The 71,010-nt window shown below is 37.1% G+C and overlaps 6 protein-coding genes across 13 annotated transcripts; 5 read left to right on the forward strand and 1 right to left on the reverse strand.

The window, feature by feature from the left end:
- Positions 1–6,256: 6,256 nt before the first annotated feature.
- Positions 6,257–11,910, forward strand: LOC121982258 (soluble inorganic pyrophosphatase-like). Its single transcript, XM_042535240.1, has 9 exons — positions 6,257–6,387; positions 8,472–8,600; positions 8,686–8,714; positions 10,614–10,679; positions 10,801–10,908; positions 11,075–11,140; positions 11,216–11,336; positions 11,452–11,533; positions 11,618–11,910. Exons 2-9 carry the CDS (start codon positions 8,477–8,479, stop codon positions 11,658–11,660), a joined length of 639 nt encoding a protein of 212 aa, XP_042391174.1. The 5' UTR covers positions 6,257–6,387; positions 8,472–8,476; the 3' UTR covers positions 11,661–11,910.
- A 2,334-nt stretch (positions 11,911–14,244) lies between these two features.
- Positions 14,245–17,687, forward strand: LOC121982259 (SKP1-interacting partner 15-like). 3 transcript variants are annotated; one of them, XM_042535241.1, is made up of 2 exons: positions 14,245–15,577; positions 17,442–17,687. In XM_042535241.1, the coding sequence occupies exon 1, from the start codon at positions 14,337–14,339 to the stop codon at positions 15,555–15,557; it is 1,221 nt and encodes a 406-aa protein (XP_042391175.1). In that variant the 5' UTR covers positions 14,245–14,336; the 3' UTR covers positions 15,558–15,577; positions 17,442–17,687. The 3 variants fall into 3 exon arrangements, with proteins under 3 accessions (XP_042391175.1, XP_042391176.1, XP_042391177.1); XM_042535242.1 differs by having other exon boundaries at positions 17,451–17,687; XM_042535243.1 differs by having other exon boundaries at positions 17,456–17,687.
- A 6,759-nt stretch (positions 17,688–24,446) lies between these two features.
- Positions 24,447–43,179, reverse strand: LOC121982260 (peroxisome biogenesis protein 22-like). 4 transcript variants are annotated; one of them, XM_042535245.1, is made up of 10 exons: positions 42,928–43,179; positions 36,318–36,554; positions 36,191–36,238; positions 31,247–31,303; positions 31,064–31,165; positions 30,318–30,383; positions 28,239–28,340; positions 25,658–25,760; positions 25,143–25,259; positions 24,447–24,690 (listed from the first exon to the last, which is right to left on the reverse strand). In XM_042535245.1, exons 1-9 carry the CDS (start codon positions 43,069–43,071, stop codon positions 25,159–25,161), a joined length of 960 nt encoding a protein of 319 aa, XP_042391179.1. In that variant the 5' UTR covers positions 43,072–43,179; the 3' UTR covers positions 24,447–24,690; positions 25,143–25,158. The 4 variants fall into 4 exon arrangements, with proteins under 4 accessions (XP_042391179.1, XP_042391180.1, XP_042391181.1 ...); XM_042535246.1 differs by lacking the exon at positions 25,143–25,259; XM_042535247.1 differs by lacking the exon at positions 25,143–25,259 and having other exon boundaries at positions 25,612–25,760.
- A 6,421-nt stretch (positions 43,180–49,600) lies between these two features.
- LOC121983353 (CRIB domain-containing protein RIC11-like) lies at positions 49,601–50,948 on the forward strand. 2 transcript variants are annotated; one of them, XM_042536291.1, is made up of 5 exons: positions 49,601–49,869; positions 49,941–50,018; positions 50,088–50,200; positions 50,279–50,363; positions 50,479–50,948. In XM_042536291.1, the coding sequence occupies exons 2-5, from the start codon at positions 49,970–49,972 to the stop codon at positions 50,700–50,702; spliced, it is 471 nt and encodes a 156-aa protein (XP_042392225.1). In that variant the 5' UTR covers positions 49,601–49,869; positions 49,941–49,969; the 3' UTR covers positions 50,703–50,948. The 2 variants fall into 2 exon arrangements, with proteins under 2 accessions (XP_042392225.1, XP_042392224.1); XM_042536290.1 differs by having other exon boundaries at positions 50,088–50,363.
- A 99-nt stretch (positions 50,949–51,047) lies between these two features.
- On the forward strand, positions 51,048–53,803 carry LOC121983354 (protein JASON-like). 2 transcript variants are annotated; one of them, XM_042536292.1, is made up of 5 exons: positions 51,048–51,327; positions 52,180–52,409; positions 52,548–53,361; positions 53,425–53,507; positions 53,580–53,803. In XM_042536292.1, exons 1-5 carry the CDS (start codon positions 51,178–51,180, stop codon positions 53,632–53,634), a joined length of 1,332 nt encoding a protein of 443 aa, XP_042392226.1. In that variant the 5' UTR covers positions 51,048–51,177; the 3' UTR covers positions 53,635–53,803. The 2 variants fall into 2 exon arrangements, with proteins under 2 accessions (XP_042392226.1, XP_042392228.1); XM_042536294.1 differs by having other exon boundaries at positions 53,595–53,803.
- Positions 53,804–57,636: 3,833 nt separating this feature from the next.
- LOC121983355 (protein RGF1 INDUCIBLE TRANSCRIPTION FACTOR 1-like) lies at positions 57,637–59,218 on the forward strand. The gene is made up of 3 exons (XM_042536295.1): positions 57,637–57,924; positions 58,578–58,652; positions 58,734–59,218. The coding sequence occupies exons 1-3, from the start codon at positions 57,718–57,720 to the stop codon at positions 59,109–59,111; spliced, it is 660 nt and encodes a 219-aa protein (XP_042392229.1). The 5' UTR covers positions 57,637–57,717; the 3' UTR covers positions 59,112–59,218.
- Positions 59,219–71,010: the final 11,792 nt, after the last annotated feature.

The raw sequence follows: 71,010 nt of genomic DNA on the forward strand, positions 1-71,010 counted from the left end.
AGAGCCGACCGGAGCGATGTCCAGTCGCTCCATTTCTTTGGTCGCTGCTGCCTTAATCGCTTCGGCCTTCTTCTTTAAGATGTCGAGCAACACAGATTCCATCACGATGTTAGCTGCGAAAGAAGAGAAAAAAAAATCAGTTAGACGCAAAGTAAAGAAACCAGTAAATTCCTTACCAAAGTTGTTCGGGAGTTTGGTTCGACTCGGGCTCAGCCCGAACATGCACATGACACCCTCCGGTAGCAGTTTGTTGATATCAAGCTTCAGGCCGGCCAACATATTTGCGGCGTGGAGATAGTCCGGTCGGGTCTTGTATCTCTTCAGCTCGGGAGAAGTAGGGGGTCCGACCTGCCACTTCGCTCAGAAGGGAAGCCGCCCGGGGAGACGCAAGAAGAAGAAGTACTCCTTCCAATGTTTATTGGAGGAGGGCATTTTGTCAAAAAAGACTAAGCCGATCTGAGACTGGAACAGATAAGTGCCCAACTCAGACTGCTTGGGATAGTAGAAGTAGTAAAAGACCTCCGGACGTAGGGGAATGTTGTGGATCTTGAATAATATATACCACAACTCCGCACAGGAGGTGGAAGGAATTAGGTACGAGCTGGGCGAGCGGAATGCTAAAGAAATTACAGATTTCAACGATGAAGGGGTGGAGAGGAAATCGCAGCCCGACCACAAATTGATCGCGGAAAAAACAAATTGCGCAGCGCGACGGTTTGTGTGGGCAGTCGGAAGGTGAAGCCAAAATAAGTTCGAAGTCGGAAGGGAGGTCAAAGGCGTCGACCAGGCTCTCCGCGTCCCACGTGTCAAACCACAACTCCATGGTCGTGTACCATGGGCCAGGAGCCAGCTCAGAGGTACTGCCCATCGCCGAAACAGTAGGGAAAGCGAGGGTCAAAGAAAAACGGAATGACCAACAAGGAAAATGATTGGAATAGTACTAAGGTGCAAAGATGCAAAGAAAAACATGAGAGATCGAAGAACCGAAGAGGGGAGAGTTCTTACAGAGGAAGGGATGATCGAAGAAGAAGGCGAGCGACTGGAATGCTGAGGAACAAGTTTCCCGGAGCACTGAACAACATGAACGTGATGACGCGGAAGCGACGGAGGAAAAGAAGACGACCTTATAAAGGTTGGGCTCGACCGAGCGAAACCGTCCAATCCAGGTCACGGGATCCGAGGAGCAGATCCGACCGTAGAATTCAAAAGGCCAAAAGTCACATTAGCCCTGACAGCGCGAGTGAGCGGTGACGGCTGTATGGTCACATGGCGTCGACTCATGGGTCGCATTTAATGAGCCCATTACGTCGGCGTGGTCGCATGCTCGACTTTAATGGCGGGGATTTGTACACATTCCAAGGAGATTCTAAGGACCGACAAACAAAACTTTCTAAGGGCCAGCGGGTGTCATGCCGAGCGGCAGTGCCCATTCACGCGGTGCCCGATCGGATAAGACATTTACATCAGTGACAGAACGGTCGTCGCGTCACTAAGCACATAGTCCAGTCAGTCGGACTTGCAGCCTCCTTCGACTAGACTTGAGGGGGAGACACGTGATCCGGTGGTAAGAGTGGGGCCCCGTACGGGGAGTTATCGAGGACACGTGGAAGGCAGTCAAGGCGATCAACTCATGCGGGTGGTCGGGTGGAAGATTACCTGGCCAATCGGGGATCAAACTTAGGAAGCGCCCCGGTCGGCGCGGAGATAATCCGACCGCGGGTCGGGCTTTCGACGCTCATGAGTTCGCATATGATGGGTGATACGCCGAGCGCCTGATCCGCTCAGCATAGCCGCGGAACAATGAAGTCCATATTTTGTCCGAGTATAAGGCCGAGCGGACTACTCGCTCGGTCCGGTATGCGTCCCCCCCGGACGTCAGCATGGCCAAGCGACTCTCCCGCTCGGCACGGTAGCAGACAAAAGATGCGGAAGAAGACAAAGGGGACAACCGAAGATGTCCTTCTCGAGACACACACCGCCGACAAACAACATGGTCGACGGCTGGAAACGGACAAAGGATCGTACTGTGGAAGTTTCCATTGTCACGTCAGGGATATGCTCGGACAATTGAGGTATGACATCAGACGCACTTTCTGACACGACCATTTCTATGTATGCCTTGAGGGGCGTGCACGCCTTGGAGAGCGTGCACACGCCCTCGCGGAGCCCTATATAAGGGCCCTCAACCTTTGGCGGAGGTATGAATTCTCATCTACTGTAGCTCTTAGTCTCGTTGCTCTGCTTCTACTTCATCTTGCCACTGCTTGACTTGAGCGTTGGAGGGTCGTCGCCGGGAACCCCTTCCCAGCTCGACTTTGTTGCAGGCTCACCGGAGGTCCACGTCATCAGCCGGAGACAGTAGAGAGCGCCACATCCCAACGTCCATCGACTCATCGTTCAGACAGGATCAGATGTAATCCAAGAAATCTTAATCGAGTTATGGTGAGATTTCTCTACAGACAAGGAGAATCCAGCTAGCCGAAGTTTCAGGGATTAATCCACCGACGGATTGAGGGATCGTCCATCTTACGAACAGTAGTGGAGTACGAGTCCTAATCTCTGACCCACGTAAATCAACGTGTTAGAGGTTTGATTGTTTTGTTTATTGCCTTTAGATTTTAGCTTTCGTTTGTTTGTTTTGGTATTTCGTTGCGCTAACACACATAGGAAGCGAACATCGTGGGCGATTGACTATTCACCCCCTCTAGCTTGTGTCAAAGGTACCAACATATACTTCTTATATCCACACCTACCTAATGGATTTTATTTGATGTCAATCCAATTTTAATTCAACATCTTCACTTCGTATTAGATTCGTACCTAATATAATTTATATAGATAATAATAAAAAAAAAAGGTTGGACTATAGCTTTTGATAGCTCATACTTACATCTCTCCCTAAGAATGATGGAGGATTATATAAATATTTGCGTTGAGATAGTGGGAGCGAGGTTGCATAGGTGGAAATGAATAAATGAAAAGAAAAGAGAATATGTTTTCTTAAAAGTCTTTTAATTCATTTTAAATTGATCGAATCAATTTGGTTCAATCATAATTATACCAAATCAAATCTAAATCAACTTTAATTTAGATCACCATACTCTTTATTTTCATACCTATCCAATGTATTTTATTTAACCCAAATCTAATTTTAAATTAGCATCTTTAGTTTATATTCTAGGATTTAATTAATTAATTTATTTATCAAGTACGGTATTTGATTAATAGTTAATAATTAAATAATTAATAAAATTTTTAAAAATTAATTTTTTTAAAGGATATTTGATTAGAATTTAATATCATATAATTTAATCATTATTATTAAATTAAATTTCTAATATAGATAGAGCCACGTGAGAGTAGGGCGGCCCAGATAGCTCTTACGTGACTCCATCCCTACTGTTTTAGCAATTAAAAATTTATTCTATCACTAATAAAAGATTAAAAATTTTATTTGGTTGTTATTTAAAATTTTGATCGTTAATTAATTTGATCCTTAACTGATAGTTTTTTTATAGCAAAAAGGTGATCGTATTCTATCAGGACTTAGAGACGAGATGAAAATAGAAGAGGTTCTTGACGGATAGCCGGATAGGTAGGAAAAAATCTCTACCAATTAATGATAGTTAAGGATTTCTCGATTGGTGGTGACCGAATCAACGATGCTACTTCCGATGTAGAGAGTCTCAAATTAGTCAACGTAGATGCTTTGACTAGACGACTTGGTAGAGATGAAACCACGAGACTTGTGACAGACGATGTTAGTATCGTACCAAACCTCAAGAACTAGATTTTTCTGTAAACATGCAACCATGGGATATTGGATTTTTAGGTTACGAGTGAGAGTTTTCTAATTTATCTTATTAGTCGATGAGAAATTTCAGGGATGTTACCTGTTTGAATATTTTTTAAAAAACTTTTATCAAATATAAATAATACAATAAATTAAATATTTTTTTTAAAGCATGCTAGATTTGTAAAATAAACAAGATTAAATGTTAGCCATGTTGTATTAATTCCAAAACTTTTAATTGTTCTTAAATTATTCTATTTAATAATGCATTTATATTAATTTTGGGGTATATCGTGGGGTCAAGCTGGTCATTCCAAAATTTCATCCTTAAATCTAGATTTTTTTTCTACAATTTAACTACATTCTAATCCATTAATTGGTGACCATTTTCATCCAAATCACAACTAGTTCACTTGGGTATAAATTGATTGAAACATTATTGTGTCATATATTCTGTGTGGCTAGTCAATTGATCTATGTGAGTCATGACCAATTCTTTTGTTAACTATATCATATTTGATTGATCTAGAGATCCTTCCACTTTTTTAATATCAATATATATAGCTTAAGTCATTTTTAAATGGGGTCGATCCTCTGTAAAATATTGAGGATTAAAAAAAAACCCTCCCATACATTTATTATCTATAGTTTCTTGGTTAACTTCTTCCGTATTAGTCGCGAAATCTATTGGTGGAGGTGCTAAGACGAATGTTTCGCCTTTTGCACAATTAAATCATTTTCAAGTGTCTTTGAATTCAAAGTATCAATTGATTTAGTAGTAACAACAACCTTTTGTTGTTTTGTTCTAGCCAACTAGCCAACTAATCACACATGTTAATCAATTGGTCTTGCTTGACCTTGATCAATCTTGTTGACTTCGATCTGGAACCTATGTTCTCTAATCGAATTATACCTAAATTCAAAAATTCTATCCACAACTAAAATAGAGTTTTCTCGAATTCTCATCTCACATGTCTTCAAATTGATCTTGCTCCGTTCCTCAAAACCTCCTTGACAAGCCTCTAGCTTCTAAATCTTACTCAATCTGAGCCATTCTAAGTCTATAAGACTTCTTGCCAATCATTTTGATTTGTTAAGACTTTACTTGTCAGTAGTAGTTAGCTTTCGAACTTTAAACAGACATCCTGTTAGTACTTTAAACTTGTGAGGACTTTACTCTCGAACTTCCAGCTACTAAATTGGCGAAACTAGAACTAGATTTAATATCAAGATCTGGCCGTTACAAACTTATCATAACTAATCAAAAAAATTTAATAAATCAATTATTATGCATAGCTTAAACATTATATTTTTAATTTAGTCAAATGAAAAAACGGTAAATTAGAAAAAAATTTTCAATCACAATATTAACTTTGCATGTAATCCCCATGTCCAAAAAACTTTATTGTATTACTTGTTTCAACTCCCTCATATAAATATTATTACCTAAATTGTCTCTCAGATTTTTTAAATACAAAAAGTCCAAAATTGAATACCAAAAGTCCAAAAACGAGTATAATTTCTTCTTAAAGTCAGCACTTTATATTAAAATCGAATATATTTTCTATTAAAATTGTCTCTCTTATTTTTTAGATATAAAAAGTTAAAAACAAATATAATTCATGTTAAATTCAACACTTTACACTAGAATCCAACACTCTATACTAGGATCGAGTATATTTTCTATCGAAATTAATCCTCATATTTTTTTTTGTACAAATAGTCTAAAAATGAGTATAATTCCTATTAAATTCAGCACATTAAACTAAAATCGAGTATATTTTGAGGTGAAAAAAGAAAAATTTTCATGAATGAAATATGCATATAAAGATTTATTTGCCAATTGAGGTTGCATGCAAAATTACTCGTGAAAAAAACACATTAATAGCCTCCTTTTATACCGTGTGGTGTCGTGATAAAAAACCTTTTAAAAATAAGAAAAAGATCAAAATTTAAATATTAGTAGAATGAATATTCTTAAAGCCACTTTAGTAGGTTTGATTAAGAGTTATATTAGATAACTTTAGTTATCAGTTAAAGTTATTTGATTTAGATAATTAATAATTTTTTAATAATAATTTATATCTGACACGTTAATAAAAAAAACATACAATCCGGAATAAAAAAAACTTTAAAAAATTAAAGTTTACAAATTAATAGGAAAAGAGTATACAAAAAGGTTGTCCACCACCTAATTAATGGGACGAAATCTAAACACCTGGATTATCAAGTTAAGTTAAATTGAATTCCTTACATTGTATGGAGCAAAGTATTAATTTCTTTTTTTTTTTATTATTATTCTTCGCTTATTTTTTCCCCTTACCTTCTCTTCCTGCCCATTCTTTAATTAAAATATTAGTTTTCCCCCTGGGCCCGGCCCGTAGCGATCCAGTCCGGCCCAGCCGATCAGTCACCGCAGCACGTGCGCTGCGCATGGGCATCTTGTCTCCGCTCCGCACTGCCCGAGGCGCCCATCTTATTTTATCCGCATTCAGCACGCGTTCTTCCGCCTCCGTCGCTGCTCTCGCTATTCGCTTCTTTCCTTCGGCGCCGCTTTGCTGAGCCCGAAGCGCGTCTGCTGCTTCCCGACCAAGGTTAAGATTCTTCTCCACCGATCGACTACTGTTCCTTACTGTTGAGCCGCCTTATTTTTTCGTTTTTTTTTTTTTTTTTTGCGGGCTTTCTAATGATCGATTTTTTGTTGGTCGGTGATAATTGATCCCCGATCAACTCTTGGGTTGCTTTATTGGGGTTCGACATGCACAGTGGATTGGTTGGTAGAGAAGATGCTTTAAAGAGGATCCGGATTTAAGATGCTTTAACTCTCTTATTGGATCCATCGTGTTTGGGATTGATTTCCATTTCGATCCCAGTTAACAGATTGGACTCAGTTTTTTTTTTTTTCTTTTCAAAACGATGATTTTAAGATGATAAGAAGGCCTGCTCTTTGTGTGTGTTTTGAGCACGTCTTCGCTTCTAAATTTCTTGCTCAATTCTTTCATCCGAAGAAGTTCCTAGTGCCGCTGACTTGTTGTTCAAGTGGATTCCTCTTCCATGAGGCAACGATTGCTTGTCGATAAGCAGCGACGGTCGCAAAGCAGAATGAGAGAGAAAGAAAATAAGAGACAGAGATGGAGAGAGAGCGTTGCCAACGACTAACATGGGTGTTGTGCACACATGGAGAAGGCATAGGCGATGGCGACGCATGGGGAAGACAAACGACGATGTGACACACAGGGGAAGAGGAGAGGAATCAAGCTGAGAGAGGGCTTTGGTGCAGACAATGAGAAGTGATGCCTAGGCAGAAAAGAGAGGAGAGATGTTATATAACTCCTAATTTTCAAAATTTCTCACTCATTCTTATCCGATTAAACTAGACTATCTCCACTTAGAAATTTACTTCAAATCTAAACTGGATTTCATTCAAATCCAATTTGGCCTGAGTTGGATGCCCAAAACTTTTTTATTGGTTCAGTTCAATTTATTTTGTTGTATTCCAATTAAAAAAAAAGAGATTAATCTAAGACATGAAAAATTAAATAGGGTAAAAATTGGATATATAATATTTATGCTTTTAGGAAAAAAATTCAATTTCTATTTTTGTATTATTTCTTCTCACTTTTACTTTGGCCTAAGATTGAATTAGACTGATATAACAGTAACAACCAAGCCTTTCGCACTAGGTAGGGTCGACCATATGGATCTTTCTATGTCATTGGATTTTATCTCCTACTATATTGTCATCTATATTTAAATAAATTTTATTTCATTTTATAGTTGTTAGTCAAGTCTTCTTTAGTTTTTTTTTCTTGTTTAATGTGTATTTTTCTCATAGTTTCACATTGCCTAAGTGAATCATTTATTGGTCGTCTAACTACATCTCTTTACTATCTTAAATGTATCTCTTGGAATATTTCCTCAATAAGTGTAATCCTTACTTTTTCTCTAATATTTTTATTTTTTATCCAGTCTATCTTTGTATGCCCACACATCCATCTTAAAATCTTCATCTTTACAACTCTCATCTTTTGCTTGTATGCTCGAGGTATAGCCAAACATTCAACTTCATATAGAATGTCTCTTTTTAGAGGTACTTTACGATTACAAAGAATATCTGCTCTTCTTCCTTTCAACCAACTTTCTTGCATTCTATGTAAGATTGAATTAGATTGATAAAACACTATAATTAAACTGATTTGAGGTAATTGGAGATGATAAGGGCAAGATTCAAACATAGAAGCTCCTTGCTGTAGTGCCATGTTAAGTTTGATTAAAGTGACCTATCACCCAATATTCTTAAGCTACTAATGAAGCATTTCTATGCTTTATGTTTTTAACATTTGATGCTTGATAAGATATGTATGTTGCATAAGTATGTCATACTTTGATTTTATACAATGAAAGCTTTCTTTAGCTACACCCTTTTTCTTTTTTTTTTTAATGGAAGTTTGTTCTCCTTCTCAAATTGGAAAAGTTCACTGCACCTAAAAGGGTCATATGTCATTCAAAATTTTCATGTCTACATGAACGTTTTGGCCTACAACTAAGAATTGTATAAGGAACTGTTTCATGTTATTTTTTCTTAATAATAGTTGGAGTTGGAGTTGCAGTTGCAGTCATCAAGGTTCAATGCCAAACTCCTTTTCAGTACATTTATGTTCTTTTGCTTTCTTTTCAGGAATTATGAGTATGGAAAATGGGGACTCTTCAACAGAGACACGCCAAGCTCCACGACTAAATGAGAGGATTCTGTCATCAATGTCAAGGAGAACAGTTGCTGCTCATCCATGGCATGATCTGGAAATAGGTACAAAGTTAAATTACTGCAGCAACATATTCATAATTGCTTTTAAAACATATAAAACTAACTTAAAATGAAACCTTATTTGCAGGTCCTGGGGCCCCTGCTGTCTTCAATGTCGTAAGTCTCCATTCTTAACTCATCAAAGTTATACTAGCTGATGCAAAACTGATCCAGATGTCAAAGTGTTTTCTGTGGATGTCACAAACACCAAGTTTACTGTTTCTAAGAAAAAACATTTGGCATTTAAAAACACTGTATGGTAAGATAGTACATTGTGCGATAAAAGATTGGTTTGGAATATTAGGGGACAAGTAGTTGTAGGTTAATACATTAGATAAAAGTAGTTGCCTTTTATCCTATTATTTGGTGAAGAAATTTATGGAGAACAAGATCTTTCTTGTGCAGTTTAAGTTCCAGAATGTTAAAGTTTATAGAGTAAATAATCATGTGTTATTAGTCTAGTCCCACATGGGGTATTGATTATTAAATATTATGTCAAAGTTCATTATATATTTTGTTTTTTTTAATGAATACAATATATTATGATTCTGAATTTGGTGTTAGAGTAGCTTTCAATCCCAGAGTTTGGGTTTTCTTTCTCATTGTAGGGGAAGGCAACTGTGATCTTAATATGACTGTATGACCACTCCTTCAAAACTCTAAACATTTTTTGTTCTCACCTGCTTTTCCCATTTCAATTTTTCCTCCACAACACACTCTTTTGTCAGCACTATAATCCCATCACCTCTTTATTAATTTAAGTTATAATGCCCTATCATTCTTCCCCTTGTCCAGTTTATCTGTGACCATGTTTTGAGCTTGTAAATTCTGTGGTGTGATCCTCATCTTTGTGTTCCAAATTATACTCGAGAAGAGGCATCCATCCATGGTTCAATCTCCTCATTGGTGTAAAGGATATGCCAAGGGTTCCTTCCATTGCCTTTGCCACCTTGCATTAAAAGCTCTCAATGAGCCATCTTCGCCTCCACTTCATGCTGTTGGTGATGCAGTATTATCTTCCCAGACACCTACAATGGCAACCTTATTGGCTGTTCACATTTTTTGGTGATGCCTATAATGGCAACCTTGCCATCTTTTTCCCTACTGTACTAGGACCATTTCTAAAGCATTGATCTTTACTAGGCATTGAAGGGGAGGTCATGGCTCTTTAAAAAATTGAAAAGAGGAGCAAATAATGAAAGAAGGAATAGATTTCTGAAAAAAGAAAACAGAGTCAGAACAAGTACCCTTGGAAATCATAAAGTGGAAGCTAGAATAGTAAAAAAAAAAAAAATTTGAGTCAAATAAAAATAGAAGTGAAAAACAGGTTCTAAATATCAAAATTTTGCTCAGTATTTCTCTCAGGTTAATACAAAACTTTACTCTTTCTTCCAATTTAACTCGTCTTACGAAAAGATATTGAAACTGTAATCTATCTCATGTTTCTGCCACTCTTCACAATTTGTCACATGACAATGCAAACTTCATAAATTTGTGGCAACTTCTCTGAGAAACCGTGAAGATAATTCTCGAACATTTTACTCATCAAAAATTGGATCAACTCATATTTCCATCGAGTTCAACTATCAACTCCTTTAATTTAATTCTGGAGCGTTGTATTCTCAAACTTCTCAAGGTCTTCATTCCTATTGTTTCTGTAATATTTTCTAGTGTTTTTTTGTTCGGATTTGGTTTCAGCCTAAATTGAGTGAAAAGCCACTGCTACCAGCTATCACTTTCTATTTTATAAACTAAGAAAGAATATTTGAGTTTTGTGTTTCCACTCCAAGTAAGATTTCATTAGAGAGTGTGAAATAGGCAATCTTTCCCAAATAAATTTGCACAGAGAGTTATTTCTTCATTTAACTGAAGATATTTAACCGAATTGTATAGATGATGATCAAGCTAACAGAATTTTGTGTGAGCTTTTGTAACTTTAGTGACATATCATCTCCTCTTCATATGGTTGCTTGTGCTGATGCTCCCTGATTATAATTTTTTTACATTTTAATGTAGGTGGTGGAGATAACAAAAGGAAGTAAAGTCAAATACGAACTTGACAAGAAGTCCGGGCTAATTAAGGTCCACCTATATTATCCTGTAGAAATAGTGAAAATGGAGAATTGGAAATCATGCAAATATTTGGTCAGCTTTAGCTAGTTTCTTCAGTAAACCCTTTCTTATTTGCCTGACATTTTCCTAGGTTGATCGAGTCTTATACTCCTCAGTGGTTTATCCTCATAACTATGGTTTCATTCCTCGGACTATTTGTGAAGACAGTGACCCCATTGATGTTTTGGTCCTCATGCAGGTCAGTAAAAACTTTGTAACCGTACCAAAATTTGTTTCTTGGAACTTCATTTATCCAAAGGCTGCTGCATGCCCTTTGGTACTTGTAGCAAATATTGTGGCTCAGTTAACTAACACATTTAGTTGCGGTGATTCCTAATACAAATCCCAATAACTGTATTAAGCAGGAACCAGTTCTTCCTGGTAGCTTCCTACGAGCCAGGGCCATTGGTCTTATGCCTATGATTGATCAGGTAGGTATTAACCTGATTCAAAATCATTCAGATTTACATCCCTACCTGTGCTAAGATTGATGGTTGTGGTAACAGGGGGAGAAGGATGATAAGATCATTGCTGTTTGTGCTGATGATCCAGAATATCGTCACTACAATGACCTTAATGAGTTATCTCCTCATCGTCTTGCTGAGATTCGCCGCTTTTTTGAAGATTGTATCCAATTAAAACTGTCCTCTTGAGGAGCTTATCCTTCCTATGATCTTGTGCTTTCAATGGATCATACCCTTTTTTACAATACAGGTGAGTAAACCCTTGACGAGTTTTTCAGATAAGAAAAATGAGAACAAAGAAGTCGCGGTGAATGAGTTCCTACCCGCAAATGCTGCCCGTGAAGCCATCCAATACTCCATGTAAGTTTCTTAACAATCAACCAGTTTACTTCCTATAGATGGATATTTTTTTTAACTTTATTTTTGTTGTCTGGCTTATTGTAGGGATCTGTATGCCCAATACATATTGCAAAGCTTGAGGCAGTGATTCTAAGTGGCTGCTGCAATTACTAATAATTTCATCCAAGCCTATCGGAAGGTTGTGACCATCCTCCTCCTTTTGATTGCTTAAACAAGTCTGTGTAGCAATAATTAAACTTGTTCAGTTTTTCCATATTATTATATGGTAAAGTTGTTGTGTGATCTTGTGGTCATAGAAATTAGCCTCTTGCAATGCAGAATAATGTTGCATATTATAAACTCAATGTGATCCGATCCTTCTTTAGGATCTTGCAATAGCACGAGTTTCATGCACCGAGTTACTCTTTTGTCATACCCTTGCTTGAAACAATAATGCTAATTAACTAAGTGGCTCAGTCTGCAAGCTGTTGATCTAGGCTTTACTTGGGGAATAGAATTATGCATTAAGTATCTTTTAATTTTGCTATAAATGATATTTCTGGAGTTAAAAGTCACTAAGTCTTTAGTGTTTGACAAATAATTTTCTCCAGTAGTACATTTACAGCAAATGCCATCTTTGTTTATTTACATTAACTAGAAATAATTGGGAGGAGCACATTATTTAACCTCATTCTTCTATATATATATATAATTTGTATACTTATCTTATTTTTTCATCAAATTATAATAGTTTTATTAGATTAATCTGATCTTATTTGCGCGTTCCTTCGAGTGAGTGATGGAACATCATAGTTGGTTTCTATTATATCTTATGCCTTAGGGTAACACTTTTGAGTTATTATCATTTCTTCTCGAGTTATTGATTTTCCTGACATTTCTGCAGCAGTAGTAAGACGTCTTCTTAATTTTTTTAGGCATTTAACATTATATTTGAGAGGAGGTGAGGGAAAAGGAGGGAAGGGTAAATAAGGAGAAAGGGGACTGTGAACCTTATCTGGCAAGGAGTTGAGTTAAAGGAAAGGAAAGGTAGATATCTGTAAATTTTAATCTTATCATGAATGAAAAAGAAGATTTTCTTACGCTTTGGAAGGATTTTATTCTTTACATGTTGTTAGGTTAATTAACCTTCCTCCCTTTCACATAAAGAGAATATGAATATTTTATTTTAACGAACATTCTTCTCACCTCATCCAAATAAATTGTAAGGATTAAGTGTTAGGGGGCGTTTAGTTAAATGATGAGAATAACTATGAATATAAGTTTGATAGTAGGGTGGAATGAGAATAGGAATGGAAATGAAATCTATCAAGTTATATGAATTTGATTGAATTTAGTAATCATTTCTAAAATATCATTCCCAAACTCACAATCCAAATAATATCTTTTATTATCATTCCATTTCCTCATTCCTAAATTCATCAATTAAATACCCCTTTAATCTTATGAATAAATAGATAATGGGTTGTCAGCTACGAACACTTCTTAATTTATTTCGGTGGTTGATAAAATTTTTTTATCAGATTAAATTGGTTATTTCAGAATTAGTTGGGTAAGTCGATTTTATGGTGCCAATTTTTAAAAAATTGTGGCATTTCTCGTTTATTCCTTGTTCGAAGTTGTTTTATCGTGTAATATGTGTAACAAAGAATTTGCACATAGTCAAATTGAGGGTGACCTTTGATGTGGCTGAGGAAGATAATTACAATATTGAAGGTTGAATCTCTTATTATTAACGCGTAATACGTGTATATTACAATGTCAATAGAGAGATAAAGAACATGAAAATTTAGATTATGTTAGTTATTTTTAAAATGTTAAGTTAATTACTAAATTTAGCTTTAACTAATAATATTTAAATAAACTTAACATCATTATTATAGAGTAGACTTTTATATTGAGGTTTTATACGCTACAAACCTTACGGATTTGCACTGTAAACTTGAGAGTCTAGGGATTTAAAAATGATCCAGGCACTCTAATTTATTTGTAGTGCTCAAATCATTTTTGGACATCTCGACTCACTAAATCTGCAGGCACTGAAGCCCGATCTCTCCGTTATTATGTTAACGGTCTCTTATAATTGAGGAAGTTTAGTTATGTATGAGCGGGTCCATAGAGATGATGAATAATTAATATATTAATAATAGTATTACCAAGTGCTAATCTATTATATATATATATATATATATATATATATATATATATATATATATAATTAAATAATTAATATATTAATAAAATATGATATTATTATGTTAACGGTCTCTTATAATTGAGGAAGTTTAGTAATGTATGAGCGGGTCCATAGAGATGATGAATAATTAATATATTAATAGTATTACCAAGTGCTAATCTATTGTGTTTAAATTGGCATGTGTCAAGTTATTAACGGATATAGATAAAATAATATTTTTTTAAAAAGGTTCGAGTCCTTTGGTGTTTTTGATATTTATTAGCTTGGTTTTTTTAGGAATTTAGAATTTATTTTGACCAAATTTATTACTTTAAAATGTCCCCACTGATTCGAGTCGCGAATGCACCACTTCCCAACAGAATACGATTTAGCTCGCGACCCCGCTCCGACCGTCCGACGAGCGACACCGAGTCCACGACTGCTGCCACGTCGGCATTTCACCATGTCGTGGCTTCAGTCGATTCTACATTCGTGACCAGATCGGGCTTCGTCGCAATATGACTCCCCACCCCTCCTCTCCGCCCCTCACCTTTTCATCCGCCGCCAGCTGTTTCTACAGTCTCCCCACCGGCGGATTGCGACGGCGGCGGCGACGTAGACGGGGACGATATGCCTTCGAACGAAGGGAACTATAGCATGATGTTCGCCTCGCTGGATTCTTCCACAGTCGCAGAATCGTCGGAGATCGAGCCGGGTGCTCCTCCTCAGCCGGTGATCCCGATCCATCTCCTCCACCAGGACGCCCTCCACAACGTCTTCGGGCGTCTCTCTCTCTCCGAGGCCGTGGCTTGCCGCTCCGTCTGCCGGATCTTCCGCGATGCGCTCTCATCCCTTCCCTTCCTCTCCTCCCTCCCCCCGCTTCGCCTCCTCGCCCTCCGCCACCCTCGTTGCTCCGCCGCTTCCGCTGACGATCCACGCCCCTGTTTTCTCGCCCTTGATCCCGGCCTCCGGCGATGGTTCCGCCTTCCCCTTCCCTTTTCTTCCTCCTCCCCCGTCACTGCCTCACCCTCCCTCCTTTTCCTCTGGGTAGACGCCGCCAGCAACGAGAGGAGCTCAAGATCCCTTGTTGTTTGCAACCCCCTTACTGGGTCTCATCGTGTCCTCCCCCCACTGGGCTCCGCCTGGTCCCGTCACGGCACTGTCCTAGCCTGTCCCGATGGTACAGCCCTCGTCCTCACACAACTCGCCGCTCTTTCTTGTGGACAGGGTACAGACCGCTGGCTTAAATTCTCCCTCAACCTCCCTTCCAAACCCCGGAGCCCCGTCCTGATGACCGGCGCGATCTTTGCCCTCTGCGATGTGGGCACACCTTGGCGTAGCCTGTGGCGGCTCTTCTCCTGCCGCCTCCTCGACCTCGGAAAGTGGGCCGCGGTGGAGCGGCCCGAGTGGGGGGACGTGTTCAACATCCTCAAGCGGCCGCGGTTACTTGCTGGGGCCGGCGGGGGACGAATCTTGATGATCGGAGGGCTACGGTCATCGCTTGCTGCAGATGCGCCTTGCTCTACGGTGCTTATCTTGAGGCTTGATCTTGAAACATTGGAGTGGGACGAGGCAGGAAGGATGCCACCGGAGATGTATCGCTGCTTCAGTGGTTGTGCATTTGGTTCCATGGCAGCAGCTGTAGCTGGGGCTAATAATAAGGTGAAGGTGTTTGGCGGCGATGGTAGGGTTTGGTTCTCTGGGAGGAGAGTAAGAGGAGAGCTGGTAATGTGGGAGGAAGACGAGAAGGGTGGGTGCGGCGTATGGACCTGGGTTGATGGCCTTCCAGGATCGAATGAAGGGGTTTACAGGGGTTTTGTTTTCCATGCTGGATATGGTGCCACTGCTTAACTAGCAGCCAATTTGATGAGGTAACAACATACTTCTTTTTGAGAAATTTGTTCTTTTCCATTGAGTTTTTTTTCCCCTTTCCAATCAATTATCATGCATAAGTTATGATGCTTTTGAACTAACCAGCTGTCGTTATGTTATTTTTGTGTGTTCAAAATGCAAAATCTATTTAGTAGAGAGTTGGACTCTAATCTCCATAGTTGAACACTTCAAACATATGTGAACCATCATATTAATCCTCTTCATTTTCTCAATCCAATATCCTAATTCACCTATGTAATTTGACACTGTAATTCTTTTAAAAACCTGTCACTTCTTTTTAATTATGATCTACAAGTTCTTCCAATTGAAATGGTGCATATTAGCAGTGTAAGATACTAAGATCTATTGAAAGTAATTGAACTGAGGAGATGTATGTGCCTTTGTTATTTTCCAATAGGTTATACTGAATCCGTAGCAGCTGAAATCATATCGTGCTGCCCTCTCTTAGCACCGTGCAAAATCCTGGTCAACTTCTTTTTATCCTCAATGGGTGTACATTTGAAATGGATGATAGATCTTAGCTCAACTAGATCAGTATTGGTTATTGTTATACAAATGGATTCACTTTATCCAATTATTATCCTAAGATCAAGCGAAGGACTAGCTTGTAAAGTGGATGTTGTAAAACTTTGAACTAGTGGAGGCCAAATCTACATCTATATGCTAGATGTTGTTTAGGCAAATATCTGATTGATTCTTCAGAAACCTACTTGGACAAGCTGGTATTTTTAATTTCATAGGAAGAAAATAAGTGGATGGCTCAATGGATTGCTGATTTGTTGAATATTCTTGGGTTATTTCTTTATCTAACATAGGGCATACTTAGGCCAACTGAGTCCTCAGAATTTTTTGCATTTAATTTAGTTAACTTGTCAAAGTAGAATTCATATGATTTAGTATCTCATTATCATCAGACCTTCAGACTTTTCAAATCGATTTAACTACTGATTGAAAGAATTGTTATATTACAGGGAAGTTCTGTTTATGTATACCATGTGTTTAAGTTGTCTTACATAACATGGACAACTTCTCAATCACATGGTTTAGTCCCTTCACAAGGGCTTATAGAATTTTAACTTTTCAGAACTATCGTTATCCTTTTGTGTGGAACAACTAGATATATAATCTTAACTTCAGCTGGCTAGGGTCATTTCATTATTATGGCCAACAATATAACAAGCTTAAGAAGACGTGGGAGAATCAAATTCAGATTACTCTTATCAATTGTTCTTGAAAGTTCCTGTTTGTTGTAAATGAAACTTGGCTTTTGGTCATATTTTAAATATCATCAACATTTATTTTGGGTTTGCTAGCATTTTTCCTATTCACATGAAGACAACTTAATCCATAAAATAATCTGGATGCCTTTGTGTTTCAGTTTCTTTTTTCCTCTTTTCATGTTATTTCAGTGTAGTAAGTGAAAACCACACTAGGTATTTTGTAAACCCTAATCTTATGTTTTCCCCAAGTAAACTAGTTTATACACCAAATGTTCCTAGAGACTAAGTTTATTCATTGAGAGTGTTTTATTTCACAACTGAGGTCTCGTTTGGTTTAGTTCGGATCCTCTGTCCCGAAGTTTTTCTATCCCCGTGTCCCACTATCGATCGGATGGATCAGATTACATCTCAATGCATCATGATATCTTTAAGATGTGTATTGTATCCTCGTGATGTGCAAGACATTCTTGAGATATAATCTGATCCGTCCGATTGACAGTGGGACACGGGGATAGAGAAACTTCGGGACAGAGGATCCGAACTACGTTTGGTTCATAGCTCCTTCTAGGTCTAAATTGGCCCGCATCTTAATTCTTATGTTAAATCACTCATTCCTTTGTAGTTTATGCAGCGCAGGCCATCTCGTCTTCCTCTGTGGCATTAGAACTGACTTGGCACACGAAAAAAAACCCGAAGCAGTTTCAGGTATTAGTTTCGTTTCCCTTGGACTTGTATACTGCAGCAGCAACCAAGGGGATGCTTATCATTTTCATTATTGTTCGATCAGACTTTAAATACAATGGTAAAAAAAAACTCGAAGTTTTTTATTTCTGTATTAGTGTAATGCAAATTTCTAATGTCGGGTATCTTCTTTCTTTCCTGTTAAAAATTATAGATACTGATATTTGTTTAGTCATAGTGGAGGAATCGACGAGGGAGGGGAACGATAGAAGGGTATTGGAGTGATGAAAACTCGAGAGTTGCTCTGACCTAAACTTCGGCACAAGAGAAACAAAGACATTTGTGCCGTTTCATCCCGTGATAAAATTTCAAGAACAAAAATGTGGAGCGGCCTAAGAAGTGAGGTAAAGAGAGGAAGTCTAATGCTCTGATTAGTTGGGTTGACGGATTTAAAAATCAAGGAAAGTTTTTAGTAGAGAAAATTTTTCAGTGCTTATTTCACGAGGAGAAAGGACGGATTAACCCTTCTTACCGTTGTTTACTTTTTATCAAATAATGGGCGGATGAATTAAATCCATCACGGATCATTTTTTTAATTTTTTTCAACCTTCCAAAATCAGGCGGAAAGCCTAGAGGATGGATTTTTTGATTCATAATTTATGGATCAGATGATGATTATTTTTTTAGATTTTTGATTTGAATGAATCCTATATATTTATAGATGAAATTTATCAAATCAAGGGTCCGCACAATGGATCATCTCCTGGTATACATTTTATGGATCAGAGGGATCCTACTGGAAAGTCCACGCCCATCCTCTGCTCACATGTTGGCACATCTCCGTCACCGCCCTCGTTGTCTTCTCCTCTGAGCCTTCCCTCTCCCCTCCCTTTGTTTTTGTCCGCCGCTAACCAATCCAACCTACATCTCTTTCCTCTGCTCCTTCCTCTACGTCGTTGTTACCAACAGCTTCACGCCTTGTGCTCACAAGTGACTCGAGCAGGCGGGCGGCCTCGCGAACAGGTTGGCGGCCCTGTGCTCACCCACAAGCAAGTGAGTAGGCGGGCGTCCTCATGCTCGCACACGAGCAAGTGAGTAGGCGGGCGTCCTCATGCTCGCAGGCGACTCGCTCACGAGCAGGCGGGCGGTCTCGCACTTACCTGCAAGCAAGCGAGCAGGTTGGTTGATCGCAAGTTGGCTGGTAGCTTCGTGCTCACCTGTGAGCAGGCGGGCGACCACAAGCAGGCGGACGTCCAGGGCGCTCGCCCGACAGCAGGTGGTGGCCAGTGGAGCTCACCCGCGAGCAGGCGGTGGCCGGGGGAGCATGTCCGCAAGCAGGCTGTCGAGGGCGCTCGCTCGAGAGCAGGCGATTGGGGGAGCTCGCCTATAAGCAGGTGGTCGGGGGCGCTCATCCATTTTTTTTGTTTTTCTTTTCTTTCTTCCTTTTTCCTTTTTGCAGTGATTCGTTATCCATCCGTTGCCTTGCTCTTCCTTTTGTTACTCATCTGTTGTCTTTTTCTTCCTTTGTTTTGAAGGATTTTTTTCTATCGGGATTCTTTTTCTTTCTCTATCCATATCTCGGAGTTAACAGAGCATAAGTGACAAGTGCTTGGGTGAACCTAAGTGACAAGTGCTTGGTTGCGGTTCATAGAGATGGTGAAATCTGACTCCTCCCAACTATTATAGTTTTCTCTTAAATATTTACCACTGAATCTTCGTGATAAAATTTCGAGGTTAGAATATATTTGCCATACTCACTCGTTCAAAAGGTTTTTTGATTTAAATCAAAAGTAAATTAGAAAAAAATTTCTAAATAAAACTTTAACTTTACATGTTAGATGCGATGATAAAGGAGGTCCATTAAGTGTAGGTCAAAAGAGGAAGATAGTAATCTACGTAGAGGTCAAAGTCAAGGAGGTCAATGTCAGAGGACCGACAGGTCCACTAAGGGTGGCTGAACGGAGCCCTACATCAGGGGTCGATCGATATATGTTGTCCGATCGATAAAGAGGTGGGCCAAGCGAAGCGTCCGTGCAACCAAGATCATCAGAAGTTCGTCACGGAGCAAAGGAACTTGGAGATGACCGAAATGTTATTCCGGTCGGGTAAGAATGCACTATTGAAATTCGTCGTCGTATGAAAGAGCAACTGTGTCCTTCCAAGCGGAGGAATACTTGGCCGATCAGAGGAGTACTTAGCTCGGTCGATTAGCAAGAACGTTGATGTGTCTTTGGATATGCTTTTGGGGGATGATGTTGCCGACACGAGGCATGATATACATGCGGATCGTATGATGGACAAATCGGAGGATGTGCCCACGACCAATTGGAGAATGTGTCCCTGACCACGTGTTCAGGACCAATTGGGGAACGTGCCCATGCCTCGAAAAGCGCACACATCGCCCACCAGGACATTATATAAGGGGGGTCTATACACTGGTGCATGAACGCATGATTCACTATTTGTCGCTTGTACTACTGTTGGTCCACCTTCTTCTTTGTGCCGGTGACTGACTTGAGCGTTAGAAGGTCAACGTCAAGGACCCCTTCCGTGGCTCGACACTAACGTTTCTTGTGCTTGCAGATCGGAGCATGGTCTACATTGAGTCAATGCAATAGCCACATCCCCAACTTTCCGTCTTCACGATTTTTGGACAGAATCACATGTAATTCCTATATCTAAAAAGCTTTGTTTTCATTCCCTGTATGTTTTATTTGCTTCAACTCCCTCGTACAAATATCGTTATCTAATTGTCTCTCATATTTTTTAGGTTCAAAAAAGTCCAAAGATAGATATAATTTCTCTTAAATTCAACAATTTAAACTAGAATCGAATATATTTTATATCAAATTGAGTATAGTTTTTTTTATATTTAATATAATTCTGTCTAAATTCAGCACCATTTACAAAGAATTTAATATATTTTTCATTCAATTGAGCACTATTTAAAGAGAATTTATTATATTTTTCATCCAATTGAGCAGAAAATGGGAGTCATGCTTAATTTAATAGAAAATATACTAGATTCTAGTTTAATGGGCTGAATTTAAAAGAAATTATATTCATTTTTAGATTTTTTATACTTAAAAAAATATGAAGGGCAATTAAGTAAATTGGTATCTATTATGTTTAGTTAGGGAGTGGAAAATTGAGCACAGTTTTTTTTCCGCTTAATATAATTCCTAGATTAAGTACCATTTAAAAATAATCCAGTATATTTTCCATTCAATTGAGCACTATTTAAAGAGAATGTAGTATATTTTTTTATCTAATTGAGGTGAAAAAAGAATCATGTTTAATTTGATAGAAAATATATTAGATTTTAATTTAATAGGCTAAATTTAAGAGGAAGTATACTTATACGAGGGGTAATTAAGTAAATTGATATTCATTATATTTAGTTTGGGAGTGGAAATAAAATTTTTTTCATCTAATTGAGCACTATTTAAAGATAATTTAGTATATTTTTCATCCAATTGAGGTGAAAAAGAGTGATGTTTAATTTGTTAGAAAATATATTATATTTTAATTTAATAAATTAAATTTAAAAGGATTAAGTAAATTGATATCAATTATATTAAGTTTAAATTATGCAAATTTTCCTTAAATCAATTAAGATTTTAAAATCTTAGGTCATCGTTAAGTTTTCACATACGGCCTTAGACATCTCAAAATCATTTCAAATCAAGTTTATTGTACTTTTTGTCTCATTGTAAGTGTGCCTATGTCCTCTAGATTGAGATATTAAAATTGAGGTTTTAAATTTATATCAGTCGTCTAGGTTTGTAAGAAGCAACTAATTTAAAAAAAATAAAAGATAATTCTAGTTAATTTTATTGACTATTCTTAAAATAATTAGTTTGGTCCTATAAATATTTTTTACTTATCACTAGGATAAATTGAGAAACGTACGTAGTGACCCAGAAGTCCAGTATTCTTTAGTTATGTTCTCATTTGGAGGAAAATTTTTTATAAATATGTCGTAACTAGGGTTTAAATTATGGGCATCTGAATGACAATCTGAATATTCTACGGTACCATGGCTTCAGGGATAGTACGAAGCAACTAACTATCAAGATGCTTAGTAGATTTACATCCATGACATTGAGTATTATAAAAATTTGAATATACGGTTTAAGAAATTGTTATGGAAAAAATGTAACCTAGGAGTCCAATATCTTTTAGTCGCGTCTTCATTTGGAGGAAAAATTCTTGTAAATTCATCATAACTGGGGTTCGAACCGTAAATATCTAGATAATAACTTAAATATAGGGATGACAATGGGGCGGGGTGGGGGCGGGTTTGCCATTCCCATCCCCGCCCCGTTCTCATTTTTCGGGTTCGGGGATTCCCCGAACCCAAACCCACGGGGATCAAATCCCCATCCCCGCCCCCGTACCCGTCTCATTCCTAAATTTAATTTATATTATTATTATTATTTAATCATTATTATTAATGATGATATTAATATCAATATTAATAATATTATTATTAATAATATTTTCAAAATTTTTAATATTAATATTAACACTATTATTAATATTTTTTTTAAAAAATCATATTATTATTTATTAATAATAATAATAATAATATTCGGAGCGGATTCAGGGATGGGGATAGTATTCCCATACCCGTCCCATCCCCGAAAAATCGAGGATTCCCATCCTCATTTCAAGTTTTCCCCACGGAGCCCCAAACCCACATAAAACTTACCATCCCTACTTAAATACCTTACCACTAAACTATAGCCCATTGGCTAAATTAATCAACTAACTTGGCTGGTAAAATCTCATGACACTAAAATAGCAATTGCTCAGATGACCCTGTGGTGGCAAGTTTTAAAGCTATTTTTTTCATACGAGGAGAAAAAATCATATAAAATTTATTATAAAATAAAAGTCATTATATTGGTCAATTCAAGTGACTTCCAATATGTTTTAAAGACTTATCTTCCCTGTCATTTTAGAAAAAAAATTCAATAAAAATATTATTCAAGGAAAAATAAAATTTAGTTGATATTTCTAGATTACAAATATACAATAACATTAATTTTTTATGTTTACAGTGAAGATAGTAATACATAAATAATTAATTCTAAATATAGGATGGGCAACGATTGCTCTATTAATAAATAAATAAATAAATAAATAATTTTAATTTTTTAAAAAAACTTTTCTCAGTCATCTTTTATTAGAGAAATTTCTCATGTTGTTTATTTATATGTCATATTTTTTAAAAAATTTATAATGTATCAAATAATTATATTCCAATAATTAAGGACATCTTCATGGTTAAAGTTCTATGAACTTTTTTTAGTTTCAATAGGTCATCTCAATATCACATTAAAAATATAAAAATCTATCACTCTTCATAATAAAAAAAATTATAATTTTTTTTTATGTTACATTATATTTTTTTGTGTGTCGTTAATTACTTATCCATCCGTATTATTAATTTTGAGATAAAAAAAATAGATTTGAAATTTCACTACCGCCCTTAAATTACAAATCACAAAGCTTGCATCTATAATGAGTAGAGATTTTTTTCTTCAACTTTTTTTATTTCACAAATTTCTTTAAAAAACTCCTATTGGAGATACTCTAACTTAAAAGAACTTAAACCTATGCAAGAACTTAAAATAATTCACAAAAATATTGTAGGTTTGTCTTAGCTATCACTATTTATGACACAAGATTTTAAAAAATATTATAATATAATTAAATATTATATGTATAAAATATTTACAAATGTATCTTATATTTAAAATAGTCATACCATTTAATAGTCAATTTGGAATGTTTATAACATGTGAAAGTCCATTATCAAATAAGAAGACCTAAGACCTCCGATAACATATTGTAATATTTGAATGCGACCATACAATTTTTATGTTGAATGTTCAATCGTGCCTCGCCAAGTTGCCATGTGAGGGAAGTCCAAGCGAGCACAACTCACAAATCAAAAGATTTTCCTAAAACAATAGGAGCTTACATTTACCGCTGGTGTGCTAGGGTCACTAGAAATCGGATCCTCTGTCATTAAAATTTCTTGTCTCCGTGTCCCACTCGTCACTCCAATCCATCGTCGATGGTCGGAGGGTCATTAGAAATCGAATTCTCTGTCATTAAAATCTCTTGTCCCCGTGTCCCACTCGTCACTTCAATCCATCGTCGATGGCTAGCAACCACTAGTCCGACCAGAATTATATTCTGGAGGGAGGGTGAACCTAGGGGAATCGTTATAGGTACGATTGACGTCGAAATCCGATCAGATCTGAATAAGATTTCCTCCACTATCGATCAAAGTCCCAACTCAGATTCAGACGGATTCTAGTGTCAATCCCTCTAAGTTCATATTCCCTCTAGGGTATAATTCTAATTGGATCGACGGGCAAAGACCGCCAACGGTAGACTAGGGGCGACGAATGGAACACGAGGATAGCGACAATTAGGGACAGATGATCTGATGTGGTGTCATTGAGTATGGTGCGTTGCCATGGCTGTCATCTTGAGTCAATGCATACCACTAGGAGTGTAAAATATAAATTCAATCTGAGTTGATAAAAAAAAAATATTAAATTAAAATTAAAGATTTTAAGGTTCGGATCAGAAATTAATCCGGAAAAAAATTCAGATTCCAACTGAGCTGAGATTGACCCGGTGAACCTGAATTATGATTTTAAGATATAGTTTAGATAATTAAACACTTAGATTTAAATATTTAAATCTATAACATATTATTATCATATAATTTAAACGAGGTTTGCTATTACGAGTTTAATTTAAAATACTAATATTATGTGATTTAAATTTTTATTTAATTATTTTATTAAAGAATAAAAGAATAATACCACACAATAAAAATTAAATAGAGTTGATTGGCCAAGTTATTCAGGTTCAAAATTTTGAAGTTGAAATTTTTTATGATACTCTGGCTTCAATCTCGGAAAAAAATCCAAAGCAGATCACATAAATCCTCTTCCACACAATATGGCAGAAAAATTTACAAGAATACATTCGTTCAAAATGTGATGACAGCAGCAAAATCTGAGTTCAAACATGTGCACTAGACATACAGACAGAGCGATAAAGTTAGCAAATAAAGACAATAAAAATTGGTCATTCATCAATGGACAACTATGGACAAAATTCCAATAGCTCCAATCAGGAAGAGTAGCATGGGCTTTCATCTGCTATGAACAATAAAAAAGCTGATAAGAACCTGAAAATTTGTTTATGTAGCAGCGGAAAATCAAAATGCAGTACAACCACTGTCGGTATAACCGTAAACAGTCAGTTGTAGGATGCGAAACTTGGCCGATAACACAGAATTTTAGACTACACAAATGTCAATTTACGAATACTGGAAACTGAAAAATTAGTACACCACCCTAGATCTAGTGGAGAAGAAAGATAGTCTGCTGGATCCACCAAACGACTGGGCAGATCGAACGTATTCTAGTGCTAAACTAGCCCATGATCCTTAATCTACGCAACATAGAACAGGCATAGAGACGAAAGCTCGAGAGCTTACGTGTGTGATAGAAAGACATTTGCCATTTTGATGGAATCCATTCTAACATGGATAGCTGATTCAAGCAAATAGAGAATTAAAAACTGTAGAATGCTAGCACTAACACACCCTGTAGTTTTGAAGCTTAGTGAGAATTTGATTCATCCCTTACATTACATAACTGTAATGGCATCTTGCTTTTCTGTGTTCCATGGACTTGTATGTAACTACTGAAAATTGGGTATCCTACACAATGTCAATATTCCAGTAAAATGTTTGATTTTAATCCAAAACAATACACAGGAAAGTAAAAGAAATGTCTAGCTTAAATGTAAAGTTATTGAAGTATGCAACAGCTAATTAGCTAGAGGTCCAACACTGTGTGTATGCAAAAAGCAATCAGGAAGTGATCGAGAGAAGTTACAACTTGTTACTATAGTTGTTTAAATTTTGGTCCCATTTTGTTGCTCATACACTGATACACGAATGTTTCATAAACTATCATATCACAGTTATATTTAAGTGTCAACCCATTTCGAGTGCAAAATGCAAATAGTTGTCTGCTAAATAAAATGTAACATGATTATGATGGGCTTACATGATCCTCAGTAGATTAGTTAGGAAATATGCAACTTATTTTCGACCTTGATCACCAAAGAACTGTTCCAAACTAGTTGAAATGAACACATTAGGAGCCGTTTGTTGAGGTCCGTCTGGTGTCACATGGAGTAAATATTTGATGAATCTCTGCAGCCATGAAAAGAGACATATCAACTGACTTTCAAACTGAAATTTAATGAAAGACAGTGTATTTTATGGAACATGAAGACAGAATTTCAAAGATTTAACCTCAATCATATTGATCCAAGAAAAAATAGAGGAAAGTATACTAATTTAACAGATTGGTCAAAGAGGCATTCCATTCTCAATGGCCAAGTCAAGAGTACAAGTGATGGGTTCAATTAGATGTACTTGCCATTACAGTTGCAAAGAATAATAGTTAGTATGCTCGATAGATGATTACATCCTAAAGGACAGAAGTCACTTAGTTCTGTGAAAGATCAACACTGACAACTTGAGGTAAAGAAGGCATTTGTAAAATGAGGCTCAATCAAGTGGATCATGTAAAATCTTGGAAAGATGGAAAGAATGCTGTCAACGAATCATATAGATCTTTCTTTGACTTCATAGAGAACCCAATTATAGGAATATCAAATATTCGATTTCAATCAAATGTAACCCAGTAACAATCACATTTGCAAAGTATAGTTGCCATTTCCATAAAGGTTACATCCAAAGAATTTAAATGGCTTGACCCTGTGAGAGATCAACGATAGACATCAAAATGTGAAGAGACATAATGGAAAACATTGAAACTCAATCAAGTGGTTAGGAAATGTCTCAAAAAGAGCTGTGTATGTCTCAGAGGCATATTTTTCTTGATACTGCCAAGAAACAAAATTAAAACAACCTCATCTACTATTCTTTTTGGTTTAGTAACTGCTCACTGAAAGCTCTAAGAGCATCCACAATGGCTAGGGATATTTCTCTCAAGTATTTGTGGCCCCCACTTCCACATCATTCTTCAAATATCCTACTATTCAAATATCTCAACTTTCACAATGAAATACTCCACCAATCAAATATCCAGAAATTTGTGCCCGGTGATTTCCAATCACCCCTCAAATATCCCCCATGAAGACATTTGGTATTCTTTGTGATTGTAAGGTACCTATAAAGCTTAAAGGAAAGTTTTACAAAATGAGGATTAGACTTGTAATAATGTTGGCTATAAATCGAGCACATGAGTAAAATGAGAGTCGCAGGGATAAGAATGTTAAACTAGATGACATACAAGGATGAGCTCTATAAGAAATGAAAATATTAGAAAGAAAGTCTGGGTAGCATTTATTAAAGGAAAACTCTAAGAGATACATTTAAGATGGTTTAAACATGTACTTAGGCAACTAATAAATGCCCTGATTAGACAATGTGAGACTATAACAAATATGTACATTAATCGTGAAAGAGGCAAACCAAAGAAGACTTAGTTAGCAACGATAAAATAGGAATAAATTCATTTAAATATAGATGAGAATAAAGTAGGTAATAGAGCCTCATGACATAGGAGGATCCGTATAGCTGACCCTACTAGTGAGATAAATACTTGGTTATTATTGTTGTTGTAGTGACTGCTTACTATATAATTTGAGATGAATTATATAATAGTACTTTATTTAAAGTATTGTTTTATAACAAAATTTAATTGTTGATGCTTGGCCTAAATGATAAGATTTCAATATAACATTATCGCCACACTTGGGACACGTTCAAACGCATCACAGTATGTTGCGATGATTCCAATAACTTATCATAATGGAAAAAACTTATTGTGATGCATTCATGGAAGAACTACTTCGTTCAATATAATTCCACAGCCATCTCAAGTTCACAAGCCATATATCCTTTGTTCTCTACCATCATAAAGTCAAACCTGGTAAGAATCAAACTAAAATCATTTGGAGTGAATGGATCCCTATGCTTGTCCGTAAAGGAGTGGACTGCCACTCTCAAAGTTGGGTGAGCTAATTTCCCTCCATTTCCTTGCGGCCTTGCAATGCCATCCCTTCATGATGTGAGGTGCTTAGGAAGCCTAAGCAGGAAAAAAGGCCTTTGACGATACCTCATGTATTCCCTAAGCCCTTCCTCCTCTCACACAGATCATCCCAGGAGCCAAAGCTTATTGTGTTTTGCAGGTGAAGCTTCCTGCTTCACCTCTGCTTTCAAATCTCAGGGCTTTGTCTCACAAACACCAAACAAGACAAGGCTGGTACCAACCATATTATTCCCAGAAGAACATTCGTATGCAGAAATCAAATCACGGTTAGATTGAAACTTCACAGAAATCACGCTAATGGTAGTCGTGAATAAGCCTATCAGATAAAGGATCCTGAATGGATCAAAAGAATAATCTAGGGTTTGGACTGTGTAGTAATCATACAATTCTTCTAGGGTTTGGACTGTGCAGTAATCATACAATTGTTTGTCCCGACCCAAGTTCAAGCTTAGGATGATATGGTCAGATAACAGACGAAGTGTTCAACATATCACAATCATATACAGAAAAACAAATAGCCACATACAGAATTAGATTGAAACTTTCCAGAAATCATGCTAACAATTTGTGTAGAAAATAATAGGAAATAGCATAATACTTCTACTTACAGTCAACTGGTGTACAATTTCAGTACTTGCATCAATATGCCAATCAGGTTCCAATTGTCGAACAAATGATATGCGCCCATTCTCTGTACTACAGAAAAGAACCTACAAATCAGAGAAAATAAAGATTGGAACGATCAGAATGACAGAAAAGGTTTTATTTGTGCTATGCTTAATGTTACAGAGGATGCAGAAAATGAAGCACAAGTTCCATGATTCACAGATAAATAAGCTATTTTGAGCATATACTCAAGGACACTCAAGAAAGAAAACATGAACCACTGGGTTCCATAAAAACATATCAAAATGTGAATATTAAACACGAACTGGCAATTTAATTAAGAACTTTATTTCAATTTTCATGAGATAGAATAAGTTTACTTCTCTTGGCAGTAAATACTTTAGTAACCTAGAGAACTTCTGGAAAATGGATCTGTATGAAAATGAGCATCATGAATCCAAGTTAAAAATAGAAGAAAATTATTGTGCTTCCAGACTAATTTTGCTAGTTAAGCTGAATATCTCTCTAACATATGACAAACAAACTGTCCAAGTCATCTTCTAAAAATAGAAGAAACTTATTGTGCTTCCAGACTAATTTTGTTAGTTAAGCTGATTATCTCTCTAACAGATAATAAACAAACTGCATCTGCAAGCCAAACTGAAATGCTGAAAAGGAGCAGCATCAAATGCTCGAGGGATCTCTTACAAGTCCCAGATAGACTTCAGAAGCACATAATAAAGGACACTGGTTTACAAGTATGAATGATGAAGGCACTGCGCGACTTTCATTCGGAAAACCTGACATACTGACATCTCTTGGTGAAACATCTGATCAGTGGCATTGAAAAGCTAGGATTTCCATCCAATATCAGTGTCTTCAGGTCAATTCCAAAATTTTTAACTGCCTAACCAATTACCAGTTGTACAAAAACAAAATTAATAGTGTAAATATTTATCTTTCTGATCAGTATACTGCCTAGTATAAGGGTATTAATCAAATCCTACAAAAGTATTAGACTGGAATAGATAAGGAATAGAATAGTTATTCCTACGTAATATAATGAACAAGAACAAGGAATAGACAAAGAAAAAGTATTCCTTAACTTAGTTCATCAACTAGAGTAGTCTTGAATAATTATCCTTGTAGTTGACTGGTAGGAAAGTCATAAAGGATATACATGGAATAATATTCACAATAAAAAATCCCTAAAAAATAATATATATGACTCGTCTTATTTGCATGGTTTACTTGACCATAGTCCGCTTGGCACACTGGACTACCCAACATATCACAACTGCCCAACCTGCCAAACTAATTTGGTTGGCCTTTCCCACCTAGCTTGACCAACCCACCCGACCTAACCAACTCAACTAGTCCATCCGGCCCGTCCAAACCCGATCTGAACTAACCCAATCGGCCTAGCCTGACCAGACTACTTGGCTTACCTGGCTTGTCTAGCAGCCTACCCAACCCAATCGACCTTTCTGGCCTGCTCGGTTGAGCCAATCAAATGTTTTATTTAAAGGATGAAATAGACAAAGAGTAGTTGTTCCAGGAATAGAGCAAGGAATGACTATTATTTATTATTTATGAATTTAAAATAACTATGGATAAGTATCTACGGTAATTTTTGCAACCAAATGTAGCTATTCCTATGAACCAAACATACCACTAGTGAAGTGTCATAACCTTCTTGAAAAAATGAACTATTGCATCAGACTTGTAGTGAACCTTCACATTTCAAAAAGTGGACTCTAATTCATGAATAACTCATTGGAAACGCACAAAATTATGCCATGTCAGAATCTGTAAACCTTGGAAAGTAGTAATCAAAATGGATAACAAATTTTAGACTGCATAATGCTACTGAAACAGTTGTAATACTGCTCAACAATTTAACATTTCTTGAAGAAGACTGGAGAATGCGTATTTAGTTTACTCATTGTACACAAGACAACTTCCTAGCGAGCAAATGAAAGATACCAAAGCTAAACAAATCAACCAAGAGACAATAAACCAGCTTCTCTACCTTTATAAGGATGGAGACAAGATAGAATACTTGAAACAAGATCACCCACCTTATCTCTTACCAAACCACCAGAAGTAAAGACTCCAGAATCCTCCAACGCTGAAAGAACCCTTTCCTGTGTCACAAAGTTCTTCATGAACCAAATTTTCTTTACATTAACAGCATTAAAGGATAAAGTTACTAACAACAGTAAGAAATCCTGCAGAAATATTATCAACACTGATAAGCAATTATGATCCTATATCACAGAGAACACCTAGATGCCAAAAATATCCCTAAAGATTTAAATTAGCTTAACTAAATGCAGTAAGGATCTTGGCATTATAATGGAATGACAGCAAAAATAATCTTTTATGTGGATAAAGTTATCTGTTTACTGCATTGATACAAAGAAGTGGATGGATAGACATAGTCAGCAAAGCTGGTAATACAGTGAAGGATATACAGCATGACAAACATTTATGTTCTTTTCTCTTCATCCTTTTTTCTGTGCTATACACATCAAAATTGTAGGGCAAGCAAATTGCAATAGAAGGCATAATTAATTGATTTGACAGGGGATACTAAATATATGGAAAAACCATGTGCAATTATAGGCATGAGAAATATGTACACACACATACATACATAGATATGCATACACATATGTATATATGTGAATCTTGTGTTCAAGTTAAGATTGATGAAAAAATCATCATTTAACTAGTTGCATTTAGTATCATACTCATGCGAGACCCCAAAAATATGCCAGAAACGAATCTAATGAATTCTTAGTTTCAGAAAAGGTACACTAACCCCACTTTCATCATCAAGGATTCTTTCCATGAGATAAACATCACAGAATTTTGAGATCTGCAAAAGGACTTCCAGCACAGACGACCTGACTGTTGCACGTGTCTGATAGAAAATACTAGGAGTGTTACTACATTAAGTAGATGGTCATCTTAGATGACAAGGCAAGATGGGATGGTCACTGACCTGGAGCTCCTCTGGAGTTGTTTCATCAAGAACTACACCCAGTAACTGACATGTTACCTATAAGAGAACAGGACATGACGTAAAGAACATACAACTGAGTGGATAACAGAACATGAACTAAAATAGTCCACATTTTAAATGACTACTCCAATTCATAAATACGATACCCATTGTGACAAATGTGCATTCTTAGTTCTTAATACGACAGACACATTCACATCATATATGTATATTTATGATCTAAATGTCAACAGTAAAAGCAAAGTGTGGATGATCTTGTATGACCAAAGTTCAACTCACTGTTAGAAAATTTATAATAATTTTCTTTTCTTTAGCAAAAATTGCAATACACAGAAAGCATAACATATTTATAAGTCTTTTGCAGTATTTACTAAAGTATCTTGCAATAGAATAAGCTATAGAATTTACACAAGTATATATAGACTCATCATAAAATCTTAATTTAGGGATACCAAACGCAGAACTAAACCTGCTGCAGCTAATACCTAATATCTTGCATTTGACTATATTGCATCAAGATCACAAGGCAAGTTGATCTTGATTCAATAGAAAAGTTACATGTACATACTACAAGATCACAAGGTAATGACTTTGGCATTCTAAGTAAAATTATTGACATGTATGAATCCTTTTACATGTACATGTATGAATCCTTTTACTATAGTATATGGCATTCTAAGTATAATACATGTACATGTATGAATCCTTTTACGCCATTGAGCTCTATCTTCTATTATATCATCATCTATATTTAAATAAATTTTATCTTATTTTATTGTTGCTAACCAAGTCTTTTTTGGTCTTCCTCTTCCTCGTTTGATATGCATGTTTATCATAGTTTCACATCGCCTAACTGGAGCATTTATTGGTCGTCTAAGTACATGTCCGTACCATCTTAAACGTGTCTCTCGGAGTTTGTCCTCAATAGATGCAACTCCGACTTTCTCTCTAATGCTCTCATTCCTTATTTTGTCCATCTTCGTATGTCCACACATCCACCTTAACATCTTCATCTCTGCAACTCTCATCTTATGCTCATGTGCTCGAGTCATAGCCCAACATTCAGCTCCATATAACATAGCAGGTCTAACAACGGTTTTATAGAACTTACCTTTAAGTTTAAGAGGTACTTTACGGTCACATAAAACACCCGACGCTCCCCTCCATTTCACCCATCCTGCTTGTATTCTATGTAAGACGTCTCTCTCAATCCCTCCATCATTTTATAAAAATGATCCTATATAAAATCTCTCTCAATTCCTCCTCTTAACAATTGTTTCATTACTTCTAATATTGCTAAATTTAAATTCCATATATTCTATCTTTAATCTACTAAGTTTAAAACCTTTCACTTCTAGTGTTTCCCTCAAAGATTCTAGCTTAGCATTTACTCCTTCATGCGTCTCATCTACCAAAATAATATCATCTGCAAACAACATACACTATGATACTATGTCTTGAATGTATGCAATGAGTTCATCCATAATTAGTGTAAAAGATAGGGACTTAGGGCTGATCCTTGATGTAACCCTATCTTTATGGGAAATGTTTTGATTACTCCGTCTGAAGTCTTTAATTTGGTCGTTACATCCTTATACATATCCTTAATTAGTTCAATATATGTTACGCTAACACCTCTCTTTTCTAAAATTCTCCATATAATTTCTCTTGGGACTCTATCATAAGCTTTTTCTAAGTCAATGAATACCATGTGTAGATCTTGTTTTTGCTCCCGATATTTTTCAATTAATTGTCTAAGGAGATGTATAGCTTCTATTATCGACCTTCCAGGCATGAACCCAAATTGATTTTCTGTCACTGTGGTCTCCTTCCTTAATCTTTTTTCTATTACTTTTTCCCAAAGTTTCATAGTGTGACTCATTAGTTTAATACCCCTATAGTTTGCACAATTTTGTATGTCTCCCTTGTTCTTATATAAGGGAACTAAAGTACTTATCCTCCATTGATCAGACATTCTTTTCGTTTTCAATATCATGTTAAATAATTTTGTAAGCCATTCAATACCGTGTTTCCCTAAGCACTTCCATACCTCTATCGGAATATCATCTGGTCCAACGGCTTTTCCATTGTGCATCCCATTTAAAGTTTGTTTTACTTCTGAAGTTTGAATTCTACAATAAAAATTAAAATTTCTATGCTCATTTGACCTAATTAAATTACCTAAGTTAAGTTGGTCACCTAAACCTTCATTAAAAAGTTGATGTATTATTGTAAGAACATATAATATATAATAATAACTCACAAACAATAAAAGCTAATTTTGTTGGTGAAATCAACCTATGATCAAATTGACCAAGATTTGAGTTTTAATCTTTAAGCAATATGTTTGTTGATTATATTAAGGAGGTCAAGGTTTATGATTGTGGTCAAGTGGGTCGAGGTCGACCAAACACTTGATAATCAAGAAGTCCAATAGGTGTTAGCAATGGAAGTCGATGAAGGTCACCAAGGACTAGATGTCTAGCAATTGGTGCGAAGTCTAGATAGGCCAAGGATGACATATGTTAGGCAGATCGTGGAGGATTGGATGTTAGGCAAGTGATGGGAGTCCTGACAACCCAAGGTTGTCTGATGTCACACAAGTTTGAAGTCCTAAAAAAGTGAACTCTAGGCAAATGAAGTCCCAGTAAGTCAGGTTCCTCGAGGATAGGTCTCCAGGCAATGGAAGCCCTAGTAGGTCAAGGTTGACCTAAAGTTGAGCAAAGTGAAGTCCTACAAAGTCAAAGTTGGTTGGATACTAGGCAATGGGTGAAGTTCCAAAGATGAGTAGTATCTAGGCAACTGAAGTCTTAATAAATTGAGGTCAACATATACTAGGCAGATGAGGAAGTGTTGGAGACATGAGGTCTTTTGGCGCAGTACAGATTCAGCCTTCTTAAGGTTGGAATCAAAGTATGAGTCAACTAGTGAAGAAGTATTAGTCGATTACTAAATCTAAAACCACGAAGTTATGATTTGGACAAATTTAGCATTTGAACAGAGTCAATTGATGTAGCTTAGCAGTGACTAATGAGTTAGTCGATTGAGCAGTCAACTTTGGCAGAAATCAAAACAAACAAAATATTTATGTTTGAGGAGTCAACTGGACAGTCGACTAGTTAAGAGCAATCCATTGGGATGGTAATAGCAGTCGATTGCTGCCAAGTCAAGAAACCATAAAAGAGTTGTTATTGGGATAAAGCTATTCCTAAATATTTGAATTTTGACATGGAACGGTGAAGCATTCGACCAGAGGTTCATTAGGCGACTGGCCAATGATTTTTAGATTTGTGAGGAGGCTTACAAAGGCCTTTTACAACAACGTTCTTGAAGGTCCTTTGGGTGAGTGTTATTACATTCTAAGGCTTCCAGACAGTAATCCAAAGTTATCAAAGACAAAGAAAAGCAAGACCTTGATTGTTATAAAGTTCATTTATTCATTTTATTTCTTTTTTGCTTGTATATTGGTATCCTTTCTGTTTTGCTTGCAAGAACCGGATTATAAGATTGTAAGAGGTTGCTCTACCTTCAAAAGGCCTCCGAGAAGGAAAAAGATAGTGGTTATTGTGAGGAGTGATCCACCTTATGGATCGTAGTCCATGAAGTAAGAACCAGAGTTCTGAACCACGTTATATCAGTTTGGCTTCTTCTTCGTTCTTGTATTTAAGTTTGTTTTATCTTTTCCGCTATGTACTAATTCTTTTAGATGAGAACACAAACGCAAAATTCACGAGCGTCTATTCACCCCCACCCTCCTCTAGCCGCTACCAAAAGTCCTACAAACTTAACTAAAGGTAGTTATAAATGAATGTATATCATCTTTTCTTTGGGAGATTCTTCATATGTTGAGGGAAATATGTAAATAATAATGGTATATGTATGCTTTGTGTAGTTAGATGAACTATGTGAAAAGCTTAGACCAATATGGGGAGCATGTCCTACACCAGGCATTATGAATTACAATAACTTGCAACGATAGTAGTTGTCACAGAATTCAATCTTCGACAGCAATAGTGAAATTGTTCACGATAGAAACTACATTATAAATTCCATCACGATTCAATTTGAAGAAGGGGAGCCTTGGCGCAACGGTAAAGTTGTTGCTTTGTGACCAAAAGGTCATGGGTTCGAATCCTAGAAACAGCCTCTTGCAAAAAGCAGGGTAAGACTGCGTACAATGGATCATTTCCCGGGATCCCGCATAGCGGGAGCTTCGTGCATCGGGCTGTTTTTTTTTTTTCAATGGCTCAGTCGCAATGTGTGTGACATTGCCAACTGCAATGGAGTTTTGCGGTTGAAGGACATCTGTGACAGTTTTTGCCATTGCAGGAGTTCTATTGTTGTTTGTAGTGTTCTTAGGAAATCCAATTCTTAGAGGGTTTTGCAACCCTATGTCAATGAAACTAAAACCTAAATTGAAGCATCCTTTAAGTTTTTTGTTAACTTCATGATAATTAAAAATATGCATACCACCTACTGCCTAAAATAGCAATCTAGTGTATACTCGGTCCAACCACTGAAGCATCAAATCATAAATCAAGTCATATTGCATGGCAATGAGTGAAAAAAAAAAAAAAAAAAAAAGACGAGCCATATGGAAGCAGATCTAATTTCTTAGTCAAATACTAGTTCTAAGTTGAAATGATAAATACCAAAAGCATTTGTATGGTGGTGGATGTGAATAAAAGAAATAATTGGATGAGAGTACAAACTGTTCAGTCAAACACTCTTAGACTAAAAGTATGTAAATAATAATTTGGTCCACAGTATTTTTAAATATTCTTAGATTGTTTGCAATATCACTTTCATAATGCATTCTGACAACAGACCTCCCTCAGATTTAAGCAAATTAGGTTACAGGACGAATAATAAGATAGATAAGAAACACTATCAAATAGGTAAAATGCAAAATTTAACAATCACCTTACGACCATCATTCAACCTATGTCTCACTAGTTGCTCCAAAGAAAGCTGCAAAATGTAATTACGATGGTAAGCCTTAGCTGACAGTTGTTAAGCTTAGATACATCAGATGAAAGCATTAAAATACCTCTAATGGCTGGATGAATTCATTAACAGATCTTTGTGCTCTTGAATCTCCAGAGTATGAGCGAATTTCAGATGATCGGAGGCTTGTATCTGGATGTAAGTTGTTAGTAGAAAAGCTAGATGATGTGGAAGGTCGTCTACGCTGCCTTAATTGTTGGTCTGGAATTGTTCTCCAAAGCTTCCATGCAAAAATTAGCGTAACCGCCAGAGTAGCAAGAGTTGTGATAGAACGAAGTTTCTGAAGCCAACAAAAAATACACACTTGAGTCACTATGACAAAGGTTTCTCACCAAGAGATCATATAAAAAGACGGGGAAAAAAGTTTAACATGTCATGCATAAAGAAGGTATGATATTTTACAATATTCTATGCATAGAAAAGAACATTATATGGCATGGATATTAACTGATATAGATGTGAGGTACAAAGTTGCTTTTGTTTTCTTCCAATGCTACCCACAACCTAAAATATAGATGTGAGGTACAAAGTTGCTTTTGTTTTCTTCCAATGCTACCCACATCCTAAAATGTGGGTCAGAGATCAATCACAAGAAATTGGATCACCACTCAATATATTCCTGGTTCATATATAATCTTACTTCCACAAGTATTAATACATGATAGAATTTCACAGCTCATTTCAGCTTCATCATCATCAGTAGGCTTGGGGTCAACTACATGAATTTAAAATCAACATAATAATTTTAATTATATTTACTATTTTTTCTCATATCTATCTCTAAGAGGAGTATTGGCACAACGGTAAAGTTGTTGCCATGTGACCAAAAGGTCACGGGTTCGAATCCTGGAAATAGCCTCTTGCAAAAAGCAGGATAAGGCTGCATACAATGGATCCTTCCCCGGGACCCGCATGGCGGGAGCTTCGTGCACCAGACTGCCCTTTCTCATATCTATCTCTCTACCCCTTACGCTTTTCATTCTAGTTGATTCAACTCCTCCAACTATAGCATTTATTAACTGCATCTAGACATGCTCATGCCATCTTTGTTTGTACAATTATGCCCCAAGAATTTGGGTTCAACTAAGATGTTTATGTATTTGGTAAAGGGTTTAAATTAGGGATGCCAGTGTTATTTGTGTGCATTAAGTTTACAAGTATCCTACAAGTTGCACATGGATTTTGTGACTCGACAAGGTCAAGTTGATGATTGACTTGGAGTAGGCAAGTTGGTTTAGTTTGGCTTGAAGGAATGATACAAGGTACAAGGTAGACTTGGAAGTGATCGGCGAAGGATGATACAAGACATCAGAGAGACTAGAAAATACTAGCGAGGTGGACTCTATAACGAGGAGCATGGAGCAGTTAATAAGTTCTGAGTTTTGATGACCTTGAATGAGGAGAGCTCCATAGGTAACATAGTGAAGAATGGCATGTTAGACATCTTGATGCATTCAAAAGACTAATGATCTACAAGGAGATGAACTCTAGGACAACCCAACAAATGGACTATATAGGTGATCTAGTGAAGATGACATGTGAAGCTTGGAGAGCTTGATGAAATCGAAGAACTAAGGCCCTGAGGGGAGGTAGACTCTTGGGTGTAAAGCTACCACAACTTAAAGACTTGAAAAATAGTGAGTTGAGAGATTATGTGTAAAGTGTAATCTCAGATTCACGCTTTTGGACAATATATCAAGGATGATATGGGTAGACTAAGTAAGGGCTACCTAGTTTAGCTTGCAGAGAGCAGTCGACTAAGGAACAACAAATTCCCAGTTGTAGTTTGTAGTCAAGCTTGATCCTAGAGTTTTACATGGACTTACGAGGCATAAGTTGAGCAAAGTTGAGATCCTTGAGAAGATTGAGTCAACCTTTGTTAAGTTAACTGAACAATTGATTGTTGGCATGCAATGAATAATTTTTGAATTTCACTACCGTAGATTTCAGTAGTTTGAATGTATTTGAAAACTAGTCATTGAAGGCTTCCCTATGTAAGCCATGGGCATGTTTTCTCTTGAGAATTGTGTGCGAAATTGACTCTAAATTTCCAACATTGTGTGGCTAAGAAAAACGTGATTGAGGGTTGTCGATTGCCTTCTTCTACAAGTTCTGGTAATATCTTCTTATTGTGCTTCATTTCTATATCTTATAAAAGGATATACTCTCATACAAGATTTTTATGCCTCATTTGAAGGAGATTTTACCAAGCACGATCCACCTAACGGATTAATAGGCCATAAAGTAGAACCAGAGTCCAAATCATGTAAACTACTATGTTAGCATTGTCAATTCTTGTATTGATTTATTAGAGAGGTCAAACATTTGGTTTTTTATTTGTTGGTTTAGAAGATATTAACACCACCCCCCTCCAGCATTGTTCATTCTTGTACTAAGTGTAAGAGAAGTGCAAGTTTAGAAGATATTCATGTTGGACCCCGTGGTTATTTTGATGTGATCAACCAAGTTAGGTTAGGTCCTATTTGTTATTGATCCCTGTGTCTAAGTGTGCAGGAGCTTAGGAGCGCAGGAAGTCGAGCGGAAGACGCAGCTAGCGAGAAGGACGACACGGGAAGGGAGTCGATGAGCTCGGTGCGTCCGAAGGACGAAAAAGCTGCAGAAGAGTGCATCGGTGGACGAGAAGAACGTGCGTGGTGTTCGAGGGACGAGAAGTCGGGTCGGAAGCCTGCTCGAGGAGAAGGCCGGAAATTGAGTTCGGGTGAGCCCTATTTCGGTTGGCCACAATCACCCAAGCAATCAGAGCTTCGGAAGAATAAAAAAAGTCAAAAGGAGATTCAACGAAGTGCTGAAGGCGCCTGCGTTGCCTGCAGTCTTGAAGGCGCTCTCATTGCCTTGAGGGCGCTCTCAACCTTGTCCGAGGCGCCCTTAAAGCCATTGAAGGCGCCTTCGACCCAGTCTAGATGACTGTTTCGAGTCCGGATAAAGTTTTATCCGTGACTCGGCTAGAAGCGCCCTCAACCTCGTTGGAGGCGCCCTCAAAGCTCGAGATAAGTTTTCCAAGAGCTATATAAAGACCCCTGGAGCTAGGAAATTAAACAATCAACTCTGTAATCAATTCCTAGCAACTTGTGAGCGAGACCGCCTTAGAAAGACTAACCGCCGACTGAAACACAAAGATCAAAACGATGGTCGGTGCAAATATTCATCCCCCGAAATTCGACGGAGACTTCGCTACATGGAAGCGAAGAATAGAGGTATTTTTTAAAACGGATTTCGATATTCTTATAACTATGAAATATGGTTTTACAGCTCCAAAAGACAAAGAAGAATACCAATGGACGAAGAAGGAGCAAGCTGATTTCGTGGCCAACGGAAAGGTAGAGTTCCATCTGCTCAGCGTGCTGCCGCCCCAGGAGGTAAGTCGGATAGGAAGTTACGATTCCGCCAAAGTCTGGGAAAAATTCTTGGAGCTCCACGAAGGCACCTCAGAAGCGAAATTAGCAAGGCGCGACATTCTCCGGGACAAATCTCCGGATGAACAACGGCGTAAAGGTAGCGCAACTACAAACGAGAATTAATGAGCTGATAACTAAACTGACCAATCTCGGAGAATCAGTAACGAATCGAGATTCTATCCGGTATGCGCTTAACGTCTTCCCAAGAACTCCAGAGTGGTCGTCCTTAGTAGATGCTTACTATATCTCTAAGGACATTGAGGTAAGTACTTTAGAAAATTTATTTTCTACTTTCGAACTTCACGAGTCTCGAATTGCAGAGCCGAAACAAATAGAGAAATCAGATCTCAATGTTGCCTTACAAGCCAAGATGGACGATCCTGACTCCGAAGCGTCAATCAATGAAACTGAAGCGGTGATATTGGTAAGAAAATTAAATAAGTTTATTAAGACTAATAAATTTAGATCGCAGTCGAGAATGCATCAACGCAACAGAAGGACGGTCCGATGCTACAACTGCAACGAGGAAAGGCACATCAAGGATGATTGCCCAAAACTAAAGAAAAGGGACAAGGAGAAGTCTCAAAGGCCGACGTCCTCGAAGCGCAAGAGTCTGAAGGCTACATGGGATGAATCGTCATCCTCGGAATCAGAAGTCGAAGCATTCTCAGGAGTAGCACTGATGGTCAACCATCAAATCTTTGAAGAAACCAGCTCGGAGATGAGCATAGATGAAGGGGGAGGATCATCAGAAGAAGAAAGTTGCGATGAAGGGGACCATCAGAAATAGAGGTAAGTAAGGTACGTTCTCTAACTCCCAAATAGTTCTTTCAGTTTATTAAAGTACTCACTAAAGATTTAGTTAAATTAGAAAAAGAAAACAACGAGTTAAAATTAAACTTAGCGAAAGCATGTCCTCTTGAGATGTACGATAATCTAAAATCAGAAAATGAAAAATTGAAAATTAAAATTGAAAAATTGAAAAATGCATGCTTAAATAAATTTCCAAAATCAAAAATTAGAATTTATGGAAAATTAAATTGGTATATTAGAAAACATCAAGGACAACTTAGAAAAGTTCACAAAAGTTATATACCCCCTAAGTTTTTGATTAATCTGGTAGGAAGGAACCTATACTGGGTTCCAAAAACCTATCTAGATTAAAATTTTCTAAGTTAGCGCTTTCAGCAAGAAAAATTAAACAATTAATTTCTTTTGAGGTTTTGTCTAAGAAAGTGGTTGTTGGCTTGTTGCTCCAATAATCAAGAAGGCCTAGTGCCTCGCCACTGCCTGGAAGCCAAAATATTGAAATAACATGTTTAATTAACTTACTGATAAAGCATGAAAATAGAAATTAGAAAATTCTTTAAACAATTTTTTTTTGGAAATTTCTCAAAAAAATTTCTAAAAATTGCCTAAATTAGAAATTTTCTTTTACTTAGAAAATTTTCCTGATTAATTTTTTTTTTCTAAAATATTTGTGTTTGAAAAAACTTATGAAATTTTTTTAATGATTTATTGAAAATTATTACCCCATTTTTTTGATGTGATCAAAGGGGGAGGGATAAGTACAAGTTAAGGGGGAGTTAATATTTTTTTTTTATTATTTATTTAATTTTACTTAGTGTTGTAAATTCTTTTATTGCAACCTTTTTGCTTAAAATGTTAGTTTAGTAATTTCTTTAAATTACTTATCTGTTTGTTTTCCCTAACTTGAACTTGGGTTGATGCACATCAAAAATGGGGAGATTGTTGGACCCCGTGGTTATTTTGATGTGATCAACCAAATTAGGTTAAGTCCTTTTTGTTATTTGATCCCTGTGTCTAAGTGTGCAGGAGCTTAGGAGCGCAAGAAGACGCAGCTAGCGAGAAGGACGGCATGGGAAGGGAGTCGACGGGCTCGGTGCGTTTGAAGGACGAAAGAGCTGCGGAAGAGTACATCGGTGGACGAGAAGAACGTGCGCGACGTTCGAGGGACGAGAAGCCGAGGAGAAAGTTGAAAATTGGGTTCGGGTGAGCCCTATTTCGGTTGGCCGCAATCACCCAAGCAATCGGAGCTTCGGAAGAAGAAAAGGAGTCAAAAGGAGCTGGAAAAGCAAGCTGGAGACGCCTTCAACGAAGTGTTGAAGGCGCCTGCGTTGCCTGTAGTCTTGAAGGCGCTCTCATTGCCTTGAGGGCGCCCTCAAGGCCATTGAAGGCGCCTTCGACCCAGTTTAGATGACTGTTTCGAGTTTGGATAAAGTTTTATCTGTGACTCGGCTGGAGGCGCCCTCAACCTCGTTGGAGGCGCCTTCAAAGCTCGAGATAAGTTTTCCAGGAACTATATAACGACCCCTAGAGCTAGGAAATTGAACAATCAACTCTGTAATCAATTTCTACCAACTTGTGAGCTTTCTTAGTGTATAAAAAGGCTTCTCCGCCAACAGTGAAGGAGACTTTCTTAGTGCATTTTCCAACTGCCTTGGATTAACAACCTTCTTGGTTGTAACCAAGTCAACTCGTTGAGTCTTGCTACTTTTCTGTTATTTTGTTTTAATTTTATTGTTGTTATTTTAGAGTTGAAAGTTTTGAGGAGGGTATTTTTATTTTACAGGCAATTCACCCCTCCCCTCTTGCCGGCCCCGCTGCACCAATAATTCAACCCCCCTTAACACTCCAGCATAATTATTAAGATCATAACAATCTTAAAATATTTTCTTACATCTTATAATCCATTGGAGCTACATCTTGGATATAAGCCACTTTTCCTCATCATGTCTAGAAACTACATATATACATCTTTCTTATGTTAAACACAGCACAAATTCTTTGAGACTATGCATCATCAAGCACAGTGATACAAGAAACTAAACAGCATGATTTGATTCACATATAGTTTAAATAAAATCCAAATTTTTATTCGATCAAGTAACTTGCCTATATTCTTATTTCAGACACTCAGACTAGCTAACATGCTAACTATCTTTCTTAAGATTGGAGGCTTGGTAAGTTCAAGTCATCTCTTTTAAGAGACAATCTCAGTTCAGTTCAACTAGAAATCCAAAAGCCAACTTTGTCCCATTTTATTGTATTCAATCTCGCACCCCACCCCACAAATCCCATCAGGAACCTCACCGTGGTAGCAAAAATTTAAAATGCTTACTCACAAAAAAATCGAATTAGAATCAAATAATGCAAGTGAAACTCTGAACCACGCCAAATAGAGTCAAAAATTGAAGGACGTAAGAAGATCCGAACCTGGAAGTCTACATCAAAGGGCAAGCGTTGGGAGAACTCCGCAAGCGACGCCATAAACCGTTGCATCAGATCGCGCAGCTCGTCCCCCTTATCTGCGTCGGAAGACTGGGAGACGGATCCCATCATGGATTGAGGCGCGACCATCTTTTACTGGTTCTCAGATGAGAATCCTCGCATCGGCCATTTCCCCTTTCAAAAGGGGAAGCTTCTTCGCATCTCGTTGCTGACCCCGTCTCTTTTTTTCCCCTTTTATTGATTAATGAAAATATCCCAAACAAATTAAGACTTTTCAAATTCATCCATTACCAATTGATATTTTAATAGATACCCTTGCAAATTTTTTCCAAGAAGATTTTAAAAAATCTTTGAAAAAGAAGTATTTAGAGAATAAATGAGAGCTTTTATTATTCAAATGAAAAATCCAGTGAAACTTTTAGTATTTTTATAAAAGAAGAATTAATGATTAGTTAGAGGTAACAGGTTTATTATAAGAGTATTTTTATTGGTTCTAAGGTATAAGATTCATCATTTTATCAAAAAAAAAAAAAAAAAATGTGAGATCCATGTGCGATATATCTATTATATTAATATATTTGATCTTATCTGAAAGTTGATAAGATAGAAAGCTAAGGATGTGGCGCTCCCATTGACTGTCTATAGACTCCGTTCTACCTTGCAATATAGATGACGTTAGTGCTGATCCAGGAAAGGGGTCTCCGGCGTTGGTCATTCGACGCTCAAGTTAGTCACTGGGGATGAAGTAGAAGGCGGTACAACAACAAAAATGAATAATGTAGCACAAATAGTGTCTATTGCGTACCTCTGCTGATACTTGAACTCCCCCTTTATATAGAGATCTTGTAACGCCCGTGCACGCTCCCCAAGGCGAGCGTGCTTCTCAAAGTTTCCCTTGAAAAGACTTATTAGTAAAGTGTCCCTAACACAATACCTTAACGGGCCGAGCATATATCTGATGTGACAGTGGAAGTTTCTGTCGTACGATCTTCTGATTGACCATGCCTGATGTTGGCGACATTAACTCTCAAAAGGATGTTGAGGGATAACACAACGAAATAGTTGCTAGGCCGAGTGGGATAGCCGCTCGCCCGGGACTTCGCTGTTCCTTTGTACCACCCGCTCGGCCAGGACTTCGTTGCATGTGTCGCATCTGTTCGGCCGAAACTCCCCTGTGCTTGTGTCACGTCAACTCGTCTAAAGTTCTGCTCTGCCAATATCGAGTCCTGCTGCCTGGCCGAGCGGGGTAGCTGCTCGGCCCAGCTTCTGCATATCGTCTCCTCCTCCGTCCGACGTCTAATACTCCATTGAGTGTCGGTCATTTGACACCTCTCCGTGTCAAAGTCGGGATCAGACCAGAACCTTCTCCTCTCGGTCGGGGTATGATCGCCCGACCGGTCGATGATATCTGAGCGTTGACCTGATCGCCTGACCGACCGATTATATCTAAGCGTTGACCGCCTTGATTTTGACCTCCATCGTGGTAGCTATCCCCGCGAGATGAGCCCCTCATCACCGCATCAATATTTATTACCTCACATTCATTTTAATATTAATATTCGTTATTTGTGGTCATATCGCTCACTCATTCCTCTTTATTTTTATTTTACATTAAATAAATTAAATTCCAATTTTATTTATCTTATTTAAATAATTATTATTTAAAATAAATAATAATCATAATTCTTATTCAATTTTAAATTTTATAATTTTTAATTAATAATTTTTTTTTAAAAAAAATACACTCATGCTATCTTGAATGCGTTCAAAATCTTGTACGCGTTCAAGAGCAATAACACACCCTTCACATTAGGGTGTTATAACACTCCATTAATGCATCTAATATGGATGTCCTAATGGAATAGGGATCAATTATTGACGGACATATGTGAAAAAAAACTCCTTCCATTCCTTAGTCATTTGACTTGTGATTTACCTTTTTTTTCATATAATATGAAGATTGACTTAAAAACTCCTTCCATTCCTTAGTCATTTGACTTGTGATTTACCTTTTTTTTCATATAATATGAAGATTGACTTAAAGGGCATTTAGAATGAACATAATAATCATCTTTTACTAGAGGAATTAATTCTTTTATGCCATAAAATTCTTATACTTTTAGTCACTAAGGTAGCGTTTAGTTTAGGGGTTGGAAATAAAGAAATAGATTCATTCCCAAATCTTGTATTTGGTTGATGAGAATGGAATCAAGATTTTGGAATCAAACCCAAAAACTTAGGGTGCGTTTAGTTTACGTATGCTTCATTTTCATTTTCTAGAAAACGCGCATTTTCTAGAAAATAGAAAATGACTTTTAGTCAATCTATTTTTCTAGAAAATGCTATATATTTTTTTAGAAAACAGACATGGAAAATGAAAACCAAACACTATTTTTCAGAAACACGCGTTTTTCAAAAAATGAAAATGAAAAACGTGCAAACTAAACACACACTTAGGTATTGATGAAATCCACCTCTTCCCTTGGGTTTTGATAAGAATGAGAATGAAATTTAAGCTTTGGACAAAAATACCCTTAATATATTTGTTCAATGTGTTTTTCCATTTTACTTTCTCTCTCCTTATTCTCTCTCATCATACTTTATCTCTCCTCATTCTCTCATCATACTTTCTCTCTCATCATATTTTCTCTCTCCGCATTTTTTCTCATAGCACATTCTCTACCATTTTCTCCCTGTATTCTCTATCATCACACACTCTCTCCTTATTTTCTCTCTCTTCATTATCTTTCATCGCACTTTCTTTTCCATTACACACTCTCTCCTTTTTTTTATCATACTTTCTCTCTTCTCAATATCTCCTACCATACTCTCTCTCTTCATTTTTCTCTAATTACACTTTCCCTCTCTCCATACTCTCCCACCACATTCTCTCTCATCATTTTTTCTGATCACACTTTCTCTTTCTTCATTTTTCCCATCACACTTTCTCTCTCCTCAATCTCTCCTCATTTTTTCCCATCACACTTTCCCTCTCTTCGCTTTTTTCCCATCACACTTTCTTTCTCAGTATACTTTTTCTCTTCTCAATCTCTACTATCACGCTCTCTCTCCTTATTTTCTCTCACCACACTTTTCCTCTCTTCAATTTTTTATCATACTTTCTCTCTCGCCATTCTCTCGCATCATATTTTCCTCTCATATCTAATTTTTTCTCTTATTTTTCTCTACGGGTAAAAAAAAAATTTTAGATTCATTTCGATTGAAAATATTCAACTAACTAAATATTATTTTTAAGAAAGATACCTAAGCTCATACACATTTCTATTCCATAATACTATAATACTCATTCTCATTCTGATTCCTAAGAGTGAATCAAACACCACCTAAGTAAACAATAATGCTAATTAGTTGAATTGAGTAAAAAAATTTAAAAACTGTCATGGGTTTTTTTTGGAATGATCATAAATATTTAAAAAATATATTGAAACAAAAAAAAGGTTGTGGCAGGTAAAATAACCTTGGAGATCTTGGTTGGTTTTAATTAAGTAAACCATGTAATTTGGTTCACTCTGAATGTTCTTCATCGTCGATCTTATAGTAAGATGAAATAAGTTAAATCATGATACGACCTCCTAGGTGGAAGGATATTTGATATTTTATCCTCAAGAGAATGAACCCTTTGGAAACCTCGAGCCATCGAACTATCAATTTGGTTATGCTCCATGAGCTGCTCCAATACCATCTTAATACTTCTCTTTCTATGGTCCATTTAGTTGTCTCATACAATTTTTTTTATCTACATGAACCTTGGCTGCTCCAAGTCCATTTTCAAGTCACGAACTCTAAACCCCATATGTGTTCTATAAATAACATATCTATCTCTTATTGGGACAACGCCGATGACTATATTCAATATACAGGGATTGACATAGGATGTTAGAATATGATCTATGATGGCTAGTGGCACACCGATACTACTTGTTCGCTAAAGTAAACATGCCCTTAGAGTTTCTTCACTACAATTTATGAATGTCAAAAGACACAAGAATGCCAAACAATATTTTTTTTAAAAAAAATTCATAATCCTGATTGAAATCGGTAAAAGTTAGACCATCAGTAAAATGACTTTGAAGTTCCGTAAAAAGACCTTGAAGGAGAAGAAGGGAGGTCCTCGACGAGAGGGCTTTGAAGTTGACCGTAAAAGGACCTGCAAGATTACAAGATGGAAGGGAAAGGAGTATTAGCAAGCAAGGCAGGGGTCCTTGGCACAACCACTCTAATATTCAAGTCAGTTAGATAGAGAAAAATCTGAAAGATCGACAATAGTAAGAAGAAGATGTATAACAAGCAAAAGATGTACCTGCCCCCATGAGGGTGGCACCATTTTATAACACTTTTGTAATCCTCACATAAATAAATATCATATCAACGTAAGTGATATGTCAAATCCATATATCTTTACTGTAGTGTGTAGTCTTATTGCCCATTCGCTATTGGTATCTTATATTATGTATAAAGATATGGTCTCATGTGTCTCTGACAATCTCATGCGCAACATTAATGGTGGAATGTACTCCTGAGTTGAAAGACTCATTAGGCTTTTTGGGTGTCGTCCAAATAGTGGGATAATATGAGTTAGAAAGGGGGTCTAATCTTTTATCATGAGTTGACTGGTCTGCTTATATGCTTGTCCATCTTATAGGGAGTTGAGGGGGTCGTCCAAGTTCTTGTGATCCAATTGGAAGGACATAAGAGAGCAGAGCCTCGGGAGGTAGAGAGAAGGACGGAGCAAAGCCTCGGGTTCCTATCATTTGATCGGATAGTAGTCTCTAATGTGCCGATCAAACCTCTCACTTGAATGGACCTACATCAAATTTTGACTGTCACATTAACTGAAAAATTGATTTTCTGGTCCTCCGTGGGATCCCCTATATAGATATCCACCACATCATTGCTGAATTTCAAAAATGTAGCTGTACAAAATTAGTTCAAAGGTAATGTCAATGACGAAGAAGATGATGCTGAATGATGAGGGTAAATCCGTACCAACGTGGCTCCAACCATCAAACTCTATGAGCTCATATATGATTACTTAATGGAAACAATTAACAAGGAGATGTTTCTTCTCATGTGAGACAAAAACATATATTTGTTTTGTGTACAACACTCTCTTTAATTAAGCCAAAGACATACAGATGTCTGCTTAGTTGTCGCAACAACATTATCATACTTCATTGTCTATGTTGTTTGAATCAGAGAAAACAAATATAATTCATCATGTTATACTTGACAGATCAGGCAGTGAATCAACATGTTATAAGAAAAAATCACAATAATTGTCAAAGATCCTTATGAATTTACGAAAGAGTATATTCTTCTATAGACATTTACCAATGAGCGCACTCCTTGAAAGGTTACGAGGGTTCTTCACTAGTGTCTAAACAAATAGAGATATTCGTATCACCTTATTTGCAAGTAGTCATCTGATGCGGTAATGAATAGGCACCCCATCCCGAGGAAGATAGCTATCACGGTGGAAATCAAAATCAAGACAGTCAACGTTCAATTATCATCGGGCGGTCGGACGGAAATGCCCCGACCGAGAGGAAAGGAGGCCCGATCCAACCCCACCTCTGACTTGGGCGCGCGTCGAACACCGGAAGCTCAATGAAGTAAGGGACGTCAGACGGAGAAGAAAACGATATGAGAAGCCAGTCTAAGCAGAGCAGGACTTGACATTGGCATAGCGGAACTTCGGTCGAGCGGCTACCCCGCTTGGCCAGGCACTAGGATTCAACATTGGCAAAGCGGAACTTCCCGCTCGGCCAGGCACTAGGATTCAGCATTGGCAAAAGTGGAACTTCGGCCGAGCGACTACTCCACTCGGCCATGCAGCAGGACTTGTCAACGGTAGAGGGGAACTTCTGCCGAGCGACTACATCGCTCGGCTAGGCAACCAGACAGACATGACGTTGACACAGTGGTGCTTTTGCCGAGCGGACGTAGCACGAGCACAGTGGAGTTACGACCGAGCGGACGCATGCAACGAAGTCCCGATCGAGCGGATGGTACACAAGAATAGTACAGTTCCGGCCGAGTGGCCAACCCGCTCGGCCTAGTAGCATACCCTCTCTCCGGTATTTATCGACATTCTTTTGGGAGTTAGTGTCGCCGACATCGGATATGGATTGCAAGAACATCGTACGCGCGGAAACTTCCACTGTCACTTTAGAGATATGCTCGGGCCTGTTAAGGTAATATGTCAAGGACACTTTACTGACAAATTTTTTCAAAGAAAATTTGGGAGAGCGTGCCCGTCTTGGGAAGCGTGCATACGCGCTAAAAGATCTCTATATAAAGGAGGTCCAAGTATCGACGGAGGTATGCAAAATACGTGATATTCACTATTTGCGCTATAGTCTTCTTGTTGCTCCGCCTTATACTTGATCGTCGGTGACTGACTTGAGATTCGGAGGGTCAATGCCGGGGACCCCTTCCCTGGCTCGGCACTGAAATCGTCCGAACGGAGTCTACAGGCGGTCAGCGAGAGCGCCACATCCCTAACTTTTCATCTCTTTGACTTTTGGATAAGATCATCATGTAAAATTGTCGTTGCGAATAATTCAACCAACCGAGGACAAGGTTAATGAAAGAAATGCGACCACAAGAACATGGATCTCTTAGAGATTAAAAAATTACTAGTTTCTAAGCTTTGCTACAAATGCTTAAAAACTAGTCATTTTTTAATCTCTCACGGATTGCCAATCCCCAAACTTACTCTAAAGGGGAAGATAAGATCTTGTGCCCTTTTATGATCTTGTTAAAAACCAGCTCGACAACCATTTCTTTAATGCACTTTGTGCCCTCCTGCTCGACAATACATGCACTTGCACATTTAGATCTCTCCCCTTGTTTTCAAGTCCAAGGCCAACTCTGTTCTCTTCATCTCTTGGAACAATTGAAAAGGTTTGTATGCAAGTTTCATGGCTCTGTCAGCAATGTTTATATGTTCATAATTGTGGCTTTTCTGTTTTCAGATTTCTCTCTCAAAAGCTTCTCTGCTGCAATGGCAATCAAGATGAAGGGGATCTTTAAAGGAATCAGATACATCTTTGGTAGGGTCATTCTCTATGTTCTTGTTCATTTTCTTGAGCACAAGCCTTTGAACAGTTTCTGTTTTTCAGGCTCTGTTCAGAAGGAGCATGAGATGGAAATAGGACATCCAACAGATGTGAAGCACATTGCTCATGTCGGATTCGACAATGCTCCTAATGCTCAAGGAGCCTCGCCGTCTTGGGTATCGACGTTCGATAGAATATCTAAAAGGAATCAGACTTTTGGTTTGATCAAATCTTGTGTTCATGTTGTTTTTCAGATGAATAGCTACAAGACTTCGCGAGATTTCTCCTCCGGCTCGCTCGGTAACTTCGATTTCACAGAGAACTCTTGGGCTTCTTTAGGTTTGTATCACCCTCAATTGCTAGTATATTGCAAGTGGAAATAAGCATATCTATCCAAACAAATCAAAGATCGTTCACGAACGCTTAATTCATTTACGATCCTACTTATATATAGATTTTGAACAAAGGGAGCTTCAATCTGCAGCAGATCTTGAGATTTTGACAGAGCATCCATGTCCAGACTTACCAAGAGCTCCTAAAAGTTCCAAAGGAAAAAAGAAGAAGGCGAAGTCCTCTTCCTCAACAAGATCTTCTGCAGCATCAACCGATTCATACTCCACTGCAATGGAGGATGTTGGTGACCAATTCAGGGGCCCATTCAGAATTTATGTAAATTAGGAGTTGAATATGCTCATCTTTTTGAAAAATTAATTCTTTGGTAGAGTAGAAGATTAGTGTGCAGTGGGTGTGTAATTACATGAAAGCTTTGGGGGGTTAATGTAAGAAGACAAGGTTGTGGCAAAGTAGTGCTCATGGAATTACTTGATAAATCAATTTTGACTTGAATCTCCTCGATCGATCAGCCAACAGCTCACGTTGGCTGGCATCTCATAAGTGGGGTTAGCTGACAATCCAATGAGGGGATGCCACGTGTAAGACATAAAAATTAATTTTCCATAATAATCTTTCTATTTTTATAAATTAGTCGTTTGCTCACGGGTCGTGGCTTTCCCTCTTGAATTACCGATTCAAATTTCAAAACGCCAGTCTTCACTCTTCGGCCTTTCCCTTTCCGTCCAGGCGGAAACCACCACCCCGGCGACGGAAGTTGAAGGGCTCGATCGCCTCGCCGCTCTCCTCGATCCGTTGTTCCATGGCGGGATCCAGGTTTCGCCTGATCAAAGAAGTCTTAGGGTTTTTCGAATCCGTGCTAGTGGGTTGTCTCTTCGGCTGCTTCCGGGTCAAGGATGATGCGCGGAGGAAGACCAACTCAAGCGCCAAGACAAGCCGCCCCGAGGAAAAGGTATGAGTGTTTTCATACTCTAATCCTTCGAGGATCATGTTCTGCTATTGTGCTTTGGATTTCGTTATCGTGTACTAGGTTTCCTTCGTATCGAATGAGGCTCTTGGGCTCGTGAGATCATACAACTGTAGAAAATCTTCGATTGGGTGTAAAGGAAACTTGCAGTAGGTTTAGAAATGCATAGCGTTGACTCTCAAAGCAGGATTGTTTAAAAATGTATTCTTCAACTGGATATATAGAGGTTGATTATACAATCTGGGCAATATGTGTTGTTTTGGTGGGCTAAAATAAATTATGCAACGACTGTATATGTGTGCTCAATATGATCAATATGCTTCCGTGCAACTAGTATACCTGCATTTAGATCAGTTCTTTATCTAATATTTGAATTGGCTCTGCACCTACGGGTTTTGAGATTCACATATCCATTTAATTCCAAGATCTCCATTTTAATCCTATCTTAATTACACGTAAACTTAGCTAGCAAAATTGGATGAAGAAAAAGTTTTCATGATTCACAAAAAATTTCATTATTCGTCAATGGAAACATGTAACTTTTTGGTTATATTGTTAAATATAAATAGTATTTGGTATTGTCTTTTGGACATTAAACCAAATTGGTCCTTGAAACTGCGTGTTTGATCTCTTTCTCTCCTCATGGTGACGTATTTCTGAATCAGCTCATGACTCATCGACTAAATTGCTTATAGTTAAACAACATAGCATGCCATCCTACTCAATTTCATTTGTTACCAGAATCAATTCCAACAAAATCTTCTTGTGTTTGCTACTTTTTTGTTCAAGTTAACTGAAGATGGATGGTTGAATTGATCAATTTTCAATTATTATCAGGCTAATTTTATCAAAAATTGTCCTTCGCTATCAAAAGTTCCTGAAGGAACAGGGGAAATATTTAATGGAGTATTTGCCCAGACTCCTGGGGAAGATGACTTGCCTTCAAATCTTCCGTCTCAACCTACATTGAGTGGCTTGACTAGTGATTTGAATGGGCAAAATGATCATATACAGGAAGGCCTTGCAAAGCCTGAAGATACTTCAAGTCGGCATGACAATATTGAGAGGTAAAAATTCTTGCTCCTCTCATGCAGATTCAAAGTTGAACATCCGCATTGATTTACCCAAGTTTTCTTTATAAATGTAGACTGAATGACTATTATAATTCACTATAACATTGGCTTCTAATTCTAATGATTTTGCAGTTGCATGATAGAGCAGCTTCAAACTGTGTCTAACATTCTGGAGTTTGATGTGAATACTCGTGTATCTCAACTTGATTGCCAGCAAGAATCAGTTAATTTAGATGTTTCTCCATCACACATTGATAGCAAGACCATAAACCTCGATAGTGATTCACCTTTTCCAACACCATTAAACATTAATGAAGAATTGCAGACCCCTGGAACGTTCTTTCGAGTTAACTTGGATAACCGTAGGACTGGAAAGCACGCAAGGATTCACAATCAGTACATATATCCAGTTCTAAAACCAGTAGAAAATCTACCTCAATGGATTGCACTGCGGCAACAATCTTTATTGAATGTTAAGTCAGATGAATCTTTTGAGCCACAATTGAAGATTCCTGCAACAGATAGTCGAAAAAGAAGCAACCAGGTTTTACCTGACACATTGTATAACGGTCACAATTTTATCTTGCAATCGCCAAGTAGAAATGGGAGCCAAGAAGAAAATTTATTCTCATTCAACAAATCTCGGTACAATGAATCATTGGGTATCTCAGCTCATGTTTCAGGTAGCACAGGAGACATTGAGCCTGAAACTCTAAATCTCATGTTCTCAAGTTTGTCCAAGAGGTTGAAATGTCCAATTTTGAATAATGAGAAAGGATCGATTACACCAATTTCTAATGAACAATTTCATGAGATGAACAATAATGCTGATAGGCCTATAATTGGCACTGCTGCTGCTTACTGGAATGATGCTGAGCTCCTTTTGGACTTCCAGAAAGAATGGGATGGCAATGGAATCCCAAACACTACAACTAAATATAAGGAGGTAAATATTTTTCACACAGTTAGTTATTCTCTTATTTGAGAACTAATGTTCAATGCATGTTAGGATCAAAAAGTGAATTGGCATGCAACTCCATTTGAAGAGAGGTTAGAGAAGGTATTATCTGCCGACAAGCATTTGCCTCAAAGGTACATTTGCCATGTCTAATTCAATCCATTTGATTCTATCATTTGATATTCTAAATGTATGTCTGATTTCAGGAAACTTTTGTACAGAGAATCAAAAGAGATAGAGGAAGAAAGCATGGAAACTTAGGAGTCTAAATTATACATAGAATTGTAATTGGAAAATGTCATGACTGCGCATTGAATAAATGAGCAGACGATCGAATCATCGTATTTTCTTATGCCAATTATGAATGTCATCAAGGATTTGGCATTTTTAATTTCTCATTTCAACTTTTGTTTGCATAGCTTTCTCTAAAGAACACTCTATATGCATTTGATGAGCTTATGAGATGGTGTTCTCTCTATTTTAGTGGTTGTCTTTGGTAGTTGATCACTAGATTCTTTCCTCTCCATTGTGCTTACTTACCTACTAGGAAGGATGAAACTGAAATGGATATCAACCAATGTAAAGAAGCAACTTCCAATGGGTTTCAAAATTTGCTTACTCTGAAGATGAAGTTTGGGATGAATTGATGTTCTTTCACATTGTGTGCCGCATCAATGGTATCAATTTGAAATTCCACTATTAAAGGGCAACTTGATACACAAAGCTTCTGCTAATGTGAGATTTTAGAGAAAGATGAAACCACATTTAATCTAATGTATATAGTTTTAATCCACCCTACCATGCATATAGTTTTAATCCACATGACAAGAGGCTATTTTTATAACTTAAACCGTTGACCACAATAGAATAAAAGTGTTAGTTGCGCTTGAAATTCCATTACTGATAAATTGAAATGAGCATTTGAATCTATTAAAAAATTTTGCATTAAATTATTTTAATAGATTTTTCATATATTTAATAGAATATTTGTGTTCCTATCGAGACACTCATTTTAATTATATTGTACCTTATATTCCACTGCTTAAGTCGATCAAAGTCATTGAAATTAAGTCATCTCAATAATCAAAAGTAAAAAACAATATGGTAAGTACCTTAGGATTAGTCTAAAGTAATTTCCACTAGCCATTCACAAGATTAATCAGCGATAAATAAAAGATAGACAATAATCAAAAGAACGTCATCATAAAAAAAAATTGTCAGTAGTAGCTAAGGTTCGAACTATAGATACTTAAATGATAATTTGAATATCTAATCATGACATTATGACTCCGAGGACTGAATTGTTATTAATATTGATTACACTTGAAGTTGAAGTATTGATGTTATAGCTATGACAGATAAATAAAAATATTTTTGAATTAAAAATGAACTGTAAATGTTATTTTGATAATAAATGAGGATTCTAATAAAAATGAATCCCTTTTTATTTTTATCCCTCAAAAAAATATTAAGGCTCTTAATTATTTATTATGGCATTAACTTTTCAATTTGTGAGTATTTTAAAAATGTTAAAAAGAAAATTGTACTCTTTAGAAAAATAATAAAAGTCGCGGTATCCATTCGAGAATTTCTAGATTCTTTCCGTTACGGATATTCATAAAGTTTGATACCATCTATATTTTCTAATTCAACCAAAATATCAAATATATATATATATATAGACACACGCATATCAGACTTTTCTAATTATTTTATTTTTTAAATTTGAATTAAAAAAATCAATATTTCTATATATAAATTCCTAATATATAAATATATCCCCTAAATATATTATAATATTCCATAAATATTTAAATTTATTTTATTTTTAATTTTTTTTACTAAATACTATAACTCAATTGGGATGTCAGAACCCAGAGATAAAATCTTTAAAAAAAAATAGTTTGAAAATTATAATCCAATTGGGAAGCATGAACCCTAAAATAAATTTTTAAAAAAATATTTTAATTAATTTCTTTAATTCAAAAGTTTATAAAATAATAATAATAAATAATAACATACTATATCTATTATTTCGATTTTGAATTTTAAAAAATCAATAATTCCTTATATATAAATCTCTAATCCATTAATATATCCCCTAAACATATTACAATACTCCATAAATATTTAAATTTATTTTATTTTTAATTTTTTTTTATTAAATACTATATATCAATTGGAAACCTGAACCGTAGAAATAATATCTTTTAAAAAAATAACTTACAAATTATAACCCAATTGGAAATATTTTTTTATAAAAAAAATTAATTATTTTTTAATTCAAAATTTTAAAAAATAATTAAAAAGAAAAAAAACGCTGATATCCTACACGACCAGTCGCGCACTGTGCGCGTCGCGCATGATATCATTATTGTATATGAGTGGTGATATGCTGTGCGCCGCACATACACGCACTGTGCGGCGCACAACATATCAGACTTTTCTAATTATTTTATTTTTTATAATTTGAATTAAAAAAATCAATATTTCTATATATAAATTCCTAATATATAAATATATCCCCTAAACTTATTATAATATTACATAAATATTTAAATTTATTTTATTTTAAAATTTTCTTTTTACTAAACACTATAACCCAATTGACATGTAATCCTAGAGATAAAATCTTTAAAAAAAAATAGTTTGAAAATTATAATCCAATTGGGAAGTATGAACCCTAAAATAAAATTTTTAAAAAATATTTTAATTAATTTTTTAATTCAAAATTTTATAAAAATAATAATAATAAATAATAACAAACGATATCTATTATTTCGATTTTAAATTTTAAAAAATCAATAATTCCTTATATATAAATCCCTAATCCATTAATATATCCTCTAAACATATTACAATACTCCATAAATATTTAAATTTATTTTATTTTTTAATTTTCTTTTTATTAAATACTATAATTCAATTGGGAAATCTGAACCCTAGAAATAATATTTTTTAAAAAAATAGCTTATAAATTATAACCCAATTGGAAATAAAATTTTGAAAAAATATTTTAATTATTTTTTAATTCAAAATTAAAAGAAATAATTAAAAAGAAAAAAAAACGCTGATATCCTGCGTGACCAGTCGCGCACTGTGTGCGTCGCGCAGGATATCATTATTGTATATGGGTGATGATATGTTGCGCGCCGCACAGGCACGCACTGTGCGGTGCACAACATATCAGACTTTTCTAATTATTTTATTTTTTAAAATTTGAATTAAAAAAATCAATATTTCTATATATAAATTCCTAATATATAAATATATCCTCTAAACATATTATAATATTCCATAAATATTTAAATTTATTTTATTTTTAATTTTTCTTTTTATTAAACACTATAACTCAATTAAGATATCTAAACCTAGAGATAAAATCTTAAAAAAAATAGTTTGAAAATTATAATCCAATTGGGAAGCATGAACCCTAAAATAAATTTTTTTAAAAATATTTTAATTAATTTTTTAATTCAAAATTTTATAAAATAATAATAATAAATAATAACATACGATATCTATTATTTCAATTCTGAATTTTAAGAAATCAATAATTCCTTATATATAAATCCCTAATCCATTTATATATCCCCTAAACATATTACAATACTCCATAAATATTTAAATTTATTTTATTTTTATTTTTTATTTTATTAAATACTATAATTCAATTAGAAAATCTAAACCCTAGAAATAATATCTTTTAAAAAATAACTTACAAATTATAATCCAATTGGAAATAAATTTTTTAAAAAATGTTGTAATTATTTTTTTAATTCAAAATTAAAAAGAAAAAAAATGTTGATATCCTGGGCGACCAGTCGCACACTGTACGTCTCCCGCGTGATATCATTATTTTATATATATATATATATATATATATATATATATATATATATATATATATATATATATATTATTCCATTTTCGCTTTACGCTTATGACACGAAACTCCACTTTTCGCTTTTGACACGACCACCAAATCCACTATTCCATGTTTTTCTCGTTAACAATTTCATTCTTTTTTAGAAAAACACCCCTACATTCTCCATTTTTTATTAATTCCTTTCCCCTTATTCTGGCCCTCGTAACTCACTCTGCATTCATATTATTCTTTTTCCCTTTTTTTATTAACCTTTTTTTAATAAAATAATAAAAAGATAAAAAAAATTATTTGTTTTTCCTCTGTCTGCTTCCTCTGCTCCCTATAAATAGAGCAAGAGCTTCGAGAGTCCCTCCCACCTTCACTCCATCAGAGGACCTAGACCGATCGCCAGATCCACGTCGCCATTGATTCAGTCTCTGCTCCGTCGTCCAGGAAAGCTGCGTGATTTAGATCGGATGCGGAGAAGAGGAGGCGAGTGCGGATCGGCGGCGGCAGCAATGCCGGCGGGATGGCTGGGGAGGTTGATGGAGGAGAGCTTCTTCGTGGGATGCGGCGCCCATGGAAGCCGCAGGAAGAACGAGAAGAACATCTTCTGCCTCGATTGTCGCACCACCATCTGCCCCCACTGCGCCCCTTCCCACCCTTCGCACTCGCTCCTCCAGGTCCCGAACCCTAATCGCCTGTCGATTTCCATGCGTTCTAGCTTTTCTCGACGTTTTTTGATTGAATTAGTTAACGGCGGTTGATTTGCGATATTGGCTCCGGCTCCTGATTCGGAAGCAGGATCTCCTGTCCTGTGAACTTTTGTACCGTTCTCAAGGATTTTGTTCTCGTTGTATTGCTCTTTCCCCTCGCCTTTTTCTTTCTATTTCAATCATTCCACATCCAGATTCATCCCATCTCTGATTTCCCCCCAATTTTTACCACACATTTACCTTTTTAGCTATTTTGAGATAATCTTGGTGATCTATTCTCCATTTTCTTTCAAATTTTACTACTAGTTTTTAGTTTTCTGTTTAGTTTTCCTTGTCGCTCTATTCTACGGCGAAATTTTGGACTCATATCATTCTGTTTAGTGTTTCCTTTTCTCCAATTACTGTTTTCTCCGAACCCTCAATTAGAACATTGAGTTCATCGTTTTGCCCTCAAATTGCAGAATGGCTTTTCCCGTGTAGCAGTAGTGCAAACAAAACCTAATCATCCAATCAGTATTTTGAAATCGAGTAACTTGAAGCTTCAGATTAATTGAATTTTGGTTCATTCAACAAGAAAAATTAATCTCAAAAGCATACAAAACTACCTTTCAATAAATTAGGTGAGCCGATATGTGTACAACGACGTCGTTCGGCTGGAGGATCTGGAGAGGCTCATAGATTGCTCCTACGTTCAGGTAATTAATCTTGTGAATATAATCAAGGTTAAAACATTTTAGAAACAAGATCCCTGTTCTAATTAAGGTTCGTGACTGCAGCCTTACACTATCAACAGTGCCAAAGTAATTTTTCTCAAGCCAAGGCCGCAATCGAGGCCTTCCAAGGGCTGTGGAAACCTCTGCTTAATGTGCGACAGAATCCTCCAAGAACCCTTCCACTTCTTCTCCCTCTCGTGCAAGGTGGACCGTGTGATGCTAAAAGGGGAGGAGTCGTCCAGGATGTTGTTCAGGTTGAACGAGTTGGATTTCGCCTCCAATCGCTTGGAGAACCTTCGCGTGGGCGGAGCAGAACTCGCCGAGGACGACGATGGCCCGAGCACCGGCGAGCACAGGGGCGGCTTCTTCCCGCAAATAGTCCAGCTCGCGCCGTTGAGCAGCAGGCGGAAGGGAGCTCCTCGGAGGTCTCCTCTCAGCTGATGTGCTGCAGTAATTTCGGTACGTACCTACTGGCCAGTACTGAAGAAATTGTGATTCTAACAAATCGAGCCTGTCGAGCCGGCTTGATTCATTTTGAAATTATTAAATTCGTGCCTAACTTTCGATAATTATTTGGGTTGAATTTAAATTTATAATATTTTATTTGATTATTTATAAATTACTCGTGATTTTAAATCAAACTCTTATTCTTTTACATAATTTTAATTTAAATATACTTAAATTAAAATTTAAATAACTCAACTCAAATTTAAATCATTTTAAACTATATATAGTCGAATTTATTTATATTTTTATCCTTCTCATCACCTTAAGCAGCTTGCACGGTGTTCCCGATATCGATAACAAATCAATAGCGAACATCCGTTTTCACGAGCCTCTCCATGGCTTCGTTCACATAATCCATGCTGATAAATTCAATATCTGCGCCCACATTGTACTCCGGGGCAAAATCAAATTAGATTTGATTAATAATTTTATTTTTTTAGATTTAACTAAATTAAAATTAAATTTGATCATTTTTAATTTTTTTATTTGTCAATTTTAAATTTGATTGATAATTTTAATTTTTTGCTGTTCAAATTATTTGAAATTTTATCTGGTTGATAATTTTTTTATTTTTTCTTAAAATTTAATCCGTAATTTTAAATTTTTTATTGATAAAAAATTTAATTTATTCACCAAAATTAAGTTGACTTAATAATTTAAAAATATTTATTAATTATATTTATTAATAATTGATATTTTTTATAAAAATATTTTTAGTCAAAGTATATTTTATATTGAATTATTATTTCTATATTTACTATCTAAATATTTTTAATTAGATAAATTTGATTGATAATTTATCAAAGTTAAAATTTAACTTTATTTATTTAATAAAAAATATTTTACAAATATATTATATTTTAATATATTATAAATATACTAAAATATATTTTTACAAATATACTAAAGAAATCAACTTTGACATAATATAAAATTATTGTTATGTGACTTAATTAGTGTCATCTTACCTCCTCTACGTTCTTAACAGTTCATCTTTTTGTCTTAGTAGAGTCTTTCAGTGGCATGTTTCAGTCCTCTTTCCCATTACTTAGAAAAGTGAAGCACCAGTTCAGGTACATGATATTATCATTATCGCTTGGACAATTAGACATCCAACCCATAATCGCAACGACCCAATTGCAAAAGCGTAGCTCTACCAACTGAGTTATATCCCCCCAGCCAAGTGGAGTATGCATGAAAGAGTTAGACGCTTCTTCTATTATTTTCCCTGGCACAACTGGGTCATCCTGGACTTGAACCAGATACCTCGCCCGTGAAGTAAATCATCGCACCTACGATCCAACCAATTGAGAGAGAATCAATAGATTCATTTTCGGGAGCAATTCATCCTTCCCGAACCCAGCATACAATTCTATGTTGTCCTGTGCTCTTCAAGTGTGCTTGTTCCCCCTTGTCCCTCACCACGACAAGTATTTGTGAAATAACTCCGATGGGAAGAAAAAATTATTGGGACCGATTATATAGCTAGAGGGGGGGGGGGGGGGGGGGAATAGCTCGGCGCGATCCTGGTGCTCTTCGTTGCTTGTTTTTTCAATGATATGCAGCAGAAATACAAAGAAACAACACACACAATGCTAACTCAAGGATTTACTTGGTATCCACCTCACAAGAGGTGACTAATCCAAGGATCCACACACTCAAGCACCCTCGACTATGAAAACACTCCTTTATGGTAACTACTAAAGGCGGAGAAGCCCTACAAGTTCACACTACAAGAAGAAAGGGAAAGGAAATAAAATACAAGCCAAAAGCTTACAAGTTAGCACAAGAAACCCCTAACCCTAGATTTCTTCTTCTTGCCGCCTCTTGACTTGGAAAAACCTCCAAGATCCTTCAAGAACTGGCGATCTGAACTTTGTGAAGAAGCTGTGGAGTTGCTGTGCTCGCTGGAGAAGAAGCCGTGGAAGTTCTGCCGAGAGAACAGCTCGCCAGCGGCTTTAATCGACGCTAACGGTCGGATCCCAATCGATTGGATTGCTCCCAATCGATTGGATTGCTCCCAATCGATTGGGGAGGCTTTGGATCGATCGGCTGATCGATCCAGAGCGCATTTGTGCTCTCAGGAATTGCCTGGATCGATCGGCTGATCGATCCAGGGCTTATCGCGCATAAACTGCAGCTCCCAATCGATCCACTGATCGATTGGGACCTCTGGATCGATCGCCCGATCGATCCAGAGGGATTCTGTTCGCGCGACACTTCTCCCCAATCGATCCACTGATCGATTGGGAGGATGCTTGTCGCGGGGATTCACCTGATCGGTCGGCCGATCGATTGGGCATGAGCCAATCGATATGTTGATCGATCCAACTCTTGGTTTTTGCCCAAAACCAATTTCCAAATCCCCCACACCAACATCTGATCAACCATGACCTGTTGGTACATTGTGCCTAGCATCCGGTCACCCTTAACCTGCTAGAACTCGCTCACCAAGTGTCCGGTCAACCTTGACCCACTTGGACTTATCTTCACCAGGTGTCCTGTTGAAATTATTTGAAATTATATCTGGTTGATAATTTTTTTATTTTTTCTTAAAATTTAATCCGTAATTTTAAATTTTTTATTGATAAAAAATTTAATTTATTCACCAAAATTAAGTTGACTTAATAATTTAAAAATATTTATTAGTTATACTTATTAATAATTGATATTTTTTATAAAAATATTTTTAGTCAAAAGTATATTTTATATTGAATTATTATTTCTATATTTACTATCTAAATATTTTTAACTAGATAAAATAGATTGATAATTTATCAAAGTTAAAATTTAACTTTATTTATTTAATAAAAAATATTTTACAAATATATTATATTTTAATATTTTTAAAATTATACTACTAAAGAAATTAACTTTGACATAATATAAAGTTATTGTTATGTGACTTAATTAGTGTCATCCTACCTCCTCTAAGTTCTTGACCGTTCATCTTTTTGTCTTAGTAGAGTCTTTCAGTGGCATGTTTCGGTCCTCTTTCCCATTACTTAGAAAAGTGAAGCACTGGTTCAGGTATAAGATATTTTCATTATCGCCTGGACAATTAGACATCCAACCCGTAATCACAACGACCCAATTGCAAGAGCGTAGCTCTACCAACTGAGTTATATCCCCCCAGCCAAGTGGAGTATGCATGAAAGAGTTAGACGCTTCTTCTATTATTGTCCCTGGCGCAGCTGGGCCATCCTGGACTTGAACCAGAGACCTCTCCCGTGAAGTAAATCATCGCACCTACGATCCAACCAATTGAGAGAGAATCAATAGATTCATTTTCGGGAGCAATTCATCCTTCCCGAACGTAGCATACAATTCTCTGTTGTCCTGTGCTCTTCAAGTGTGCTTGTTCCCCCTTCTCCCTCACCACGACAAGTATTTGTGAAATAACTCCGATGGGAAGAAAAAATAAGGTGTTAAGAGACCCTCTTGGCCCAACCCTAGACACTCTAAGATCCTTTTTCAAATCTGCTCCCATTTCGAGTCAAGTGATAAATAAATAGACACATCCCATTGTACTGATCGGGGTGGCGCTCGTAGTAACTGAGGGGGTCGAAGACCAAGAAGTGAGTTATTTATACCAAACATTCTTATTATGGCTAGATCCAATCTCTTGGTCCCTACGGAAAGGAAAAAGAATTTCACATTCTTCCTTTCGGGAAGGGAGGATTAGGGAAATCCTAATGATTGCTGCTTTCTCCAAACCTCCAGGGAAAGCATGGAAAATGGCTCGAGTGGTACGATCCCTCCGTCACCCCAAAATGAAAGGGGTGATCTCGTAGTTCTTGGTCTATGAAGATGCGTTGTTAGGTGCTCCATTTTCCCATTGAGGTCGAACCTAAACCTGTGCTCGAGAGATAGCTGTCCATACACTGATAAGGGATGTATGAATTCTCGAGAAGAGAGGAGTCGCGGTGGTCCCCCCGGACCGCCCGGATCCCACGAGTGAATAGAAAGTTAGATCTACATTGGATCTCACTTGAATCAGCACATCTATATCCCCCCTGAGGAGAAGTTTGGTTTCAAACTTTTATTTGAATAGGAGGAGTACGCCATGCTAATGTGCCTTGGATGATCCACATCTCCGGGTTAGGCGCTGATGAGCACATTAAACTATCCATGTGGTTGAGAGCCCTCGCAGCCCAAGCATAACGACGCAATTATTAGGGGCGCGCTCTACCACTGTGCTAATAGTCCATCGTGTCGGCCTCCCAATGGGAGGTCTGCTATGCCAAAAGCGAGAAAAATCCATCCCTCTCTTTCCTTTTTACGCCCCCATGTCGCCATACGCGGGGCAGGGGGTAAAAAAGGGGATCCTATCAACTAACGTGTTCCGACCTAGGATAATAAGCTCATGAGCTTTGTCTTAATTCACCGTCGAGAAACGAAAGAAGACTTCCATATCCAAGCTTAGCTCATACGTAACTTGCTTCTTTTGGGTTGTGAAGCAGTGTCAAACCAAAATATTCAACAAGCATAAGCATTAGCTCTCCTTGAAAAGGAGGTGATCCATCCACACCTTCCAGTACAGCTACCTTATTATGACTTCACTCTAGTCACTAGCCCCGTCTTCGACATCCCCTTCCTTGCGGTTAAGGTAACGACTTTGGGCATGACCATCTCCCATAGTGTGACAGGGGTGTGTACAAGGCCTAGGAACAAATTCACTGTCGTATGGATGATTGGCGCGATTACTAGCGATTATGGCTTCATGCAGGCGAGTTGCAGCCTTCAATCCGAACTAAGGACAGGTTTTTGGGGTTAGCTCACCCTCGCGGGATCGCGACCCTTTGTCCCGGCCATTGTAGCACATGTGTCACCGAGGGCATAAGGAGCATGATGACTTAACGCCATCCTCACCTTCCTCCAGCTTATCACTGGCGTCTGTTCAAGGTTCCAAACTCAATGGTGGCAACTAAACATGAGGATTGTACTCATTGTGAGACTTAACCCAACACCTTACGGCACGAGCTAACGACAGCCATGCACCACCTGTGTCCGCATTCCCGAAGGCACCCCTCTCTTTCAAGAGGATTCACGGCATGTCAAACCTTGGTAAGGTTCTTCGCTTTGCATCGAATTAAATCACATGCTCCACCACTTGTGCAGGCCCCTGTCAATTCCTTTGAGTTTCATTCTTGCGAACTTACTCCTCAGACGAGATACTTAAAGCGTTAGCTACAACACTGCATGGGTCGATACGCACAATGCCTAGTATCCATCGTTTACGGCTAGGACTACTAGGGTATCTAATCTCATTTGCTCCCCTAGCTTTCGTCTGTTAGTGTCAGTGTCGGCTCAGCAGAGTGCTTTCGCCGTGGGTGTTCTTTCCGATCTCTACGCATTTCACCGCTCTACTGAATATTCCCTCTGCCCCTACCGTACTCCAGCTTGATTGTTTCCACCTCCTGTCCAGGGTTGAGCCCTGGGAATTGATGGCGGACTTGAAAAGCCACCTACAGACGCTTTACACCCAATCATTCCGAATAACGTTTGCATCCTCTGTCTTACCGCGGCTGCTAGCACAGAGTTAGCTGATGCTTATTTCTCAAATACTGTCATTGCTTCTTCTCTGAGAAAAGAAGTTCATGACCCGTGGGCTTTCTACCTCCACACGGCATTGCTCCATCAGGCTTTCGTCCATTGCGGAAAATTCCCCACTGCTGCTTCCCGTAAGAGTCTGGGTCGTGTCTCAGTCCCAGTGTGGCTGATCATCCTCTCAGACCAGCTACTGATCATCGCCTTGGTAAGCCATTGCCTCACCAACTAGCTAATTAGATGTGAACCCCTTCTTGAGTGGATTCCTCCTTTTGCTCCTCAGCCTACGGGCTATTAGCTTCCAATTGTGAAAATAATCTTGTACAATGTATGAAACTATTTTTTTTTTAAATTTTACTAATAAAATTAAATGTCTTTCATAATATTTTATATACAAATTTATTTTTATAAATAATATTTATTTTTTTTAAAAAAAAATATTATGATCTTAAATTTTTTTCCTACTAGGACTTTAAAAATTATTAAGACGGTGCTGATTCGAGATAATCAAAGTTACAATCCATCAAAAATTATATCCTCCTATATTAATCCTGCATCTCTCAATTGATCATCACAACAAAAAGCAAGCAAACAAAGAAGTATTGATCATAAAATTTAAAGTAATTACCTCCAATTAAGCAGAAGCTATGAACTTGCAGTGGCTTGTCAGGGACACCCACCATGACCATTGTTCCATGGGTTCTCTGGAGAGATAAGAATGATATGTGAAATCCGTACGAGCCCCCATGGTTTCCCTCACATTGATGCTTTGTTTACTTGGAAGGATAGATTCATAAACTAAGGAAAGTTTTTCATGCAAGAAAACTTTCCTCTGTTTATTTCACATATTGAGATCCTTTCCGTTATTACCTTCATCTAAAATAATGGATGGATGAATTTATAAATCCTTCAGCTCATTCATTTGTGAATAAAATTTTATCCATCCAGGGCAGAAAGCCTCTTTCCTTCCTCATCACGTAGCTGCTTCAACCAAGAGCGTCGTCTGCACTATGCAGCCGCCGACCTCGGGGTATGTTCGAATAGTGACAATAATGAAAGAAAAAAATGAAGAGAGTAATTTTTCTGGAGAAAATAATTTGTAATTCGTCCAAGCCCAACTGGATAAAGGATGAGAGGAAGATGACGCTAAAGAAGAGGAAGAAGAAACAGACAAGTTTTTTAGTGAATGAGAAGCTATGGAAGAACTCTTGTTGGCTGCCGTCGCCGCCATCTTCGAGGTATCAAAAATGATCGACAAAGGAGGAGGATGAAGAGGGAAAAGAAAGAGAGGAACGACATTTCCTGCCTGTCCAATAGCGGGAAAAACATCGTTGTCGCCGGAGGAGGAGAATGAAGAGGGAAAAGGAAAACCAACAATGGGCGACTACTTGGGCAAAGCTGTGAGTTCTATAAGAGGGAGGGAAAGCAGCTACTTGTTGCCAGCCGCTCGCGAAGGAAGGCCTTGCACGACAGCTCGCGGAGGGAAGAGAGGTCCTGTGCTAACGCTGTCTTTTTTTTTTCTTTTTCCTTCCGTGAGTTTCTGTCTTTTCACTCGTCCTTTCTACTAGGATTCATTTGATCGCTGTCGTCGGAGAAGGATGAAGAGGGGAAAAGGAAAAGCAGCCATGGGTGTAACGACTCGGCCCTCTTGGCCCATTTGGCGGCCCATTTGGCGACCCTCGGGTCGTCGACCGTCGGCCCTTATGTCGTCGGCCCATTTGGCGACCTCTCATGTCGTCGACCGACGACCCTTGGCCGTGTCGTTACTCACTAGGACTTTCCACCCCTGGTCAGTGGATTTTTGCCTCCCCCAGGATTCGAACTCTAAACCCCCAGGCTTAAGTATTAGAGTTTATGAATCCTGGTAACCAAGTGAGATCATCTCACTTGGTTACCAGGATTCATAAACTCTAGTACTTAAGCCTGGAGGTCTAGAGTTCGAATCCTGGGGAAGGCAAAAATCCACTGCCAGGGGTGGAAAGTCCTAGTGAGTAACGGCACGGCCAAGGGTCGTCGGTCGACGACATGAGAGGTCGCCAAATGGGCCGACGACATAAGGGCCGACGGTCGACGACCCGAGGGTCGCCAAATGGGCCAAGAGGGCCGGGTCGTTACAATAAAAAGGCGCCTTTTATTGTAACGACTCGACCCTTTGGCCTCTTGGGTGGCCCTTGTGGCGGCCCAACTGGCGGCCCTTATGTCGTCGGCCCACCCCTGGCCAGTGGATTTTTGCCTTCCCCAGGATTCGAACTCTAGACCTCCAGGCTTAAGTACTAGAGTTTATGAATCCTGGTAACCAAGTGAGATCATCTCACTTGGTTACCAGGATTCATAAACTCTAGTACTTAAGCCTGGAGGTCTAGAGTTCGAATCCTGGGGAAGGCAAAAATCCACTGGCCAGGGGTGGAAAGTCCTAGTGAGTAACGACACGGCCAAGGGTCGTCGGTCGACGACATGAGAGGTCGCCAAATGGGCCGACGACATAAGGGCCGACGGTCGACGACCCGAGGGTCGCCAAATGGGCCGCCAAATGGGCCAAGAGGGCCGGGTCGTTACAATGGGAGACTGCTTGGGCAAGGCTGCAAGTTATAAAAGAGGGAGGAAAAGTGACCACTTGTGGTCATTGGCTGCTCGCAAAGGCGGCTTTGCGCAATAGCTCACGAAAGGAAGGGAGGTCCTGCACTAACGTTACGTTGTTTTTTGTTTTTTCTATTTTTTTCTTCAGTAAGTTTCTCTCTTTTCCATCCTTTTCAATCAGGATTCATTTCTCTTTCCTCTTCTTTCTCTTCTTTCGCGCAAAGGACCCCGCTTCCGCAAAGAATCCTTTCCTTTCTCTATCCACCCTTTGGAGTAAAATAGCATGAGAGACCATACGACCGAATGATATCATAAGATGTTGATTCTGTCATCCATGCTACTCATTACAGCCTTAAAATGTGCATAAGGACCAATATTTAGGGATGACAATGAATCAATTTAAACTCGACTCTGTATTAAATCTGTTTTATTCGGAGTGAGTTTAAATTTGGTCAAATGGATTACGGGGCAAGTCTAAACCCATCAGAACCGACCCTCAGATGGTCAAGATGGGGCCGACACACAGGGCCCCATCTCTTGGTGGGTCCCATTTTTTTAAAAAGTTTTTATTTTTTTATACCAAAGTTAACCAAATAATTCCGGTATCTACGCAAAAAAATTAATTAAAAGGACCCACTTATAAATTATAAACTATTATGGACTTTTTTTTTTATAAAAGTGCTAAAAAAAGACAATCATGCACGAGACATTTTCTTCCTCCATCATCTTTTATTTCCTTGAACGGCTAAACCAAATCTTCCGCCTTTTGCTCTTTGAACCTTTCGCTCGCGCCCACGCTAAAGGCTCGATAGGTTTTATTGGGTGTAGACAACGCGCCAATCGCATGAAGTCGCGAACTCTAGTGATCACGAGTGCCATCATCACAGTCAACTCTAGCCTTCGTGGTCGTTCTCGCAGCATCGGGTTGGTATATCAAGTTTCGATTTCTACTTATGTATCTATTGTGTTACTTAAATATGTTTGATTGGATTATGCTTTCCTTAGATTGCTGGTTTCAGCATCAAATTAAAATATTTTTTTTCTTTGACATTGGGGTTTTTGGATTTCTAGGAATTAAGGTGGATAATTAAAGGATAGGCATTGTGTCATTATAAGGAAAACGGATAAGGGTAGAATATCCATGAATATGTGATTAGGTATTGTAAGATATATCACACAGATATAGTAATACAATATGGTTAGTAATCCAACATTTTAGGGGAATTCATTTTGACCATATACTTTATAATCCTTGAGAAAATTCATTCATAACAACTAGCAAGCCTTCATAAAGCCTCATTGTTTGACACCTCATAGATGTGCAAGTTGCAACAAAAAGGATAACTTACCATTAAATCCAAAAAATACCATGGTTGATGAACCAGATTGTTGCTCCACTTTGAAATGACAGTTTAATGACATTTCTTATATCCTTGTCATTATGTATTCTTTGGCATTCACTGTAGTTAGTTAGATGTAATTGTACAATAATCATTTTATTTTCTAGATGTTGTATGTTTTCATAGGAAATTGAGTTAATAACATTTTCTTATCCTTTATGTCAACACTCATCTCCATGCTTTATCAGAAAACTTGACTGTACTATGCACTTTTGAATAACTCAAATCCTCATGAGAACTTAGGATAGTTCCCTAAAAGAAAACTCAAACCTTATGAGAATTTTAAGTGAATAAATAAGATAAATGATTTAGTTGAAATAACCAAAAATTGAATAATACAAGTTTGGAAATTTAATGTATGATTTTGGAAGTGAAATGCAAAGTTTGGAAATTTTAGAGGATTTTGAAAAGTTATTTTAATTCTAGTTCAACGTCATTAAAGCAAAATGAACATTTTATAATAAGTGTTTGTCTAATGTCTATAATAAGTGGTTGTTCGAGTGCTTGATTTCTTTTTTTTTTTTATTTTGTAGAAAATTAGAACATCTAATACTATGAAGTATGTATCAAGACATGATAACAGGGGAAAAAAAAGAAAAATAGTTGAAGAATTTATCGAGTCTCAAAGAGGGGTGATCGATAGATTTGTTGTCAAAGAATCAAAAAATTTATCACTTGAAAATTTGATTAATGAAGAAGAATAGGAAAACAATTGCAATGAATTATATGAAGGTTTAGCCATTGAAAATGATAAAGAGGGAGATGTGAATGAGACTGAAGGCAATGAAAGTGGTGATGTCTTAGACTTTGAAAATAATTATTCTCAAAGTGATGATGATGATATTAATGTAGTGAATGAAGAACCAAGTTTGTCGATTCCACTTGACATTTTTTATATTAAAAATTGGGAGAATTTAGATCCCAAGTGGAAGGATCAATTAATGGAAAAGGGCCCTATAAGAGATGTATTAACAGGAAAAGGTCCCAGAGATAGATCAAATAGACGATTCTCTTCAGATTTCTATACTCAGATTTTGCCAAATAGTCAAAAACACAATAGAGATTGGTTAGTCTATTCAAAAGCACTTGATAAAGTATTTTATTTTTGTTGCAAGTTGTTTAAAAGGGGGCCTCAACCAAAGTCAACTAGCAAATGAGGGATACTTTGATTGGTGGCATCTTAGTAGCAAACTTAAAAAACACGAGACAAGTATTGCGCATATCAATTATTATGCTAGCTGGTCTGAGGTGTGTATCAGGTTAATGAAGGGTACAACAATTGATCATGCTATTCAAGATAAACTCAAAAAGGCAAAAGAGCATTGGAGGAAGGTATTACACCAATTAATTTCACTTGTGAAATTTTTGGCAAAATAAAATATAACTTTTCGTGGTAGTAATGAGAAACTTTATGATGATAATAATGGAAATTTTATGGATGTTGTTGAGATGATTGCTGAGTGGGACTCAATGATGAAGAAGTGTATTGAAAGAAAGACACCATCATTATCTTAGCCACAAAATTCAGAATGAACTGATATGTTTGTTAGCTTCCCAAATCAAGAGTTCTATTCTTGAAAACATTAAAAAAGCTAAGTTCTTTTCTGTAATACTTGATTGCACTCCTGATGTTAGTAACCAAGAGTAAATGACTTTAGTTATAAGATGTGTTGATGTTTTACAAGCCCAATGAAAGTAGAAGAATACTTTTGGGGATTTTTAAAAGTGGATGATACAACAGGATAAGGGTTGTTTGAAGAACTGCAAAATGTGTTGAAAAGTTTTGATGTTGATATTGATAATGTGAGAGGGCAAGGATATGATAATAGAGCAAATATGAAAGGGAGGCACCAAGGCGTACAAAAAAATTTGTTAGATATAAATCCTAGAGCATTATACACGCCATGTGGCTGTCATTGTTTGAATTTAACACTTTGTGACATTGAAAATTTATGTGGAAAAGTGAAAGACTTTTTTGTAGTACAATAGATTTATACAATATTTTCTCATTCTACAAAGAGATGGAAGATTTTAATAGATCATGTGACAATAAAACGTTTAACTCCAAGACATTATCAATCACTCGATGGGAAAGTCGTACTGAAAGTGTGAAAGCAGTGGTACTTCAAACTCAACAAATAAAAAAAACTTTAATTCATATTGTAGAAGAAAAAGGCATTGACCGTAAAATAAGAAGTGAAGCTAAGTCTTTAACAATATTTGAGCTTGGAAATTTTGAGTTTTTAGTGGGTATGATTATTTGGTATGACATATTGGGTAAAGTTAATATTGTTAGCAAAGACTTA

The sequence above is a fragment of the Zingiber officinale genome, chromosome 5A, assembly GCF_018446385.1.
Source record: "Zingiber officinale cultivar Zhangliang chromosome 5A, Zo_v1.1, whole genome shotgun sequence".
Taxonomy (NCBI): domain Eukaryota; kingdom Viridiplantae; phylum Streptophyta; class Magnoliopsida; order Zingiberales; family Zingiberaceae; genus Zingiber; species Zingiber officinale.

Bases quoted from the DNA above. Each gene is read 5' to 3' on its own strand.
- LOC121982258 (XM_042535240.1), top strand. From the start codon at position 8,477: ATGAGTATGGAAAATGGGGACTCTTCAACAGAGACACGCCAAGCTCCA. The intron at 8,601-8,685 runs GTACAAAGTTAA...CCTTATTTGCAG, and splicing joins ATGGCATGATCTGGAAATAG to GTCCTGGGGCCCCTGCTGTC. The intron at 8,715-10,613 runs GTAAGTCTCCAT...ATTTTAATGTAG, and splicing joins CCCCTGCTGTCTTCAATGTC to GTGGTGGAGATAACAAAAGG.
- LOC121982259 (XM_042535241.1), top strand. From the start codon at position 14,337: ATGCCTTCGAACGAAGGGAACTATAGCATGATGTTCGCCTCGCTGGAT.
- LOC121982260 (XM_042535245.1), bottom strand. From the start codon at position 43,071: ATGGTCGCGCCTCAATCCATGATGGGATCCGTCTCCCAGTCTTCCGAC. The intron at 36,239-36,317 runs GTATTTTAATGC...TACATTTTGCAG, and splicing joins AATTCATCCAGCCATTAGAG to CTTTCTTTGGAGCAACTAGT. The intron at 25,761-28,238 runs GTAAGTAGAAGT...TCATGGCTGCAG, and splicing joins AAATTGTACACCAGTTGACT to AGATTCATCAAATATTTACT.
- LOC121983353 (XM_042536290.1), top strand. From the start codon at position 49,970: ATGGCAATCAAGATGAAGGGGATCTTTAAAGGAATCAGATACATCTTT. The intron at 50,019-50,087 runs GTAGGGTCATTC...TCTGTTTTTCAG, and splicing joins AGGAATCAGATACATCTTTG to GCTCTGTTCAGAAGGAGCAT. The intron at 50,364-50,478 runs GTTTGTATCACC...ACTTATATATAG, and splicing joins GAACTCTTGGGCTTCTTTAG to ATTTTGAACAAAGGGAGCTT.
- LOC121983354 (XM_042536292.1), top strand. From the start codon at position 51,178: ATGGCGGGATCCAGGTTTCGCCTGATCAAAGAAGTCTTAGGGTTTTTC. The intron at 51,328-52,179 runs GTATGAGTGTTT...AATTATTATCAG, and splicing joins CAAGCCGCCCCGAGGAAAAG to GCTAATTTTATCAAAAATTG. The intron at 53,508-53,579 runs GTACATTTGCCA...GTCTGATTTCAG, and splicing joins GACAAGCATTTGCCTCAAAG to GAAACTTTTGTACAGAGAAT.
- LOC121983355 (XM_042536295.1), top strand. From the start codon at position 57,718: ATGCGGAGAAGAGGAGGCGAGTGCGGATCGGCGGCGGCAGCAATGCCG. The intron at 57,925-58,577 runs GTCCCGAACCCT...TCAATAAATTAG, and splicing joins CTTCGCACTCGCTCCTCCAG to GTGAGCCGATATGTGTACAA. The intron at 58,653-58,733 runs GTAATTAATCTT...TCGTGACTGCAG, and splicing joins TAGATTGCTCCTACGTTCAG to CCTTACACTATCAACAGTGC.